This window comes from Phragmites australis, chromosome 11 (assembly GCF_958298935.1).
Source record: "Phragmites australis chromosome 11, lpPhrAust1.1, whole genome shotgun sequence".
NCBI lineage: Eukaryota > Viridiplantae > Streptophyta > Magnoliopsida > Poales > Poaceae > Phragmites > Phragmites australis.
Window position 1 is genome coordinate 4594761 of NC_084931.1, and position 72089 is coordinate 4666849.

The 72089-nt window shown below is 42.8% G+C and overlaps 4 protein-coding genes and 1 pseudogene across 4 annotated transcripts; 2 read left to right on the forward strand and 3 right to left on the reverse strand.

The window, feature by feature from the left end:
* Nucleotides 1-7223: 7223 nt before the first annotated feature.
* Nucleotides 7224-9385, reverse strand: LOC133885566 (acyl transferase 7-like). Its single transcript, XM_062325290.1, has 2 exons — nucleotides 8778-9385; nucleotides 7224-8685 (listed from the first exon to the last, which is right to left on the reverse strand). Exons 1-2 carry the CDS (start codon nucleotides 9213-9215, stop codon nucleotides 7834-7836), a joined length of 1290 nt encoding a protein of 429 aa, XP_062181274.1. The 5' UTR covers nucleotides 9216-9385; the 3' UTR covers nucleotides 7224-7833.
* A 20609-nt stretch (nucleotides 9386-29994) lies between these two features.
* Nucleotides 29995-32392, forward strand: LOC133885095 (syntaxin-32-like; annotated as a pseudogene).
* Nucleotides 32393-40322: 7930 nt separating this feature from the next.
* On the forward strand, nucleotides 40323-43394 carry LOC133885246 (uncharacterized). The gene is made up of 3 exons (XM_062324928.1): nucleotides 40323-40986; nucleotides 42374-42620; nucleotides 42790-43394. Exons 1-3 carry the CDS (start codon nucleotides 40654-40656, stop codon nucleotides 43152-43154), a joined length of 945 nt encoding a protein of 314 aa, XP_062180912.1. The 5' UTR covers nucleotides 40323-40653; the 3' UTR covers nucleotides 43155-43394.
* A 10131-nt stretch (nucleotides 43395-53525) lies between these two features.
* On the reverse strand, nucleotides 53526-55452 carry LOC133884438 (strigolactone esterase D14-like). The gene is made up of 2 exons (XM_062323856.1): nucleotides 55106-55452; nucleotides 53526-53955 (listed from the first exon to the last, which is right to left on the reverse strand). Exons 1-2 carry the CDS (start codon nucleotides 55450-55452, stop codon nucleotides 53526-53528), a joined length of 777 nt encoding a protein of 258 aa, XP_062179840.1.
* A 9488-nt stretch (nucleotides 55453-64940) lies between these two features.
* Nucleotides 64941-67015, reverse strand: LOC133884945 (leucine-rich repeat extensin-like protein 3). The gene has a single exon (XM_062324560.1). The coding sequence runs from the start codon at nucleotides 66781-66783 to the stop codon at nucleotides 65575-65577; it is 1209 nt and encodes a 402-aa protein (XP_062180544.1). The 5' UTR covers nucleotides 66784-67015; the 3' UTR covers nucleotides 64941-65574.
* Nucleotides 67016-72089: the final 5074 nt, after the last annotated feature.

Here is a 72089-nt window from a genome sequence, read left to right on the forward strand (position 1 = left end):
GTGCATCATAAGCTTTTTTATTTTCAACGATTTTTTCCTATGAAATTTTTTAGTTTTGTCACAATATTTTTAGCTTTACTGATTCTACTTCCAACTGATTAAGTCTCGATAATTCTTACAAGAATCTGAATTTATACTCTATAAAATAAACGAGTTATGATATATTCGAATAATTTTCACCGTACATCTTACACAATTAAACAATCCACAATCAAAGTTGGTTTCTTATCTCCTCCTCTCTCAATTATTTGAAAACTTCTAATTAATTTAAACCTACAATTAATAAGCGCTATCAGCATTAGAAAGTATTAATACATCATTATTTCATTTCATCTATAAGGGTGCATTATAAGCTTTTTTATTTTCAATGATTTTTTTCCTATGAAAATTTTTAGCTTTGTCACAATATTACTAATTTCATGCGTGTGTAACACTTGCGTGGTTGTTAAGTAAGCTTGTGTTTTGTTGTCTTTTCATGAGAAATATTTTTCGCTGTCCTGGGATTGTAACCTTACAATAGCGGTGTTAAGAGGAGGAGGAGGACTGCACTGGGAATTTATAGATTTAGTTTAACGCGAACCAAACCCAATAGATTTGGATCCCAATATACACCACTATCCAAAGGAATAAAAAATCTATGAAAACAAAAAGGAAAGATAAAACACACTGATTTGACGACCTCTCGCCGACACGTTTTGAATTCTTTTCGTTCTTCCCGTATTATACGCGTGCAATCAAACAACCAAAGATGAACGACTCCAGGAGGATAGGTCCAAAGCGAGATTAGCAACACGACACGAAATAATACAATCAACCGTGGCTCCCATCGAAATCGCGTGACTCCATCGGCAATTTTGGTGGAGTACTTCGGCAGTTGGCCTTGCGCCATCTCCCCAACATCCATCCATATTCGCCTCCAGTCCCTCGCCAGTACAGCGTTTGTCTTGTCGCTCACGAGAAGGAAGGCAACGTACCTTCTGCCCCATATCCACCGCCTCGTCGTTCGGCCCCTATCCGCCACCCCCATCAGACTGTCCTACCTCTCACAACCATTTTTTAAACTCATTAAAACCATTTCTAACCATATTTTTTTCATTTCGTTCTCTTTTCAATTCCCTTTTCCGTTTTTATTCTTTTTATTTTCTCTTATTTTTAACAGCTTTCTTTCAAAGGTAATCGCGAAGGAAAAGTAGAGATAATTCCGTCCTGAAGATAATGATCTTGAGAATCCCGTTGTGAAGAAAAACCGTTGGAACGTTAAAGGAAACAAGAATCCTTTCACGACGGGAATCTCCCCTGTGAAGAAAAACCCTTAGAAATAACCTAATGAAGAATCCTATTGAAAATGAAAATTGAACCTGCTCCCTCTAACCCTATCATAATACGCCGTTCTTGTTTCGTCATCTGAGACATTGATCATGTTTCCATATAACTGAAATTTAGGACAAAGAGAAGGCATGTCTCTTGTCCGTGGAACGTAAGCCCCGTTTGGAAAACACGGGAGTTTTGTGGAACTCGAGCTGTGTCGTGCGAAATTCTTGCGAAACTTTCTATGTTTAGTTCAAATCCCGTGGGGCGGCACAAATTCTTGATTCCCTGACAGATGTAAAGACGCGACTCTCAGCATGTCAAGTGTCTTTCTGAGTTTATTCAGACTTCAGACTGCTTAGTTTCTCTTTGTTCAGTCCTTCAAAATCTCTGTTTTTTTCTTTCGGGACAGCTGTGTTAGTACCTGGACTCTGAACAGTAGTCAGGCTATGGGTTGCGCGAGATTTATCGGTCGTGGCAGGGAAAAATGCGTAGACGACGATCACCTCTACTCTCCACTCCGGTCCACACGTACCAGATAGCTAGCAACGACCTCATCAATGAAACGATCAATTGGTCCAAGGGTCCGTTTGGTTGGAAGACAAAGTGGGATAGGATAGGGTCGTCCCTGTTTTTAGGGATGGGATGATCCTCTTTTTTGTTTGGTTGGTTGGATAGGATGAGTCTCTTTTTTGTTTTGGTTGGAAGGACGAGGACGGATGGGGATGAGAATCATCAACTAATTATATTTTTTAATTTTAAATAATAATTATTAATAATACACTAATCAACATGCACCAACATATATTAATATTACTCTTGCCATAGTCATTACTAATTAACAATAAAATATACTAATTAACCATAATCATACTCTAATTAGCTCATTAATTAGCAATAATTAGTACATTAACCCTTACAAATTCTAATCTCATAGTAATATGTACTAATAAGTAATAAAAGCATACTAATATCATTAATTATTTTACTAATGTGCATGATTAGCAAAGATGGATAGCTTCATCCCACCAATTTTGAGGGATATCTTCATCCAGCATATTGAGATAATATTCCTTACGAAGGATCATCCCATCCCTGCTGCCCCTGAATCAAACACCACAAAAACAGGGATCGCCCCATCCCATCCCACCTCATCCCTTGAACCAAACGGACCCGTGGACACCAGCGTCGCCTCAGGACTAGCAACCGAGTGTGGCAGCTGCTCCGGATGCGGAAACAGATTCTCTGACTTAGACCATCTTTATGATACTTTTTAAAACTTATTTTTTATATTTTTATATAGAGAAACTTTCTAATAATATTCTCTTTTTAAATCTTATTCATCTTAAATAGACTCGTAATACCGTTATTTCCTATATATCATCTACTGTATCACCAACGATGAACCTCACATGCCATCTCTTTCCTCCTCCATGTGCATCCCCGCTGGGCTCCAGCAGCCTCCAGCACGCGCTGCACACCCGTGTCTTCGCCTGCCTTGGGCTTCAGCTTCCATCGGACCATGCCCTTACCTGGCATCGATCCCCGACGAGCAGCCTCCTATCATATGACTCTGGTGCCTTTCTGAAAAGGATATGATCCTAACCCAAATCTTCAAATAAAAAAACTCCATCATGCCAATTTGTTCTTCTAGAACGTGGGGCCATCTGCGCCCGCTGGGCGACGCTACGCGGGGTTATCGACGAGTGGGCGACCTCACGCAAGGCTACAAGCGACGACACGCACCGAAGCTACCGCTGTTGTCGCTCCCGCTACCGGGCTCACCTTGACGAGCACATCGCGGAGGACGTCATCGGGTGGGTGCGAGCAGGAGGCGCGGAAGAAGCCGAAGGCACTGGCGGTGGGAGCGTGGGCCAGTAGGATTAGGAGTCTGAGAGGAATTCTCAACTTCTAGCTAGGACGAGGATGTGTCTGAGGGATTAGTAAAAATAGGAATCTGTTTAAGAAGCTGTTGGATGATTTTTTTTTTCAAAATCTCTAAATTTACCAATAAGAAACATAATTGATGTCATCTCCTATCACCTGTGAACAGTAGCTGTGATATACTCCTGCCACAGTATTTCTGATGAACAGGAATGCAGCAGTCCCCTCGCTACAGTAAAGTCGGTACAATAATTTATAAACAGTACCTACAGTACAATGTTTTTACTACAAATTACTATTTTCTCTCTCACAAATCACTGTTTATTCTACTGTTTATGAGTGGCTTTCCTGTTCTTAGTCAGAGGATCTGATTCCCTGGATGCACGAATGGTGCACCATTTTTTCCTTTTTTTCATTAACATGGATGCTTCAATTCGTTTAGTTCTCTTGTATCTACTATTTGTGAACATCTGATCTTATAAATATGTGAAAAATATAGAGGATACTCTCTGTAACTAAATTATATATAAAAATACAGAGATTTATATAGGTTTAGGTTCTTCAAAGATAATAGGCATACATCGTGTTGTGTTTTATTGGTCCTCGAGATAGATTACAAAATAGATCTTGGCTTATTTAGATGGATTTAAATCTAATCATGAGCTCTTGCATGTAATCTTGGTGAGATGTAAAAGTAGATCGCGAGTACATAAGGTTCAGGGGCTTGATGCTTATGTATGCTTGTGTCTTTTTCGATGGACTTATTCTCCGCAGAGTTCCTTGGCTCCATATATATATATATATGGGGTAATTGTATGGCATCTGGACTCCTTTTTTATAGAATTTTGTTGTATTTAGAGATAAATTTTCCTGTTTATAAGACACCTTCGTACCTACAGATAGTTTTCATAGTCTAAGGATTCCTTTTCTAGACACCGACGTATGCCCCGAGAATTAAAAAATCCTAAAAATATAGATACATATAAGATACGGATATACCATAGTTTATACTACCTATGGTCACTTGTCATGAAGAAGCTATTAGATATGGGCAAGGCTAAGCCCATTCATAATTCCTGAAAATCTTAAAGGTCAAACCATATAAAAGGATGTGCACATCTTTAGTCTCACCTTACTAGTTTGACCTTGCACATATGGATGAGAGGGAGTGAGGCGGGTTGAAGGGCGCAAGTACGTGGCACCTATGTGGATGATTCATCAAAATTTGGTCCAATGCCTTGCACAGGTGTGGTTTTTTTTTTAGTTTTATTTTTCAATATGAGACGATACACACGGTTACGAGATATAGAGATTGTGCCAATTGAGAATTCGATCATGGCATGTCTCAATCACATGAGTTTTTCTCTATATATACGTATATGTGGCATCGCCATAACGTATACGCGAGTTAGGGTTGTTGCCTCTTTTTCTCTGCTGCATTGCACATGTATACTACTCCATCCTGCGTGTCGACGTGCACCAGCAGTCATCGTCATTGAGTCTGCACCGGGAGAAAACGAATAAAGTTTTTGAGAAGAGCTCGATGCGACTATTTGCGATCTGCTTTCTCTATGTCATCTTCAGTATCGACATCACGGTGTCTTTGTCATCTTCTCCAAAAGGTGGTCAATCTCCTCTTGCTATTTCTGGTCAGTATGATAACTGCAATCACATTTATTATTTTCGCATATCTCTCATGATCTGTTTTCTACTATTCCTATTATTAAGTACATTAGAGAAATATTTATGTAGCGTTATTATATACATATCTAAAGTATGTTCTTATATATCATCATACTAGTTTATCTATTCTACTTTATTATTTATTTATGGATTAAGTTAAATCTAAAAGTGCTGATTTTTGTATCAGAAGCTTCACACGGATTTTATAGGATTTCCAAAGAGCCACGTGAGTAGACACAATTTCTCATTAAATTTGTGCTTACGTACGTTTAAAATGGATGAGCTTCACATCAACTTCCTGAGAAAATGTAGTATAACTCCTACTCCTTTATTAATAATATCAATTAAGTGTTCATGTATTGCAACAAAAATATGGATATATGGGTGAGTCATGCTAGCGCCGTCAAACGAATATATCAGAAGCGATATCGTAATTTGATTTTAGAAGAGATGACTATCTGTTAATTTTTTTTTAATTTATTTATTTTATTAATAAAATAAGTCATATATTCGTAACCGGTAACAAAACGGAAAAACGAAAGGATAAGAGCCGGTAACAAAGCAGAAAGGCGAAAAGATAAGAATGGATGATAAAAATAGATAAATCATTTGAATTTTAGAGATTTTTATTAAGAGAGGAACCCGAGGAATATATAACACGAGTAGTGTTCGCAACGAATCTCTCGTAACGCACAATTCTCTTCAACTCTGTGGTAGCAATAATTTGTTTGGAGGCAAGGATTCCTTAAAAACTAATATTAGAAAATGATTGAGGGGAAAAAAACGAGAGGAATCAGCATCGACGTCACTACAATGAAACGTCCCTCAAATGGCATCATCAGACACTACGTTTTAAAGCTAGAGACACCGAGATGGGTATAGACATGGATTTTTTTTTTCTTCTGGGAACCGGACACGCTGCTTGTTCATCCGGCCATCTTTTCATCTTTCACAGAACCTACTAATAATTCATTTCTTACACTGCACACAATTGATTACATTAGCACTTTTTTTTTTTTGGAAAATTTGGCTAGGATTCTCTAGCATACTCAGTTCTGTTTAGTTGAACTTTTTTTTTTTGACTTTTGCTTCTTATAAATCAGAAGTTTAAAATTATCTCCAACAGAGACTCTAAAAATTCATACTTTATAACACTATTACAGAATCCTCTAACACTATTACAGAATCTTCTATTTTTTTTAATCTTCAACAGAGACCATATTTCCTACCTTACATTACTCTCCTTCTCCCCTCGAACCCACACGCATACTCAGTGCACAGTATTACGGATCGATACAGTAGCTGGCAAATTTACCTCTCCTGTTTCCTGTGCTCGACAGACCGTATCACTGTAGGGAGCAATACGGCTTCCGTTAGACCATCTCCAGCAGCTACCTTAATTTTTTATCTTCAAAAACACTATTACAGCATCCTCTATCACTATTACAGCATCCTTTATTTTTTCATCTCCAGCAGTTACCCTATTTCCTATCTTCTACTCCTCTTTTTCTCTCTCTGGGCCCGCTGTCAGCCTCTGTGAACAGTTTTGCCTACAGTAGTCCGCAAAACAGGTGTACTGTAACACTGGATACAGTGCTGCTTTAGAGAGGAAAACAGCTGCTACAGTGCACCACAAATTACTGTAGCACTCGATTTACGCAGTTTGAAGTTTCTTTTAGAGTTGGTCTAATTAAATAGTCTACTGAGAAGTTATTTTTTAAAAAACTGATTTATAAGAATGATTTAAAAGCTAAGAAACAAATTAAAATGAGTTTTTTTTGACGTGCTGAAAAACTAAAAATTTATTAAAAAATCAATAAAAAAAATCATCGACCAGAAAATAGGAACTAGCTTTTCAGAAAAAAAAAAAAAAACATAGCGCAACCAAACACAACCTCAATGACATGGAGATGAGCAGGGGCGAAGCTAGAGCAAAACGGAGGGGGGTGCAAGATTTTAGCACAACTACATCGTGAGGGGCTTGGAGTTAGGGCCTGGGGTCTCGCCGAGCAGCTGGGCCGAAGGGGGTGCATCAATTTGGGCCAAGGGGGTACGTATATGGTAAAAAATTGATGGTAATAACTAATTTTTGGATTTGGTCTGGGTGCATCCGCACCCTGTACAGCCTACTGGGCTTCGCCCCTGGAGATGAGTACCCGGCTTTGAGCCCATAAGGGCGGAACGCTCGAAGGCGTCAACTGCCAAACCGAGCTAGCGCTCAATTTCTATGTGAACACCTGCGTCGAACCTCGAACCCGGGTGGCCGGCTGCACAACCTTAGCACTAGAATTAGAGATTTTTATGCAATTACAAAGACAAACAGCAGCTCGAAGAGTCACAAGTTGGGATACTACAATTTGAAGGCCTGTCTGTACCCATTGCCAGCTTATATTTGACAAAAAGAAACAAAAAAATTGAATACAATACATTAACACTAATTAACATCATCTTATAATGAGGTGTTGGGGAAGAGGACTAGTTGATGGCTTCCGACCAAGTCCAGCTTTTATCCATCAAGCAAAACCCCATGAACAGTCCCACAAAAACAAGAGGAGAAAAGACCGGCCATGTATGTATATATACACACTTGCACCCAACACCACCGCCACCGAGAACAACAAGAACAACCAGTGTTACTGGACATCTGTTTCCAAACTTTTTTTTATCAAATTCGACATCCAAATTCGAGTTAGTCGAATTGGATTCCGAATTATATTTTATATGTATATATTTTTTTAAAATCTGAATCGGATTCCGATATGCGTGGAACAACATATATAAAGGAATTTAGGAATCCAACCACTACCATCTAGCTGTCTCTATGTACTTTAGCATCATTATTTTCTTTCTTGCTAGTTTAATTATCGTTGCTGTTGATCACCAGAAGCTGTATGTAATTACCGCAGTAAAAAAACCCATGAGCAAATGGGAGGAGGAGGAGGAGGTGGAGGCGGGGGGCTAGTTCATGTCCACCATGGCGTCGTGGAAGGCGGTGACGCGGTCGGGCGTGACGCACTGCGTGATGAGCCGTGCCCCTGGCTTGTGGACCCAGGGCTTGACGAGGATGCACGTGGCGATGTAGTCCAGGTTCGTCAGCGGCACCACGTGGGCGGGCGGGCCCCACCCGTAGTCCACCTCAGCGAACCCCAGCCGCGTCCAGTCCGACACCAGCAGCGTCCGGTAGTCGGAGGTGATCTGGTACGGGTCCACCTCCGCCTCGCCGGCGGCCCACCGCGCGAACTCCGACGGCAGCCGCTTCTTCCCCTCCCGGATGATCTTCACCACGTCGGTGATGGAGGCTGACGCCACCTTCCCCGCCGTGGAGGACACGCGCATGATGTAGTAGCAGTTGCCGTAGAACCCGGACCCGCCGCGCGGGAGGCGCGCGTGGAGGAGCGGCCGCGCGTTCATGGCGAAGCAGAGGTGGACGGGGATGTCCGCCGGGTCGAAGGCCGCGGCGCGGGTGCGGCTCTGCCACGCCTTGGCGATGAGCACCTCGAACGCCGAGCACCGGCCCCCGCCCGTCGCCGCCGCGAACTGGGACTTGAAGTGGTCGATGTAGTCGGCGGAGATGTCGATGGCCAGGTACTCGAGCCGCTTCGCGCCGGCGGGCTCCGGGAGGCTGCCAACCAGTGCGCCGGCCGGGTCAGGGATCGCGTCGCGGCCCCAGGACGGCGCGACGGAGATGGTCTCCGCCCCTCGCGCTAGCTCCCCCACCGCGCCCATGAACTGCGCCGCCCCGGGCCCGTCCGCAACCGCGTGGCTGAACCGGAACCCCACCACGAAGCCGCCGCACCCGAACGTCGTCACCTGCGCGCGTCAAATCCAGCAGCAGCGCGTCAAATCCACGGCCAACCCAACCAATCCAGCACAATGCGGCTCGAATCGAGGAATCCACATACCTGTACAAGCAGGATGAGCTTGTTCTCCTCCTCGCGGCTGGGCCGGGGGAGCGGGTGCGGGAGCAGCTCGTCCTTGGGAATCTGGAGCGGGTACTCGAGGTAGTCGACGTCCTCGAGCCGGCACCGGACGGCGGCCTCGATGAACCAGACGCCCGCGGCGCAGCAGTCGACGTGCAGCCCCCCGGCGTCGGACACGGCGAGGCGGCCGGCGAGCGGGTAGTACTCCACCAGCGCCCGCGCGAGGGCGTCCTCGATCTGGCGGGCCGGACCGAGTCCCTCCCGTGCCAGGTCGGGCTTGAAGACGTGGAGCGACTCAATGAGCGCCATCTGCGTCGGGTAGCGGTCGAGCCACGACAGCCGGAGCGGGCCGCTCGGCGTCGGCTCAGCTGGTGCCACGAGACGCTGCGCCAGCCGCTCCACCGACTTCGCCGCCGCCATGGTTCCCCTCGGGTGCACGGAACGAAAGGAGAGGGGACACACACTCTCTCTCTCTCTTCCTCCCTCTTGGATTTGGCTCGGCGAGCTGGTTGCTGGCTGGTGGTGGGTGGGTGTGCGCTGTCGAGGTGAAGTGAATTGAAATGGTGGTTGCTTGGAGTTATGCGTGGGGAGCTGAATCGGGGTTTATATAGATGGGTGCGTTGGGTAGGGATCAAATCCTCTGACAGGGAAACAGTGATTTCGTATGAACGCGACAGTGATTTTACGGGTGGACGGTGCACAATATCACTGTTTATAAGAACACTGTAATTATTACATTATTTGTAACATAAAACTATAATTATTATGTTTAGTATCATTAAATTACAAATTTTGTACATATTTATAACCTAAAACTCAATAACCCATATGACAATAAGATAATCATATAGTATATGTGCTCTCTAGATGTGGATCACCTAGATTTGATTGTCTCACCGTCACGTGGACTACCTGAATTTTATGTTATAAATATATACAAAACTTATATTTTTATGATATTAGATATAATAGTTATAATTGTGAGCTAAAAATAATATAATAATTATAGTTTTATATAAGCCACTCAAATATTATCCATTCATTTATGAAGTCACCGTCACTTCCCTCGGCCCGGAAGTCAGAGATCCTAGTCTGTTGGGAGTGGATGAGCAGAGCAGGCGGCGGGGAGGCAGGGACGGACGGGCTGGGCTACTTGGGCACCTGCTCTCGGGTGTGTGCCAGCGTCGCCGCAGGCTCACGAGAAAGAAAAAAAAAAGGTTAAAGAAGCGAGGCTGCACGTATGTTGTGCGCTGCGCACACACGCCGGCTTGCTTGCATTGGGAATGTTTTTGTCACGACTGGGGTGACGTATGCTACGGTACATCGTGTTGTCTCTTTGGAGAGCTCATCGATCACATCTTCTTTTGGAGGCACTGCTACTGAAGGAGTCATCGGTACAGATTTATCAGTAGTTTAAAATTGATATTAATAGTGTAGAAGTAATCGGTACAGATTTATTAGTAGTTTAAAATTGATACTAATAGTGTATTAGTATCGATTCCTAATACAATTAGATAAAAATTCATCCATTCAAATAAAAACCAACATTGATAAATATTATATTTATTTAATATTTCTTTTGCGAATTATTGTTGAAAGTAGGAGTCCAATCTGAAATTTTTATTATATTTATTTAATATTTTACAGCTTGCATCTGCTCTTACAGCTCTCTCATACACTCACGTAGCTCTCTCTCACTTATCTCTCGATCTCTTTCCCTGTGCATCTCAACCTCCTCACCTCCTCCGTCCTCGCCCTCCTCATCAGCCTCACCGCCCTCGCCCTCCTACCCATCCCGGCCCTCATCACCCTCATCCTCCTCGCTGGCCTCACCGCCCTCGCCCTCCCCCCGTCCTGACCTCCTCCGTCCTCACCATCCTTACCATCTCCTCGCCTTCACCGCCCTCCCCATCTCCTCCGACTCGATCTCATTCTTTCTCTCTCCCTCATCTCTTCACTGGCCTCTCTCTCCCCTCACTAGCCTCCCTCTCTCTCCTCCTCAACGACCTCCTACTATCCTCTCCACCAGCAACTCCGCCCCTTGTGAGATCCACGTCGGGATCCAGCGGATCAGGCCATAGCTCTCGCTAGGGTCGGAGATCCATGCTGCGGGTGGGTATTTGTCGCCGTTGAAGCGATGCCAAGTATGCTTCGGCGTGTGCATGTGTTATACGCCGTCGTTGAAGTGATTCGGGGCTCCGACGCTTGTGCGATGCCAGGTATGCTCCAACACGTGCGCGTGTTATGTGCTAATATGATGTTTTCTGCCGTGTTTGTTGACGTGTGGGCTGTCGTTGTGCTGGTGTGCGTACTCGGATGGTAGAACACAACCGTTCCGATAGTAGGCCAATGTGTCTAGATGGCTAGCACGGTGGTGCCATTGTTGTTATGTGTGCGCTGATATTGTTCTATCAACAGTCGAGATGCTTGCTCGCTGGTGATTTGGCTTCTTAGTTGATGCCATCATCAATATGTGCTCTGGTTGATTGTATGTGTATTAACCGCCATTTAGATGATACTAGCGGGCTCCGATGTGAGGCAGCAACGGGCTTCGGCTTAATACATCCAGCCGATTTGTTTATTGACTTTTTTTATTTTAAAAAATCTTAACAGTACCTGCTATTAAGCCGATACTGACTATACAGTGCTAGTTATAAAATCATTATTGACAACTATTTTCAATCGCACTGTTTACTGTCTTGTCTTTGTTATAGTTAGAGCTCATTGATCACATCTTCTTTCTCGTGACGAAGACAAGCAGGGACTTATCAAGTGTACGTCACATGTGCAAGCTGCCCCTCACGCAGGGGCGAAGCTAGAGCAAAACGGAGGGGGGTGCAAGATTTTAGCACAACTACATCGTGAGGGGCTTGGAGTTAGGGCCTGGGGTCTCGCCGAGCAGCTGGGCCGAAGGGGGTGCATCAATTTGGGCCAAGGGGGGTGCGTATATGGTAAAAAATTGATGGTAATAACTAATTTTTGGATTTGGTCTGGGTGCATCCGCACCCTGTACAGCCTACTGGGCTTCGCCCCTGCGCCCGCGGCGCAGCAGTCGACGTGCAGCCCCCCGGCGTCGGACACGGCGAGGCGGCCGGCGAGCGGGTAGTACTCCACCAGCGCCCGCGCGAGGGCGTCCTCGATCTGGCGGGCCGGACCGAGTCCCTCCCGTGCCAGGTCGGGCTTGAAGACGTGGAGCGACTCAATGAGCGCCATCTGCGTCGGGTAGCGGTCGAGCCACGACAGCCGGAGCGGGCCGCTCGGCGTCGGCTCAGCTGGTGCCACGAGACGCTGCGCCAGCCGCTCCACCGACTTCGCCGCCGCCATGGTTCCCCTCGGGTGCACGGAACGAAAGGAGAGGGGACACACACTCTCTCTCTCTCTTCCTCCCTCTTGGATTTGGCTCGGCGAGCTGGTTGCTGGCTGGTGGTGGGTGGGTGTGCGCTGTCGAGGTGAAGTGAATTGAAATGGTGGTTGCTTGGAGTTATGCGTGGGGAGCTGAATCGGGGTTTATATAGATGGGTGCGTTGGGTAGGGATCAAATCCTCTGACAGGGAAACAGTGATTTCGTATGAACGCGACAGTGATTTTACGGGTGGACGGTGCACAATATCACTGTTTATAAGAACACTGTAATTATTACATTATTTGTAACATAAAACTATAATTATTATGTTTAGTATCATTAAATTACAAATTTTGTACATATTTATAACCTAAAACTCAATAACCCATATGACAATAAGATAATCATATAGTATATGTGCTCTCTAGATGTGGATCACCTAGATTTGATTGTCTCACCGTCACGTGGACTACCTGAATTTTATGTTATAAATATATACAAAACTTATATTTTTATGATATTAGATATAATAGTTATAATTGTGAGCTAAAAATAATATAATAATTATAGTTTTATATAAGCCACTCAAATATTATCCATTCATTTATGAAGTCACCGTCACTTCCCTCGGCCCGGAAGTCAGAGATCCTAGTCTGTTGGGAGTGGATGAGCAGAGCAGGCGGCGGGGAGGCAGGGACGGACGGGCTGGGCTACTTGGGCACCTGCTCTCGGGTGTGTGCCAGCGTCGCCGCAGGCTCACGAGAAAGAAAAAAAAAAGGTTAAAGAAGCGAGGCTGCACGTATGTTGTGCGCTGCGCACACACGCCGGCTTGCTTGCATTGGGAATGTTTTTGTCACGACTGGGGTGACGTATGCTACGGTACATCGTGTTGTCTCTTTGGAGAGCTCATCGATCACATCTTCTTTTGGAGGCACTGCTACTGAAGGAGTCATCGGTACAGATTTATCAGTAGTTTAAAATTGATATTAATAGTGTAGAAGTAATCGGTACAGATTTATTAGTAGTTTAAAATTGATACTAATAGTGTATTAGTATCGATTCCTAATACAATTAGATAAAAATTCATCCATTCAAATAAAAACCAACATTGATAAATATTATATTTATTTAATATTTCTTTTGCGAATTATTGTTGAAAGTAGGAGTCCAATCTGAAATTTTTATTATATTTATTTAATATTTTACAGCTTGCATCTGCTCTTACAGCTCTCTCATACACTCACGTAGCTCTCTCTCACTTATCTCTCGATCTCTTTCCCTGTGCATCTCAACCTCCTCACCTCCTCCGTCCTCGCCCTCCTCATCAGCCTCACCGCCCTCGCCCTCCTACCCATCCCGGCCCTCATCACCCTCATCCTCCTCGCTGGCCTCACCGCCCTCGCCCTCCCCCCGTCCTGACCTCCTCCGTCCTCACCATCCTTACCATCTCCTCGCCTTCACCGCCCTCCCCATCTCCTCCGACTCGATCTCATTCTTTCTCTCTCCCTCATCTCTTCACTGGCCTCTCTCTCCCCTCACTAGCCTCCCTCTCTCTCCTCCTCAACGACCTCCTCCTATCCTCTCCACCAGCAACTCCGCCCCTTGTGAGATCCACGTCGGGATCCAGCGGATCAGGCCATAGCTCTCGCTAGGGTCGGAGATCCATGCTGCGGGTGGGTATTTGTCGCCGTTGAAGCGATGCCAAGTATGCTTCGGCGTGTGCATGTGTTATACGCCGTCGTTGAAGTGATTCGGGGCTCCGACGCTTGTGCGATGCCAGGTATGCTCCAACACGTGCGCGTGTTATGTGCTAATATGATGTTTTCTGCCGTGTTTGTTGACGTGTGGGCTGTCGTTGTGCTGGTGTGCGTACTCGGATGGTAGAACACAACCGTTCCGATAGTAGGCCAATGTGTCTAGATGGCTAGCACGGTGGTGCCATTGTTGTTATGTGTGCGCTGATATTGTTCTATCAACAGTCGAGATGCTTGCTCGCTGGTGATTTGGCTTCTTAGTTGATGCCATCATCAATATGTGCTCTGGTTGATTGTATGTGTATTAACCGCCATTTAGATGATACTAGCGGGCTCCGATGTGAGGCAGCAACGGGCTTCGGCTTAATACATCCAGCCGATTTGTTTATTGACTTTTTTTATTTTAAAAAATCTTAACAGTACCTGCTATTAAGCCGATACTGACTATACAGTGCTAGTTATAAAATCATTATTGACAACTATTTTCAATCGCACTGTTTACTGTCTTGTCTTTGTTATAGTTAGAGCTCATTGATCACATCTTCTTTCTCGTGACGAAGACAAGCAGGGACTTATCAAGTGTACGTCACATGTGCAAGCTGCCCCTCACGCAGGGGCGAAGCTAGAGCAAAACGGAGGGGGGTGCAAGATTTTAGCACAACTACATCGTGAGGGGCTTGGAGTTAGGGCCTGGGGTCTCGCCGAGCAGCTGGGCCGAAGGGGGTGCATCAATTTGGGCCAAGGGGGGTGCGTATATGGTAAAAAATTGATGGTAATAACTAATTTTTGGATTTGGTCTGGGTGCATCCGCACCCTGTACAGCCTACTGGGCTTCGCCCCTGCCCTCACGTACTAGTATCATTCAACGGTACGTGCCACAGGCATGCACGCACGCACGGCGCCGAAACTGTTCGAGCCCTGTGCCGCTTTCGTTCAGATGCGCCTTTGCCTGCCACGTACTACCTCACTGCAACTAACCGCATTGACTTTCTCGAACCACCTGGAGGACTACCACCAGTAGCAGCATACCGGCGTCACAGTGTGATCGATGGATCGCATCAGCGGCGGATCCAGCGGCGCCGCTAGTGCTCTATGGAGAGGAAGGAGATAGAGAAAGAAGAAGAGGGAGTTTAAGAGGAAGAAGGAGACGAGCTTTTTAGTATTCCATCCTGCGTCGTCCTGGATCGTTTAATGATGGATGAACGACGATGATCTCACTGTGCTGCATCCTACCCGTAGCTCGGTTGGCAATGATGGAGGAAACACGGAGCTCTCCTTCCGAGCCACTTGCGTTCGAGTGCCACGCGAGCGTGGCAGGTTCGTACGAAGCGATCCGCTTAATTCCGTCTTCAATAAAAACTGTGAAAATAAGTCCCACCGTTAAAAAAAATTGATCTCACTGTATGTGTTGCGTAGGAGACCAGAGTATTTGGCAGTCAACTCAATGCTGTCTCTTCTATCTTGCGAGCTGGTAGCACACCTAGGGTCATGCTACATGCTAGCAGTAGCCGTGCCAACTCGTGAAGCGTGCACAGAACGGGTGGTGGTGGTGGTGTTGTTGCATGAAGTCGATGTGCCAACTTCACTCTCGCCGTGTGTGTACATGTGCTACGTACGTACTTCCAGAAGGGATTATTCGGTTGCTTGCCGCTACAAGGTTCGGTTAAGGAATGACAGGTGGGGACCAAGGGTTAATGACACAGCGAATCGACCATTCCGGTGCACAAACTTTAGTGCTGTGCTGATCTGAAGGCGATAGATATTTCTACAAGAAGCATTGCTTCAAGTCACCTCTTGTCGAAAAAACCAGTATTTACTTTTAACCAAAGTAGTTAATATGAGGAGTATAGCTCAATTCCTTAGGGTCTTTATGGTAGAACTTGTTAATCTGAGTTTGAATTTTAGATCGATATGAGTGCTCATATTTTCTTAGAATTACATTTTAAGAAAAATAGTATACGTACATATGAGTGTGTGGTGTGCATGAGGTGGGGAAAACGTGTAAACATGTTGTCTTAGAGCGACTAGTAAAAAAGAACATAGAGAACATGGTCTTTTAGGTTTGCTACACTTATCTTTAAGATTCATAAACTTTTCTTCAAGAGGTATATTCAAGGAAATCCTTTCAAGATTTTTTGGTGCACAAAGCTGAAAAAGGTATTATTACAAAAGAAATACTGATAAATAATTCAAAATGAGAAATGTCCAAGCCATAAAGAAGAGAGTCTATTCTGAGCAGATTAACAACCCCGTAAGACCACTGTCCTTTTCTCGTGGAAAACATGCACGACGTCGACGACGACTATTCGAAGTCGTTGGATAACGTACAAACCAATGATTAGTGCCCTTCACATTTTAATAATGATCATTGCATAAAACATTTCTTCATTCCAAGGTGCACGTAGTTTAGGTAAGCTAACAATACAAAATTGAGGGGGCTTGCACACAACACAGATCAGCACAAGCACGCATCAACACTCAACAGTAGTGGAGTGGGCATGGACTAGCTGAATTGTTTATCCAAGCTACCTTGCATTTGGACAATTGGACTCCTGGCCTTTTCAGATTGTCATATATATGACTATCCTATCTGTTGGCCTGGAATCATATATATGACTATTTTCTTGTTTCTACAGCATGCACTTGTTAATGTAGCAACACATGCAGCATACAAATTGCTAAGCCGCCAGTCATATTGTCGCATGCATCTTCAGTGATCAATCAATCATGAAAAGTTATGAAACAAAATTAGACTAAAAAAATTTCTGATGCCCTGGCATTGAAAAGATTCCAACAATTATCAGGATGCGCCTGGACATTTCTCAGCGAGAAGATTTTCTGGTTTATTATTGGGGAGTTCGTTGTTTCATCTGCCTGCATTCACGGTTCCAGCTCACATGGGATCATATGCTATTGTTCTTCGACCCTGATAAGTTTCAGTTGTTATTTTAGAGGCGTTCAATCAAACCCCGAAACTTCAGTCCCTGCTTGGTTGGCTGGTGTCTGGTGCTGCTTTAGTTTAAGTTTGTCTAATGAACTTGCTAACTTGTTGGCAACTGATTCACTAGTACTTCTCAGTACAGCAAAGCTGAATAATTAATATAATGCATGCTTTGCGCAGATTTTTCATCTTTGTTGTACATCCGTTTACAAATAATTGACACTTTTGACTATACTGTTCAAACTTTGACGGATTAATTTATCTCAATGTATACAAAACTGCTACAAGTATGTAATAGTTTTAAAGTAGTTTTGATGGCAAAGTTAACAATACCTTTTCCACTTGTTAGTAAAAGTTCGAACAATATTATTGTTGGATTAACTAAGAAAGGGTCCAACAGCCGGCCAGCACTGTGACTAGCATAATTACCTCACAGTGTCAACTCGTTTCCTTGTTTGTTTCTGCCTTTGGTTCTTCGGTTCTGTGATTTGTACCTAACTTATGTAGGACGACTGCTCCTTTGCATCCTTTGACAGCTGCATGCAGAATGTGTGCAGTGCAAAACTTTGCGTGGACAATCTATACACACCAACCCTCTTGGCTCTTTGTATTACATCTCTGAAAAAAAACCTCTTTGTTTGCAATATATATGGCTGAGAAATATTTGCCAACTTTTCAATTAAAGTTCATCCAAAAACAACCGAACCAAACTACATGACGTCGTAATCTCACATTATGTCGTCACTACTGCTCATAATTTTCCACACTTGATTATTTGGTTTTGGTATACCTGAATCAGATATGTATATATGCATATCATAAATTAGATAGCTAACTATGCATATGCATATACATATATATATATATATATATATATATATATATATATATATATATATATATATATAATACTAAAAAAATATCATCTGTGTTGATAACATATCACTGATCGTTCGGAAGCTTTAGTCGCAAATACGTCGAGCCAGTTAGAATAAAAAGCACGTTTTTGATAAGCTAATATCATAGTTGTTTATATTATGAATTAGCAATGATACACCATGGTATTTAAATCGGCAATGATGGTATTTTATATATATTGATAAGAAACATAAATATACGACATTATGAAATGCCAGTTTGCATTGATGTTGCATGTCAACTGCCAGGCGTGAGGACAAGCCAAAAGCGCCCCACCAAACTGGTTCCAATCACTTCTTCGGTGACTTGCGGGATCACGCAAGTCTTGCTCCCCAAAATCAACCGGAGAAAGCAACCACCAACGACGCCCACCCGAAGGAATAACAGATGCTGCCGCCTACCAAATGTCCAAATCCGAGTTGCATTTGGGACCCCAAACTCGATGATCCATTGGAGTCAGCAAGGCGAAGGCCTTGCGTGGATTATTTGGAAGTCTCTGTCCTTCACACGCGTGCATGAGCATGACGCATCCTAGCGAGGTAGCGAGAGAGCAACCTGTCCTTCAAAGTTTGGTAGAGTTCAGACTCAACTAGGCACACAACCGACAGGTTTGCAACAGGCGCTTCCGTGCTCTCGGCTGAAAATGGATTGGGCATATCTTTCGACCACTCGAACCAGGATATGCTTACAATGGAGTAGTTGATGCTACTACTACTCCAGGTCCAGGATATATATGCTTTTTTGTTCTTTCAAAAAAAGGAAAAGAAATCTCTAGCTTTGGTTTAGGTTTATTTTCTCTTTTCGAAATTGGCGATTGTTTCGCTACCCGGCTAATCCGAATTGGGTTGACATTTTCTTTTCGTCTCTTTTTTCTGTTCTTCTCCTGGTCTCTTGAGAACACGATTGGACTCGGACTCGTTTCCAATGGCGTGAGCTCATGAACATTTTCTACTAACAAATAAAAAATAGCACAACGGACGGGCATGAAGCTCAATGATAAGACTTGATGGGATGAGTCGAACCGGCAGAGGCTCGAACCCCGTCCTGCACCTCTAACCTCTAAAGAAGGTCGCACAGTGGAGAGGTGCTGTTAAAAAAATAAAAAAATAAAAATAGCACAGTGTTTCCTGTTGAATTTGTTACTTGTTAGCAGACATAGGTTGGTTTGTGCAATAGCTTGTTCCTGATTTCCGGTCTTGGAGATTTTGCTGACCAAATTTAGGTGAATCATTTTGCACACAGTGGAAATAATTGTGGTAGTGACCAAATTAAAGGGAGTGAGAAAGCGATACGTATTACTCCCTCTAAGTCATAAATAAATATTATTTTGAACATTAACACGGTTCCTAAAATATATTTTTACTATTATTTTTTGGTATATTATGTTTATATAATATAAAAACATTATACTATTATGAAACTTTTTTAGATAAATCTGTCCATGTTAGTTTCAAATTTCAAACTTGATACATAAAGAGTAATTTATAGTAAAGATTTAAAAATATTGACAGTAGGTAATTTAAAATGATATTTATTTATGCTTAGAGAGGGGAGTAGTTGGTCTCTTGTGTTGCTAATTCCACACGGCAAGAATTTGCTATGACTCGTCGTTCGCTTTCGAAGATAGAGGTCGCTTTGCATTCGGATGGGCTGACTAAGACATCGGGCTGCCGTGCTTGCTTAGCGCTGCAATTGCAGCTACCGTGAGATTGGCAATCATAAAAGAGAGGACGAATTGCCGCTACTTTCAGCTATTTTAGCGGCTTGGCCAGATATCTGGAATTCGCCATTATTGTATCTCCTGATGATAGAAAAGTATAGTGGTTACTAGCTATTTCCCGTTAAAAGCATGTTGATACTAATACTAATATAGTGGTTGAAAGAGAATCCCCTTTGCCTTGACATTAAGCAATTTAGCTTTGTCCATGTCAATGTTATCATACTGTTTGTCTATAGCAAATCAAAGCAAACTATTCACGTATGAGTCACGAAATGCTATGGATTATTCCGTGACAGAAGTAGTTAGTTGAGAATAGATCGTCCACCTTTTCTTATTTATCCATAAAATACTAAAATGAATTCTAAAGTCCAAACATCTATCCAATCTTCGGGTGTGCGTTGCTAAAATTCTTCGGGTCTTCTCTGTGCTGCATACACATGAAAGTTTCTCATTACTACAAAACTATTTTCTAGACACTGACGTTTCATTTTTTACAGGTGTTTTATAGGATAATCTAAGTACTCGGCTATAGCTCCATACAGATGTGAATCAACTGTAAAAACTAATTTCTACAGATGGTTCGCTATGTGAATTATCTGTGAAAATAGTTCCATTTTCACACGTAATTTACATAAGAAACCGTATCGAAAAATATCTATTTCCATAGATGATTCACATGAGAAACCGTATATAAAAATGAAGCTATTTTTACAAACGATTCACATAATAAACCGCCTATAGAAACTAATTTTTATAGGCAATTTACATTTAGTAATCGCCTGTGGAAATATCTCTATAAATAGTGCCTGTATGTGGATTCAGTCGAGCTTATTGTTGTTCGAATAGTACTGCTCAAGAGGCGGCTATGAAATTTGAAAACAAAAGGGGAATATTTTATTTTTGAATTCCTTAGAGGAGATATCTAAGGTAAGAGTATCTCATCTCTAGGTAGTATCTTTTTAAAGTATAGATTTAGATTTATGGATTATTTAGGGTTTGAATATGTTCTAGAGTGCTTATAATTCTAGCCATTTAGATTCTTAAATTGGCTAAAATTTGTAGTAATGTTGATTCTATTATATAGATTCACACGATTCTAGCATTATATTTAAAAAAATGTAGCTTCAATTTGATGTTTTTTAAGCCTCTAGGAGGTTTTATCGTGAATAGGGATTTTTTAATCTAGATCTAGATGTAGAGGAGAAAGAGTAATGAATCCACATTGTTTTAAGTCATAATTGTGTGCTAATGTAGATTCAATTGCGTAAACATATTATAATCATAACATGCCAAATTTTTTCTATATTTAAAAAAATTCTTTTTAATTACGATTTTATTATTAATTAATTAATTTATGTATCTAATTTTGTGGTTGAAGTTAAAGATGAATAGAGAATGGATGTATGATATGCCAAGACATGGAGAAATATACATCAAATGACTTTCTACTTTTATTGAAGCCGTCGAGAAGGACGTTTCGACTAAGAAGACAAAAGAAATGTATTGTTCATGTTCTGACTATAAGAGCTAGAAATTTTGAGTCAAATCAAGCATAATCAAATTACACTTGATCTTGAGAGGTTTTGTCGAGGATTACACATGTTGGTACAATCACGATGAACAACATACAAGCGAACCAAATGACGACATCGCTGTTGATCAAGTGGATGGTGATGATGAGAGAGTCGAAGGCGACACTGATGTTATGGTGGATGATGATATTGATTTCGATTTGGAGGAAATGTTGCGCCATGTAGAACCGTATGTTTTAAGGGACATGCGAGGTTTAGATAATTTCATGGGCTATGCTAGAAATGTCAACATACATTGGAAGGGCTATGCTAAAAATGGGAGACTCGTTGTCGCTTGAATCTTCGAATAGAGACTTGATTTTTGGTGAAGTGGTAAGAGCAATCATAGCGACATCTTCTTCTTCATCGGAGTGGGTGTCGGAGGCGTTTGAGTCTCACTATTGATCAAGATGAACTTAACTCTTGTAGTTTTTCTTGTAGTGTTTGCTCTTGTCTTTCTTGTGGCGCTTGTCCTTGTTGTACCTTTTTTCTCACCTTCATCTTTATTCTTCTTGTCGGGGCAATCGGTGATGAAATGACCTGGGTCGCCACACTCATTGCATGTCCTTGTTGAGTGTCTTCCCCTTGACTTCTCGAAGGTCTTCTTTCTTCCAATATTTTTGTTGAAGCCACTCCTCTTAAAAAACTTGTTGAATTTATTCAGAAATAGCATCATTTATCCTCTTTCTTGGTGGTCTTCACTTTCTTCTTCACTAGTGCTTTCTTCAACTTCTCTTCTAGCCTTCAATACAAGATTTTGTTTCTTGGAGCTTGAACTAATTATTGATATCATAGACTTCCTTGGAATCTTGTTGCATCAAGTCATGAGCTAGAATTCTTCCAAGTACGTCATGAGGTGTTAGCTTCTTAAAGTCATCTCGCTCACGAATGAGGGTCACCAAGGTGATATTTCTTGGAATGATTGCTGGGAGCATCCTCTTGACAATGAAATTGTCGGTCATTTTCTTACTTCCAAGCCCCTTGATTTCATTGACTAGGAGATTTAGGTGTTTCTACATCTCACTTGGGGTTTCATCATCACTCATGATGAATCGATCCAATTTGCTCTTGAGAAGCTCTAGCTTGGACTCAAGGACACTTGAGGTGTCTTCATGTATGTCGCGGAGTGTATCCCAAATTTGTTTTGCACTCTCAAGTGTGGCAAACCGGTTGAACTCATCTCCACTCAAAGCACTAAAGATAGCATTTACAGCTTGGGTATTCTTGTGTTCATTGATGTTGTCTTCGGTTGTGTGATTGTCTGAGTTCTGCAAAGCATAGCTATTTTTCACTATACGCCAAATAGAAGGATTAATAAATTTTAAATGCATTTTCATCTTATACTTCCATGATGTATAATGAGTACCATCAAAATATGGTGCTCTACCGGAGGAACCATACACATATGAAGGTGTGGAATGACTAGTGGAGTAATTATATGGAATTCTTGCTCCTCTTTCACTAGAACCTACTTCTTTACCTGTCATCCTAGATTTCTCTAGATGATTAAGTCTAATTTAAAAAGATTAGGCTCTGATACCAATTGAAGGATCGAGATGGTGACCTAGAAGGGGGTGAATAGATCTTGTTCTAAAAAAACTGTAAAAAGCTAAAATTCTGACTTAATGAAATTAAATATGAAATTTAAATCTACTCTGGGGCAAGTAACAAGATACAATCCTATATGAGATATAAATACTAGGATTAAAACAAAGCAATTTATGAACCTGCAATTAAAGTAAAGCAAATATGTGAAATAACCGAAGAACGGAGAGACGAAGATGTTGTTCCCAAAGTTCGGATCCTTAAGGGGATACTATGGCTCTGTTGAAGGGCTCGGTCACACTTAAGCTAGGTCTTTCTCAAACCCTTGCTGCCGAGGTTGCACAATGCACTCATCGACTTCCTTGTGGCATTTTTTCCCTTACAGAGACAAAATTCAACCTTCACAAACTTTCTCACGGCTCACCAGAAACGTGTTGGTGGCCCGTGAGCAACTCCTAGATCTCTAGGAATCCTCAAACTCTAAGAGAAAAGAATACAAACACCAAATCTTGGAGAAGACACTTAGTGCTCAAAGATCCACTTTTGAATATTAGCACTCAAACTCTCTTTTTCAAATCTCTCTCTCAAAGGTGGAACACTTTCTTGGGAAAGAGAGGGACTTTTTGCTTTGGAGAGCTCTCATATTCAAAATGGGTAGAGACTTGAAGAGAGGGGAGAAGGGGTATATATAGAGACCCCTTCAAAAACTTGCCGTTGGACATGTTTTCAACCCACATTGAATGTTCTGAACTCCATATTGGAACATCCGATTAGTTCAAAATGCCAGATTTGAACTTCAAAAACCAACTCAGATCTGGTGAAAACCGCACATTGGACCATCCGATGCGGAAAATTAAATCAAGACAAAAAGATCAGTGTTGGCTAAAACTGGATGTTCCGACTAGATCGGAACATCCGATCCAACTATTGGAACATCCGGTATTGAATTTTAACTCTAAATCGAGACCTCTGAACTTGATAAAGTTGGATGTTTCAACTCATATCAGAACATCCGATATTAAAAGAAAGCCCAAACAGAGAACCCTGCCTTCTAAAATTTCAGCACATTCGATGACATCGGAACATCCGATGCCATACAAAGAAAATTGACTCCGTAAACAAGTTGTGAGCTTGTGCTACTTTCTAGACTTAGGTAGATCTTTTGGAGCACTAAGATTAAAATCAAACCGTATCATTGCACCCCTTTTAATAGTACGGCAGTCATATACTCAATTTTAAAAAACAAAATAGTATTTAAAAGAGTAAACCGTTTGCCGTCTTCTTTTTTCAATTTTTAGAGGTCATCAACGTCGTGTTGCTTCATTCAATGAGACTTTTACCTATTAAAATACTCATTAAATATATTAATTTCTTAATCATTTATCGTCAATCATCAAAATTCACATTAAGAGCCTAGATATACTTTCACTATCCAACAACATGTTCTCTAACGTGTATCTATATTTATTAATTTGATATCTCTATATCTATGATATATGAAATATGATCATCAATCAATACATATGCTAGTCTATAAATCATTATTGTCCTATATAATGATATAATATTAGAAATCATTTAGAATAACATCACAATAAAATAAAAGTTTCACTACAATTTTTTAAAAATCCAAATAACATATTTTAAAAATATATATAAATATAGATATCATATAATTATTTTTATAATTACCTCTATCGTATATCACCAACATTAGCGACGTCGAGCTCGGTGCACCGGTGAGCTCATACGCACGGTGGTGGCGTTGGTGCTAGTAGTTGATCTTGAGCCAATTCCTGACGTCATCGCCCTGCTGGTCCTCGATCTTCTAGCACGAAGGTGTCCGCCTCATCATCGTACCGCCCGATCTTGCAGTAATCCTTCGGGATTTTTTTGTTATTTTAGTTTTTTTAAATTAATATTTTAAAAACTACATGTCGGATATTAAATTTTTAGAAACTAGCTGCTAAAGTACACGGTGTGACTTATAACTTAGTCACATCACATAAATTATCGTGACCATACGATAAGTCATGCTATGTATTTTGGTATGACAAAAGAAACTAATTTTTAAAAATTTAGTGTTCCATGTGTTATTTTTAAAATATTAATTTAAAAAGACTAAAATAAAAAATCTTAATCCTCATCAACCTTCTCGCTTAGCTAGAGATCCTCGTCAACCTTCTCGCTTAGCTGCTCGTGCCTAAGTGCGTATAAGGATGAAAATAGATGAAGAACGGTCGAGAAATGTTTTTAATCATTTTTATTTTCATATTTTCTTAACTAGACGGAAACAAAAATGGAACAGGTGAAAACGAACACAAATACGGGATTGCTGGTTATACGACAACGAATTAGTCTAAATGAAAATATGTTGGTACCGAACAGAAACTGATGATTAAAATAAAAAAAACCGAATCTCAGAAACATGAGTCCATGACTTGAAATATTGAAATATATTCACAACAATTGTAGCTTCCTGGTAGTTTGTACCGCTGCAGCTGCACTGACAATATACTCTTCACAACAATAGTAGCTTCTTGCTTGAATGTTTCATGGAACATATGCTGGTTATCTTCAATGAGGCATCAGAAATACCAAATTACACAGATGGGCAGGTCATCATCAGAGTCAGACTGGCAAAACGAAAGCAGCCTGTTGTTCTGACTTTTGAGTTTTTGATTAGTGACATCTTTGATACAGCAACTAAAAGTCTTTTCTCAGCCAAACAACTCAGCGGGGTTTTCACAGCACGAGTTCTGTGGAAAGCGCCCAATGCCAGCAAGTATCTCACATAAAGATTCATGGCATACTCAAATGTTAGCGAATGCGAATCCAGATTCATGGCATAACTGATAGGAGAAAGCAAATGCTTGCGTTCGAGCGGAGCCAGAGCCGATCACGAGGAGATGCGATACGATGCGGTGGCACGAAGCGGCGGACGAAGGGGCGGAGCACATCTTAGCGCTGGTACCAGTCGTAAGGCGCGCTGCCCTCCTCCATGTACCGCGTGTCCCAGTGCTCCACCTCCCCATAGCTGAATGCCTTGCCGCTGCTATCGCCGTCGCCTTGCCTCCGCTCCATTGCCGAACGGCGGTGACGACATCGCCGCAAATGCGCTCGTCGGCGTTGGGGAGCCGACCAAAGGTAGGAGGGGAGGGGAGGTGAATTGCGATGGATTGGATGGAAAAGGAGGGAGGGATGGTAGCAGTTGGGGGTGGGAGGAGCATCGGCATATGTGCGGTGCCTGTGCCCGTCCTGAGCTTGGGACCAGCGGCAACCACACGACACTTGTCCAGTTGCTTAATTGGAAAAACGAGAATCCCGATTACAAATAGGATATCGATAATACGGTTCGAAAAATAGTAAAACCGTTTTTACCCTATTTTTAATTAATTTTTCCTTTTTATCTTTTTTTCATGTAAGTGACGAAAATTTAAAAATGATCAAAGAAAAATGTAAAAAACGGATTGAAACAGGACAGGATTTATCTGTCCGTTTTCATGCCTACGTAAGTGCGTTCCGTCTAGCCTCCACCCTTCCCTGCGTACTCATAGCCAACCTCCTCCAGCTCTGGTGCGCGAGCACAAAAGCGTTCGGCTGCCGCGCCCACCCTTTTCTTTTCTTTCCTCTTCAGTTCATGAACCCACCCGGTTAGCTTTTCAATTATTTGACGTTTCGTATCTCGAAAAAATTGCAAGATGTATTTACGTATATGTCAACGTTCCAGTGTGCATGTAGGGCGCATTTTCCATATATTTCCATCTCTTCTATTAAATCTGAACAAAATTCATCTCTGTCATGTAATCCGTTTCAAATCCATCTATCTCACGTAATCCCTCTCATGTTACACATAGGAGTTCTTCTCTCACGTACATAAGGTTACTATCTGACACATTAGTTAAGATCTAACCCTCATAACCTACGCCTACTAAAATAATGGTGGAGATCTTTTCTTTTTCAGCGATTAACACGGTAATTTCTAGCCCTTAGAAGTGGAGACTCTTCTTTCCTCTCATCGATAACTAAGATAATAGAAGATATGATAGAGATGGGTAATAGAGAAGCATATATATATAGAAGTATTTTGAGTTTATTTTTTTTAATGACAGTTGTGGATAATATATAAACATATATAAAGATATTTAATTTGCTTTATTTTTTTAATTAACGTAGTAATTCCTAAATCTTGAGAGCAAAAGATGAAGCTTCTTTTGTTGGCCAATTATAAGATACAAGATAGATTTGGAAGCGCGACCAGCTGCCAGCAGAAAAGCATTTTTGATATATTTGTCACTAAATGTACTTTACTAAGATAATATTTGAACTATTGATAATGTCTCGCATGTTTGGTTGCTTGAAGATGAGATCAGAACTGCGGTGATCAAGCACTCAGGTGGCTCCTTTTCGGGTGATACATATCTAGGGCCACTATCTTGACAACAACCGCCCATGTGTATCACCTTTTCATCGTGATGACACAGTAGTCCGGGCAGCCACAGTTAACAAAACAGCAGCAAGATCAGGCGCATGCAAGTAGTCCAGTCTATCCATGGTCACGGGTGCCTGGCGCAGAGGTTAGATTTAACCTGGTTTGAGAAGTTTTAAATTGGGTACAACTTCTAGGTGTTTAACCCGGTTTCAGAAGTTTTAATTGGGCACAATTTCAAGGAGTTTTTAGAACAGGCTAAATTCCAAAAACCAAATAAATAGCAAGTATCACTGCAGAAGTCCATGAAAAATCATGTGAAGTCAACCACGAAGAAAAATATTGTAGCGAGTATAGCACGCTATTTTGCGTGGGTCGCCTTGCTAGTTGTATTAATATTATTGTATTTAGTTTTTTTTTTTTGCCAACAATGACAATTGGGAGTGAGATGGAGTGCATGGGCGCCGTAAAGGCATGTGACTGAAACTACCCCTGGTCCTGAAACATTCATGCATGCATCTGCTCGTGGCTGCCTATTCGGCTGACTTTACCGCAAGATAAGATTCTTATCTATGTTGGTGCAAACAAGGGAAGAAATAGGTGACGATGTAGTCAGAGCACTTGAGCAACATAATTGTACTGCCTGCTGAGTGCTCCCGGATGCCGACTCTTGCCTAACCAACCAATCCGCCAGCCGTCGGCCTTCAGCTGGTTCAGTTTTTCTTCAAATGGATGCTTTTTTTTCTCCTACAATTAGCATCTGATCATTCAGCCCCACTCGAGGATTGATCCGCGCTACAAAATTTATTAGGAAAATCTTCTGATCTCACGCTTCCGAGTCGGCTGCGAAGATAAATTTGAAACGGCGTTCGGTGTGTCACATGACATCACAAATATACACACATAGAATTAGTTAATCTTTAGTGTCTGCCCACTAAGGGTAAGTATGTTGGTGTCACTTATAGGCCGTTTTATATATTGATATATAATTTTGAGATGATTTAACAAACAATCTCTATAATAAATTATCTTTTTAACTGTTTCAGAGTAATCTCACAACTCGTATAATGATGTGGTAGTAGTTTTATAGTTCTAAATAAACTTTAGCTTATGAGTATGTTGTTGCACAAAACAACTGCCTCTTTCTCTCACTTCCCTCTCTCTTCCCTTCATATCACTAAAATCTAACATGATATTGTATGAGGCGATCTATGAGATAGCTGACGTGCACTAAGATACTTGCCCTAAGGTTCCACTTGACTTCAGTCCATCTTCAAGGGAAAATACTCCATCTGTACCCACTTAGTAAGAACATTTATCTCTAACCTCTATTCATAATAGATGATCGAAACCACAACTATTCTTATTTAAACAAGCGCTGAGTGCCACCTTGCTACCTGATTTGGATCTATTACTTTGTTCGGATATTACATTTGAACTGCTGTATCTTTCTCCAAAAAAAACATAGAATGAATTATATTCGACATATATAGATCTTATTTTATTCAATTATATTAAACTACACAGTGGTACAAACTATTTTCAAATTAAGCACTTAGTTAAAATAGTAATAATACATCTAAAACCCTGAAAAATCCCATTGAACTCTCCTAGCCCATGCACCACGACATATCCATCGACCACACATGTCCTGAGCAAGGAACATATAGATATGTATTTTTCTTTTGCAACGAAGACATATCCATCGACCGCACGTGTCCAGAGCAAGAAACACGTCTCAAATAATAATTCAGGAATAGAAGCATGTGAAAATTATCAATCTATATGTTAGTATCGTAACTTATGCATAACTCTCCTATTACTTTTGCTATTTTTACTATTACTAGTATTTTTTAATTGTTTTTTTAGTTGAATCTTGTGAGCTTCATGTATAGCCTATTTTAACTTGCTTGGACAAAGGTGTTGTTGCTGTCGTAATAATTCAGCTTTTTTTATTTTTATATTTTTTCAATTAATAAATTAAATAAATAAATTTCTGATAAAAAAATTACAAAACTAGACGCCTACCGCTCTCTCAGGGACGATAAGGACCTTACCACCTCTTGAGAGAGGGCGGTAAGCAGTCCAACAAGTGCAGTACGTGAACAGTAATCGGCGATGAACAGTACTCTAAAGTTCAATTTCCCCTCCTATCTTATCTATTCAAAATAATTATGTTATGTTACTCCAAAAATTCTAAAACTTTTTGTATGTGTTTAATAATTCATGTGCAACCCATTTTAATTGAATTCACCAAAAAATCCTGTGTAGAAATTAAAATAAAATTCTCCAAAAAAGGCTACTTTTATAACTTCTAGCAATTGTTAGTGCCTCAAATAAATTTCTAAAAAACTGGTAAAATTCACTAATATTCTTCTTATGTGATGATATAATTTCTAAAATTATTTTTAGCAGTAGGTTTATATATGTTTTAATTCAAATTAAGTTAAAAGAAGAATATCACATGAAATTATAAAAATACATATAAATGGTGCATTACAAAGGAATCCACTTTTTTACCATATAATATAGGGCTTAAAATAATTTTATAAATTATCACATCATATAAGAAGAATATTAGTGAATTTTACCAGATTTTTTAAAAATTATTTGAGCCTTAACAATTGCTAGAAGTTATAAAAGTAGCTTTTTTTGGAGAATTTTAGTTTACATTCTACAGAGGAATTTTTGGTGAATTCAATTAAAATGAATTGCACATGAATTATGGAACACGTACAAAACATTTTAGAATTTTTGGAGAAACACAACATCATTGTTTTGAATAGAGAAAATAGAAGGGGAAATTGAACTTCAGAGTACTGTTCATCGCGGATTACTGTTCACCTGGTTTTTCAATTTTTTCATCAGAAATCTATTTATTTAATTCTTTAATCGAAAAAAATATAAAAATAAAAAACTCTATTTTTGAGAGAGGGGAGACTACTCACTAGGCCTAAATCTGTTGCCGCAGTCAGGCTTGTTTCAAATGGGCCTCGAAGGCTCACGTGCTGCCGGTGAGAGCACGCGGCGTCGGTGTGCTCAGCCCGGCCCGTACAGTTCTGTTCCTGCGAGGAATCATCCCAGAAACCGGCGCGGCGCCATGGCCGGCTCCCTGGATGGAGCGTCGGAGCTCAGGAGGCGAGTCGCCGGCGTCGGGGCCGGCATCAGCGAGGCCTCGAGGAAGATTGCCGGCCTCGCACAGCGTAACGCACACAGTCCTTCGCTTCGCTTCGCCTCGTCTTCTCTTTACTCTCTGCTGGATTGCCCTTTTGCTTGCTGCATCAATCACTGCGTCGTTGGGATAGGTGAGCGATGACGATTCGTCCTCTAATTTTGAACTAGTGTGGGTTCCCGTCAGTGGCATTATTGTGCGATTGTATGCCGGGACGGGAAAAATAAGCTTTTGCGGGTGCATGCACTATCAAGACTATACATTTATGTTGAGATTCATATCAAAGTGTAGTGAAAAAAATTATAAAATATATAAAAAAATCATGAATATATAAATATCAGATATAAGAGATCTATGACGAACGAGATAACTTATATGCCCACCTCCCCATACAGAGTTAGCTGGAGCTTACGACGGATCACAAGAGTGGTCTAGTTGTTTTGTATTTTTTTTTAACAGCCAGCAGAAGTGTAATGCAAATAAGTATTATATGGGTCTATTTGTTTTGGTTTCAGATTGTGTCTTTTAGCTTTTACGATTCGAAACTGAAACTAACAGACATCTTCTTATCATGGGTTTTTACAATTTGCTTGTTGAATTGTGAGAATCCAAAAGCTGGTTTTTCTCAGCTTTTCACAGATTGTAAAAGTTTATTTTACTGAACTGTCCAACAAAGTTTTTTAAAATTCACAATCTAAAAGCTTTTTACAAACTAGATTTTTACAATTAATTTTTTTATAATATACAATATATAAGCTATTTTTCAGAATCTCCAACTAAAACAAGCATGCCCTGTATGGGTTCGATGTAGATGCCGAGTGGTCTCACTCTCACTAAAGCCTGAAGCAAATGATCGATTGTACATTATTTCACCCAAAATCTCTAGAGGATAAACACACACAGTTAGAAGATTGTTTTTACACACTAGAAAAATATACAGTAGCTCAGTTGATATTATTCTTGTCATAAGGATTTGATCTGCTTTTACATCAAATGATACAGTTCAGATTGTCCGCTGATAACTGAGAAGGGCCTAGTAAAACAAAATTATAATTAATAATTTGTGTGAAAGCAATGTTGTAAAAAGCAATTATAGCTGCTACAGACCTTTATCTCTAATAAAATTGTCTGCTCTTGCCATGGGCAAATATGGATTTAAAGCAATGTGTATCTTTTCTAGCTTTATGTCTTAAAACTAAGCCAATAATGTTAGTATTTGTGCATGAATAATTTGTAACCTTGTACGTTAAGAAGTTATTTTGTTGCCCTGTAATTGGTTTTTATTTTCACAAATGCTGATTCTCATGGTTGTAATTTCTGTTTTCAGTTGCAAAGAGCACATCTGTTTTCAATGACCCTACCACGGATATACAAAATTTGACTGCTCTCATCAACAAGGAAATCACTGCCTTGAATGCTGCTGTTTTAGACCTTCAGATTCTCTTCAATTCACAAAATGAGGGTGGAAATATATCTCGAGACACCGCAAGTCATTCAACTGCCATAGTGGACAGCCTGAAAAAATGGCCTAATGCAACACAGCAAAGGAATTAAAGGAAGTCCTAACCACGAGGACAGCGATCAGATGGATGTCACCTACTTCTTTTTTCATTCCAGTACTTCATTCATTATGGAGTTGAGACATAGGCGCTTAAATATCTTAATCCGCAGATCTTGAGGATCCATCAAAACAGAAGAAAAATGTTCTCTTCGTCAGCTTCAGGGTATGGGCTGAATCCTTTCCGTAAGGCAGGTCCTATTGTTGCCAGGGAACCATCTGAATCCTCCACACCTCCAGCACCATGGGCCATTGATTCTTCTTCTTCTCTTCTAACACTCTGTTTCAAAGGTACTGTTTCAAAATATGTTATAGAGCTGTAGCTGTCCTTTTTTAGTAGCCACAAGCAATGTGCAGTGAAGTACCAAGGTTTTTTTTTTCCCCTATTACGTGGTACAATGATTTGCTTAGAATGTACGACACTGATAGAGATAGACTAGCAAGTGCGACAACATAAATTCTAGTTCACCAAAAAAACATAATAGTTTGTCCAAGAGTCTGTTCAAACGACCATTTTGTAGTACGTTAGTCAGTCCCCACATTACAGACTTGGGAATGTGACGATTTGATGCACTAGTTTGACTGCAATTCGGTTGCCCTTGTTGCCAGGCAGAGAAGTAATGGTGATGTTGCATTGTCATTATAGCTGCCAGGTTAACCCTATTCCTCATAACATATCTTCTTATTTGTTTGCAACAATTAACCATGCATGTATCTTCTTATTTATGATCCACCAAGAATTCCGCTCGCACCTCACGAATATTAGCAAAGAGTAGCAGATGCTGAGGCATCAGACTGATGGTGGTGACAATGGCGACATCGTTGTTCCGCTGCGTAGGCTTCCCAGTGATCATCCTCGTCATGAACAGTCTATCTTGGATTACTTGATGGCGACATCCGCGCGGCATGAACAGCGAAGGGTCGATGTGATTGTAAGCCATGGCGCACGGCGAGGGGCCAATGCAGTGTTGGGGTTTCCCAACCTGAGACAGGGATCGATGTTCGTCGGGGAAGTTGAGGCGTCAATGCTGTTGCTAAGCACGCCTAAGGCACTATTTGTTTTTTATTCAGATTCTGAATTCTAGCCTTAAAAACAAAAGAAAAAACAAACGATCATAACATAAAAATTGATTACCACAATTCACAAGTTAAATTATACTATAAAATTATATAATTTATAATTTAGTAAGAAAAAACTTTCATAGATTTTACGAAATAGACTAGATTCTCATAATTTAAAACTAAAACAAAAAGCACAATATTATAGGCCCATTAACAGCTGGCCAGTCCAATGTGTCTGACGCCGAAGATTTCATGGCTTCTTTTGAATTTTGAATATTGGGATCAGGATCCGAAAATTTGATCTGATCAAAAACCGATGTTCTAGGGAATTGGATCCGATCAAACAACGATTTTCTGAACTCGGCATGATCATCATGTCCCCTTTGGACAGAAACAGAAGTATTTGAGATAGGAACAATATTAGCACCTGCTAACCATGGAGGCTGATCAATCTGCCATCGAACAACTTGAGTATACGAGGGCTTTTTCTTCTTGTTGTTGATCACTTCTTGTTACAAACCTCCATATCTAAACCACTCAACATGCAAAACACAGGTACAAATGATTCACAGGTAGGAGAAAATTGCTACAGAAATTCGAGGGTTCTAGGCGAAGCAAGAGAAGCCGGGGAGAAATCCGAGAAAAAACCGGGGAAGGAAGGAGCCAAGGAGGAAGAAGGCGCAGTATGTTTCTCAGAGAGAGAGAGAGAGAGACTACGTAAAAAACCAGCAAAAGAGACACCACATTAGTGACGGCTGCTCAACACATGTCACTAATATCCTATTAGTGACGGGTCCAATAAGGACGCGTCACTAATGTCCTTTTTGATCGGAACCAGATATAGATCCGTCACTAATGAATGATCATTAGTGACGGGTCATCCTAGGCCAGTCATTAGTGATGGGTCAATTTGTGACCCATCACAAATGATAAGGTCATCAGTGACGGATCGTCCTAGACCAGTAATTAGTGACGGGTCGTCCTATGCCAGTAATTAGTGACGGGTCAACTTGTAACTCGTCACTAATGACAGTATTCGCAAATATTTTTTATTTTATTTTACTCTTATTTTTTCTCACCTCAACATTATTTCTGCTCAAGTTTGATGTAAGGTGTGGCGGCTATGGACACAAGCACGCATTTCGAAAATGGTGTAGAAACTTCCGGGGGCGAGAACTCAATCTTTCAAACCATTTTTGGCCTCGAAAAATTCTCCAAACCCGACGAAGTGGGGGAAAAATGGATGTAATTTTTTTTAGATGTTCGTAGAGTCAAAAAACATCGAAATCGGAGTCCGTATGCAAAAGTTATACCCGTTTTACCGAATGCACTTTAGGTCACCTATCAAATTATAACACTCGACGAAATTTGGCAAAATTAGTCATTAGTGACGGGTCATGGTTATGACGCGTCACTAATAACCTTCGGCAAAGAAGGTTAAAAGGATAAAATATCCGGTATCTATCACAACTACGTGATAGCAGAGGTGGTAAGGTGGCTACACGCGCAAGTAGGAGGTCATGGGTTCGATTCTCATGGAATGCAAGCTTAAAAATAATGTGAAAAAAGCGTGGCTTGTGAGGCATATGGGATGAGCCTGCATTGGGATAGCTCGGTGAAAAAATATTTTTTTTGACTTTTTTGTGTCCAAAAAATACGAAAAATATTCATCGGTCATTAATGACGAGTCAAGATTACAATCCGTCACTAATATTCAGTCAATAGTGACAGATCATGGTTATAGCCCATCACTAATGACCTCATTAGTTACGGGTGATCACCCGTCACTAATGACTATCATTAGTGACGCGATAAGAGTGATGGGTACAGGACCGTCACTAATATCGGTTATCACCCGTCACTAATGACTTTTTTTCACGTAGTGAGAGAGAGAGAGAGAGGGAGAGAGAGACAGAGCAGGGAGGGAGCACGACGGCAGGCGGTGTAAGCGACGGTCGGCGGCAGTGGGCAGCGGCGCGTGGCATAATGGCTTGGGCGACGGCACACGACACGACATCGGCGAGCACGACGCGTCACGGCAATGGCGGTGATCGGCGACGTCGTGTCGGCAGTAGGTGGTGGCACACGGCGGGGGTGCAGCAGGTGCGGCGGCGGGCAGAGGGCAACAACTTGACTTGGGAGGTTCTGGATGGATCGGGGTGGTGACCGATCCATCCGAAGCTTTATCCTTTTTTAATCAATCAACGGTCTATATTTATTGGGCTTGTTACGGGTCATAGAGTGCTCGAAACAGACATTTGGATAGCAAAATAGATTCGTCTTGACGAGATCTACACGGTTGCGGTCTCCGATCGTTCATTTGAGCAACGAATTTAAAAGTCAACGTTTGGTAAATATTCTCTTTTTCCTTTTTTGAATATTCGGTATTACATGCTAGCACAACATCTCTGTCGTGACTTAGACTTGAGACACGAAGTGACCACACGACAAAGCTTTAAGCATAAAATGACAATACCTCTCTCGTGAATCAGGTTTTAGACACTAAGTGATCACATGACACAGTTTTAACCATGACATGACAACACCTCTGTCCTGACTCAGGCTTTAGACACAAAGTGACCACATGACATAATTGAAAACACACACTAAAGGAATTTGTACTCTATGACTTCAAGTGTTACCGTTACATGCTTTGATGTTGATCGTTCCTTGCATCTTCTTCCTAAAACGTTGTGCAAATTTATGTGGTATGGTCTATAATGATAAGAGAAAAAAACATTGAATTTAAAAGCAAAAACTCTTATGACGTCAGGAAACAATAATATTACAACTAGGATGCACATGAATTTTTTGCTAGGTCAAGATATTGCTACACAAGTATTAAAATGTTTTAGACGTTTGGCAAATTTGTTCAGAATTTATTGTGTTCATAAGAAATGAACGATCCATATTACAGCGGAACAACGAAACTTAGATACTGAATCTCGGCCTCTCACGTATCAAATTGGGTGCAACTGAGAATTTTACTTGAGATGTAATCTTATATTAGTTAGAATCAGTAGTTGCAGTTTATGAGGGTGTTGTCAATTCATGTTATGCAATTGAATGAATTGTGCAAGTCATGGATGATGGTTACCACTGTTTCATTCAATTTAACCTAAATTCAATGTAGTCTAAGGATCCTACAGGTAAACCATTTAAGATTACAACTAATGGCACATCATATAATAATCCCAACAGTATCTCAAGATGGGTCTATCCAGCACCATGTTATCTAACATGTGTCCATATTATTGATTTGATATCTCTATATTTATGATATGTGAAACATGATCATCAATTAATACATATGCTAGTTTGCGAATCATTATTGTCCCATATAATGATATAAGACTAAAAATCATTTAGAATAACATCATAATAAAACAAAAAGTTTCACAAACAAGTCACATACTTGCTAATCAATATAAATAACCATTATCCAAAGAATGGAATAACACATTATTCAAAAGTAAATAAATATAGATGTGATATAATCATCTCTACGATTGCCTCTATGGCATATCACCAACAATACCTAGCACTCCTAAACTACATGTTGAAGCCATTCTCTGAATTTCATGTGGGCCAGCTCAGTTCCAAGTTGGATGGAATATAGAATGATATAAACATACAAGTTATATAAATGATCAGTTCTACCCATAGTAAGTACATGTTGAAGATGGGAAAGCAAGTGTTGGTTTGTATGTTTGTAGTGAGATATTATGAAAATCATAAAATATGCAAACTGAGTCGGATGAAGAAAATATGTTTATAAAAAGTATAGCCCTTGATGAGATCTTCAACTTTATAGTTAACATTTTATTCATTTGAATTCATATAGGTGCCCAAATAATCGTCAAAAGTTTTGGACAACAATAATCAAAAAGAAAAAATATCACATAGCCTTTGGCAATCATTTTGAGGTGGGGGCGGTAAGAAGCTCTGCGTGAGGTGAGAGGTTACGTGTTTCAACCCCATGAACCGCACATAATTGTATTTCACGCGAAAAATTGTGTGATTTATGACTATATAGATAGTATGAAAGGGTGCTCCAAGTGCCGTGAGAGATAGCGATTATCTTACATGGCTATTATTTTTGGGAGATAATCAGTGATAATCTTTGATGACATAACTATGACGGCTTGGAAACTGTGTGAAATTAGGTTTTTCGAGCCATATAAGATAAGTCTCTATGTGGTAGTGCAGGCATCTCAACAACAAATCATCAAACAGGTGGCTGATAACGATGACCTTCATTGTGATCATGGTTTTCCTCTTGATATTCATACACCGTCGCGTTATTATTGCTGTGCAATATCGTCCTAATGCATCTTGTAGCTACGACGACGCATACATAGTGTTTGTTTTCTAGGTATGTTTTAGCTACACTATGTACATAATTTTGTTCGAAAATGCAATATGCACTACTTTAAAATATTGAGATTATTCTCTGTGCCACTGAATATTAACGAAATTCTCGATCTGCCATTGAAAAAGTCATAGTCCCTTCCATGCCATCGCTTTATCTTTTCCTTTCCTTATGTGTCATTGATGTTGTAACAGAGTTGACGGCAGTGGCACACAAGGGATGCAAATTTCATCTTTTTCGTCCCTTGTGTGCCAGTGTCGTCACCACCGTTATGACGGTAGTGGCATTTAGGGAATGAAAAAAAAGTGAACTGGCGGTATGAAAGGCGGTATGAAAGGGATTATAACTTGTTCAGTAACAAATCAAGGATTTTGTTAACATTTAATGACATACAGGTATTGTCTCTAAAACATTCCCATTATTCCTAGTTTTTCTCTGGGTTCCGTGTTACTCCATCTGTTTCGTAATACTTGTCACTTTTGATTAAAAGAGTTTTCTCAAAATACTTGACATTTCACGTATCCCAATGCATTTTTAAACTCTTTCATATTTTACCCTTATCAATCATACTTTATCTTGTTAGTTGTGTAACTCAATACTAATTATAAAAGGGTATTTTAGTCCTAAAATATTTTACCAATGATTGTCTGAATTTTCGTGATTGGTTAAACGTGCTAAATATTATGAAATGGAGGGAGTAGATTGTAAGGGTTTTTTGCTGTTAAGCGGCGATGCTCTCTATCAGTAGACTGTAGGGCTTGTGCCTTGTAGTGGTAGCAAGATTACAAGTCATGGTCGTTGCGTGGTCGGTGAAGGTTTCTTCCACGTATCGACATCCGTTCGTCTGTAAGCCACGCGTCTGGATAATTCTGTATATCGATGTTGGTGTTCCTTGGAAGGAAACGCAAGTTCAACTCGTGATGGATGCCGGATTGGAATCTAATCGATCTTATCTACCTGCCACAAATTTCTTGTTTGGTGCCGGGCCCTTAGCAGCAGCGCTGTCAAAAATGGAGGCGTGTGGTGTTGACGTGTTGTGGATGCTACTGTACGCCAAAGATGCATCCTTACTCTAACCTATTGGAGAAATCCTTGCTTGGAATTTTGTTAGCCCAGTCCGGTTTTTGCTTAGGCTTATCTCTATTCTATAGAATTTCGTGAAAGTTAGCTTAGTATTGCACTTATTCATAGGCAAATTTAACTATTGTGCTATTAATCATACTAGACTATAATCAAATAGTAACCACAATTAGATATGTGTTCTCTCCGGTACGACGGGCTTCGATCAACTACTAAAAGAAATGAGTAGCATTCTCGTTTCATTCTCTATACATTTATCCCAAATTTCGTCCCTAAACTACCGCGCTACAGAACTTTTGGGCTTGTGTTTGGCATGGGAACACTTTGATATCAGGCTAGTTCCCATGGTGGGAGCAAGGTTCACAATTGCGTTTGGTGCTCGAAAACCGGCCACCGGCGGTTACCGGGAAATCATGGTTTATCGTGAAAATCGGGCAAAATTTGGTGAGAATTCGGACAAATTTATTTGATCAAATTTGTAAATTCGGTAAGAGTTCAGACCGAATGGACAAATCGGTAACCGGTTGGTTTACACCGGTTACCAATCGTATTTTACGATTTATCCCGATTTTAACGCTTACTGAACTGACATAAATTCGAACGAATTGGTCAAATATCGACTGCATTACAGCGGTAACCAACCGCATTGTTCGAATTTTGACGTGATGCCTGCATCCAAATTATTCTGTATTCTCAGGTTATAATTTACATATACCAATTTATGGAGCTTCTTGTAGCTTAATCGATTGCAAACTTTCGTGTGGATAAATGCAAATGTACTCAAGTTCCTCTCACACCCACTAGATGAAGCACTGAGACACTAGATGCCTGACAAGCATCGTTAGTTTAGATGTAGACGAACTGAATATAGACCACTATTGCGCTGTAAGTAGGTAAAACGATATAATGTTTAGAGAAGTAACAATCAGATATGTCAACGCAATTCGTACCAAGTGGAGTTTTGCTGTCACAAGCTATCCGTGAAGTGAGCAGACCAATGAATGACCAAGACTTTGTCCGATATATTTCAACCTTATTAAGTGCTTCCGCAGTAGTACTAACATCGGTCATTCTCTCGAATGCCTCCTGGAGATCTTCGTACAAGTTTGGACTCATGACATACACGTAGTGTGTGCGAGGATTCAATGCGATCGCTGCAAGTTGATGAATAAAGCTTTAGTACCATAAACATTAATATAATAAGAATACAAGTGGTAAGAATGTATCACTGGTATTCACGTAGGTCCTATTCGTTAGAACATACATTCTACGATCGACAATTGTCATCTACTTTTCAAAATTATCTCTATCATTGTGATACAACGCATCATACTTCTGTTTGACAACGGTATATCTCAGAGCACATCACTTAATATTAGCATCTTATTTTGATGAGCAAATCGGAGAAAGACGTATAACGACCAACGGATTCAGCAGGGGCTAGGGGAACTCCAACCTCTCGGCTAGCACACTTGGGAGCCTCTCTTAGCCTCCTACGTCCGCCAGTGTGTCAGCATATGAAGTAGCGCTGCACATCAAAGATGATATTGATCAAAGACGGCAAGCGTTCATGATGGAGGATATTGATCAAAGACGACGAGACAGGAAAGAAAAAAGAAAGAAAGAGGACGAAGAGGAAGAAAAATGTGCATGAGCCTACTCCTCTGCATCCGTCATTGTGGCTAGGGTTCACGATGTACTACTCCAACTAGTACAGCGTTATACAGCGACCGGCACTTGAAACGCTGGTGCGTTCTCATCCGTGCCCTATGTTAAGAACACGTGGCAATGTAAACACATCCTGTCCGAGTCCAAAACGGACAGCCAGGCGCCTGCCTGACCAGTGGCGGAGCTTCAACAAAAATTAAGAGGGGGCCAGTTCAAAGATTCATCAACAAACTTATGTAAAAAACTAATTTATTACTTGATAAATACATGTTTACTGTGCATTACTAAATATTTTTTTAAAGATAAGGAGGGGCCAAGGCCCCCCTTGGTCTCCATTAAGCTCCGCCAGTGTGCCTGACGCTCACAGGACGGCTGCGCACCGCACGGCACGGCACGGCACGGCACTGCACTGCACCGGGACCGAACCCATCGGCAATCGCTCGCGGTACGACGCCAGGTCGCCTCTCCCTCCCTTCTTCGCGCAACTTCGTTCAGCCAAAACAAGAGAGCCCAGCCAGGAACCGGAACGAACACAGCAAATCCAATCCGCCCCGCCCCGCCCCGACCGATCCCGCAAAACCCTAGCCCCGTCCTCTCCCTCGCCGCCTCTACAGTCTCACCCGCGAGCGCCACCGCCGCCTCGGCGCAGATCGGGGGAACTCGCGAGCGAGCGAGCGAGCGAGCGCGACAGTTTCGGGGCAAAGATCGGATTTTGTAGCGGAGGGATGGCGGGGGGAGGGAGCAGGCGGGCCGGCGCGGCGGAGCAGCCGAAGATTGGCAGCGGCAACGTCTTCGCGGCGCTCGAGACGCTCAAGAAGAAGAAGAAGAAGCCGACCTCCACCGCGGACAAGGGAGGCAAGGCGGCGAGGGAGCAGGAGGCGCCGAAGCCGGAGGTGTTCTGGGCGCCCGCGCCGCTCACCGCCAAGTCCTGGGCCGACGTCGAGGACGACGACGACGACGACTACTTCGCCACCACCGCGCCGCCGCCGAGGCCCGTCTGGGGGGACCACCGCGACGCCGGCTCTGCCAAGGACCGCGCCGCCCCCGCCCTGGAAGAGGTCCGTCTCGCTTCTCACGCTGCTCACTTGCACCCCTTTGTACTGTATGAATAGCTGAATCGCAACTTGTCATCACAAGGCTTCGCCTTTTGGTCTATGACTGTGTTTTTGCATGCTTCTTGATTATTCAGCATGAAAGTGACGGTGCGTCAAGTGGCATCAGAAACATTATAACTGAGGAATTTCGCTGCAGGCGCCAATTTTAGGATGCTCGGGTGGTGTCGTGGACAAAGTTTGGGTAGTTCTTTGTAGGTATTTATGCTGAATTGAGTGTTGCGTGATAAAATTATTAGTTAACTTTATCAGTTACTGAAACGTTTCGCCAGCGCGCTAGCGTCATACCCTGTAACGTTTTATTTGATGGTAAGCAAATAGGGGAATGTTGTTCTAGCTGCGTAGCTGGTGTTTAATGTGCGACAATTTACTACAGCTTACAACTTATTGATTGGAGGCGTGAATGATATCTACAATTACTTGCTCTGGAGAAATTCATTCTGTTATAATCGTAGCATGGTGACGGAAGTCGATAAGTACACACATGTGGGAAGTAAAAAGTAAAACATATAATAAGTCCTGAAAATCTTAGACAGGTTTAGAGAATCGGATAGGGAACCAGCAACAGCTAGTGGCCCCCGTGGAAGAAAAGCAACAAAGTTACAGATTGATTGTGATGCGGGCATTAGTGGCACCTGCCTATTTTTTGATATATGCCTGAAATGTACTTATAAGGATATGTAGTTTTGAGCGTAGCGTCTGGCCTTATTGATTCTTTGATTCTAGCTTTTATCTTTTCTAGATTTAGCATACTTTTTGTGGTTTTAGTTACTTCAGAAATCTAGCTAGAATCCTGCCTGCCATTAACCAAAATAAACAGGACTGAGGAAAGAACTTCTCTCGCAACTACTGTTATAAGATAATTGTCTCTTGCCTGCAATGTTGGACCTATATGTGTGCATTGTTGGCATCTATTGTGGATGGTGTTGTGCATCTGCATCTGAGTTTGAATTTTGTTGAGTTCTGCATGAGTGGATTGAAATTTCTTGGGTAAGATGTTATGTAGATGTTAGTATATTACTAAGTTGGAGGCTTAGAGCATCATAAGAAGACACCGTGTTAGGCCATACCCTTTTGAAAACCTGAAGTATATTGTGGATTTGTGAACCATACCTATTTCCTCCCCAAGTCTTACTTTGTCTGAGCTTGTTCTTGTTACTGTTCTCTATTTCTTTCGTGTTAGCTTTATATTTAAAAGATACCAGGAAAAATTGAGTCAAAAAAATTACTCTAAAATAATTGACAGTTCATTCTTAGTATAGCATGAGTTATGCAATATTCATGCCTGCATATTCTGTAGTGTTAACACTCCATATGCCCCCACACAATGCAGGAGATTGAGAGTGAAGATGATGAGGTTGATGATGATGCTGAGGATGAACATGAGCATGAAACAGAAGATGCTATCCCTGCTGAACCAACAGTGAAGCATGCTGCAGCTCCACCTGCACCGCCCAAAGATACTGAAAAACAACTTTCCAAGAAGGAGCTAAAGAAAAAGGAACTGGCAGAGCTTGATGCTGTTTTGGCTGAGTTGGGACTTGGCACATCTAGCAATTCCACTCAAGATGAATCAAATGGTAGGTTTTAATGTGTTCCATTCTTTCTCCACTAAATTACCCTTCAGGCAGGATTCCACGTAAATTGATCAAAGTCAATCTGGTTGCGTTGATGGTTACCACGTTTGTTGAAATTTTACCACTTCCTTCTCTGGGGGTGAAGTTGGTGATGGCAAATCTTCTATTGCAGGTAAGAAAGGTGCAGATCAAGCTGCTGATGGAGAGAAAAAGGAAGATGCACCCGCGCTTCCAGAGGGTAAGACCTCAAAGAAGAAGAAATCTAAGAAAGACAAGTCCTCAAAAGAAGCGAAAGAAACACAGGATCAGGCTGACGGGTCAGAAGAGGCTGCCAGTGCAGAACCTGATGAAGATACAGCTTCAATGGATGTCAAGGAGCGTATAAAGAAGGTAGCTACAATGAAGAAAAAGAAGTCGAGCAAAGAGATGGACACATCAGCAAAGATCGCCGCATCTGAGGCTGCAGCAAGGAGTGCCAGGCTTGCCGCAGCAAAGAAGAAAGAGAAGAGCCACTACAACCAGCACCCTGTGCGGTGAATTGCCCAAGTTTTGGATGTTTAAAGACTTTGAACTCTGATATCCCCTTGTTCGTTTTGGACCGCAATAACATTTTGAGATGCTGTATTTATGACTTGGAGGATGCGACTTTTGATGCTCATTTGGGAGTTGTAGACTCGGGCCTTCTTGTTGCTGGATTCTGGAAGGCGATGTAATGAGCTCTGAATTGTTCGTCATAGGAACCTTTCTGACTATATGGAAAATGCAGGATATTTGGTACCTTGCTTGCTTAGAGAGGTTTGCAAATTGTTCTCATCTATTGTGCCACACTGGTTTTCCTTGCACAGGGTTTAGAAGATTAGCATTGAATTTACCCTGTGCTGTGAATTTAGGGCTGTTTGGTGCCTAAACTTTTGCAGGAAACAGGTGGCCTGTTTTAGACCATCTCTAACCATATTTATTTTGTTTTCTTTTTGATTTCTTTTTATGTTTTTATTCTTTTTATTTTCTCTCATCTACAGCAGTTTTCTTTCGAGTGGATTCGTAAAGGAAAATGAGAAATTTTTTTGTCTTGAAGTGAATGACCTTTGAAATTACTTCGTGACGAGAACTAGGAAGGAAACTGAAACCGTTGCACTAAAAGGAACGAAAAACTTATCGTGAAAAGATTGCTCCGAAGGAAACCGGTAGAGATGATCTTATGGTGTAGTAAGGTTGGGCTGCTGAGTACTGTCAGACCATTATGATCAGGGCACTCTGTCCGACTAATTGCTCAACAGTCAGCCACAAGTATTATGTCGCACGATTGAATATGTTAGTTTTGCAGTTGGATATATCTAGAACTCAGCAGTCAGCACTTCAGGTCAGGTTATTGGAAGTACAAGCTATATATATACGATTCAGACTGGGCTTTGCAGCGGAAGTTGGGCTGGCAAAGCTTGGGCTACCGGATAAACCGGAGAATTTTTTTAATTAAAAATTTAAATAAATAGATTTTTTAAGGTAATATTTATAAAAATAGGTGTCTGTCACTCTCTGAAAGGGCTACGGCCATTTTAAAGAGTGGTAAGGAGGCCAACCTCGCACCCTCTCCCCTCCTCCCTCCTCTATATGAGCCGATAAATTGAGGAAAAATTCTCATTTTATTCCGAAAAAAGAGAAAAGGAGAGGAGAGGAGAGGGAGACAGCGCAGCGAAGCTCTACTGTTTTCGATCGGTAGATTTTGAAGAGCATTTTCTGGTAATTTCTTTGATACTTATGTTTTTGTTAGTAAGTAAAGTACCACTAGATCTAGGGTTTAGGGTTTAGAAAATACTGTATTTTGTAGTATATTGTCAATATTAATTATGCTATGGTAGGATAGCCATTAAATGTATAGTAGTATTTTTAGTATGTTAGTTTCAAATATCTAGATTGTACAGAATAATGATGTTAGTAATAATTGTAGGTTAGTTTGCTTAGGGGCAGTATTGAAGAACCTATTGTTAGGCGATAATCAATGTCGGTAATTTTTTTTAGTTTCGATACTCAGAAATATAGTTTGCCGGTCTTAACATTGGATATATTTGCGGATGTTTCCAGGGATGACAGATAAATTATATTTTCAGATATATTATGGTGAAGATCAAATTAGTTGTGGTCCTAACGGTGTAGATCTCTCTGGGTTTCGTCATGTCATCAAGGGTCTTAGTAAAGCCAATGAGAGGACCTTGTGGGTGTGTGCAAGTGGCTGATGTGGCATTTTCAATTGGATCCGCAGCAACATGATCTTAAGTTGAGAGCTGTCCTAAGCCGTGCTAATCAGGGCTACTTTGGCGAGCTCATCCCGATCGATGCGACATCTACTTGGAGGTAGTATGTAGATATATCATGTGGCCGTGGGCTCCCTCTGGTTTTGTTAGCTGGGGCGTACCAGAAGGATCCAATAGAGATAAACTCTGTGGAAGCAGTAGCGGGAACAAGTCAGACAGTGGTAGATGAATCTGACCCGGTAAATGTCGGGGCCAGGCAAGATGTTGGGGATATGCCTGAGATGCAACCGAGGGGTATAACCGATGAGGGGGAGCACATCCCTAGCATAATTGAAGAGATGGAGTTGGAGGATCAAGAGCTGGAAGAAGCCGTTGCCGATGAGAATTCATCCGACGAGGAGGGAAATGCTCATGTTCCTGCAGAGTGGAGGAATCAGGAATTTTCGAAACTGGTGGTTAGTGAGGCTAATCGGACATCGTGGAAGTATCGTGAGAATGATGTGTCTCAGGGTGCTATGTACCCTACAAAGGAGTCTGTTATTGATGCAGTTAAATTCTGATCGCTGTCTCTTCAGAGGTAGTTCAAGGTTGTTAAGTCGAGTAAAAGGGAGTACGATGTGATGTGTTTGGTGCCTGAATGTCTTTGGCAGGTGCACGCATTTAGGGGGAAGTGGGTAGACTACTGGTAGTGCTCAATAGTCATGGAGTATAATTACCACATTAAGGAAATAGAGTTCGCCCACCGGAACCTGTCATCTCTTTTATTGCCAATGTTATGTATGGGGAGATTGTGAATAACCTGAAGTATGAGCCACGATCAATAATCCGTGCTATTGAGCAAATGTTCTAGTATACAATAAATTACGTGAAGGCATGGAGGGCGAAACAGAAGGCTATTGAGATGAGCTTTGGGACATATGAAGATTCATATCACAATCTACCTCGTCAATTAGCCACAATATATGGAATAAACCCTGGAAGTTACTATGACATCAAGCATTACCCCTCGACTGATGTGGAGTATAGCGGAAAACGAGTATTGCAGCGTGCTTTCTTTGCATTCGCGGCAACCATCAAAGCATTACGACACTATCAACCCATTATTTGCTTAGACGGGACGTTCCTCACTGGGAAGTATAAAGGACAAATATTGTCTGCAATTGGGATCGACGGGAACAACCAAGTCCTACCACTGGGATTTGCCTTCGTGGAGAGTGAGAACGAAGATAGCTGGTATTGGTTCCTTGAGCGGGTGAAGCATGCTATCGTTCTGGACCGGCTAGATGTTTGTTTGATTCATGATAGACATGCGGGGTTGTTGCAGGCTTTGCTGGATATGCAATATGGGAGTGTTCAACGGTGTGTTACAGCAAAGTGGTCCGACTTGAAGAGCAGGTGGTGCATGCGCCATATGGGTGCGAACTTTTACAAACAGTTCAAAAACAAATACTTGATGAAGCTTTTCAAGAAATTATGCAGTCAAAACCAGCAAAGAAAGTTCAATGCACTATGGACAAGACTGGACGAACTAACTATGAAACAAACAGCTGAGGTAGCAGCCACATGTGATGAACCGATAGCTCTTGGACCTCTCTCAACACATACTCCTCAGATAGTAAGGAGGTCAGGGTCAGCTATTAGGAACTTTTCGCAGTGGATACGTAATGAGCCAAATAAAAAATAGGCTTTGCTGTATGACAGTGGTGGGGCAAGGTATGGGATAATGATAACAAATCTTGTTGAGGTCTATAACTGGATCATGCGGGGTATGAGGTCCCTCCCACTTGTTGGAATTGTAGAAGGTATTATGCATGGGACTTGCAGATACTTTATTGATCGGTACGCAACTGCTTCGAAGGTAATGGAAGATAACCGTATGCTTTATGGACGGATGCTATGTGAGTACATAGAAAAGGCCACAAAGAAGGCACACATGCATCGCGCTAATCAAGAGGGGACTGCAAAGCACAGGTTCAGTGTCCTGTGCCGGGATAAGGGTCGTAGGGGTGGAAGACGTGAGCGGCATGTGCAAGAGTGTGTGCTTAGGAGTGAGTCATGCATTTGTACATGCTAGAAGCCACAATTGCTTCGCAGGTTGTGTACACACGTCATAGCTGCATGTGCGGAGCACAATATGCTTCCTAGGCAATATGTTTCAAAGTACTTCTTGAAGGATCAAATACTGAACACCTAGAATCATGAGCTGTATGGCTACAACATTGTTGATACATTTACAAGTAATCCAGGCCCTTCACGAATCTATGTGCCTGATTTGGAAAGGATGAAGAACGCACCGGGACGTCGATAAACTCGCCAGATTCGCAACGATATGATGAATCCAAGGCGGGTCCAAGGGTGAAGCGATGCAGCCAGTGCAATGAAACAGGTCACACGTACAAGTATTATCCAAAAATGCACCTGTTGTGTAAGTGAGTACATGACCGCGGTTTAGTGTGAATGTATTTAGCGTACCTTGCTATTATATTTGTACGGTAATAGCCTTAGTTCTCTTTGTTGCATTTGGACCTTATATTTGTACCTACTTGTCGCAATATATTCATGTAACTTTTCGTACGTGTATGTAATATGTTATTTTGTTCACGTAACTATGTACATATTTTCATGTAACAGACTATATATATTATTCATGTATATGTAGTTGTAATGTATATTTCAATTCAATATATATTCTTCTTATCTACATGTTGCAATATATTAATGTACATGTGGTTTTAATGCAGATATGACGCACCCTCTGACCCCCGAGCTTCTTGACCCTGCAGTGGACAAGAGACACCACAACTTCTTGTCCGTCGTGCACCAGACGGAGTTAGGTGTATTCTGACCACGTGACGATGATCGAAGATCGTTGGAAGCACCGGTATGTCACTATTTAGATACCCATGTGCCGATTTATTTATGTATTGCATCCCCCAGTTTATTTCTATTCCCAATGGTGCAGGTTGGCAGCATCTGGACTCTTACCGCTTTGTCGTTTGGTGGAGGCCCGAGCGACGAAGAACCCTGAGGCAACGGCGAGACGATTCTATTTTGACCGCTTGCTGATAGCAGCCCTAGTTGACCGATGGAGGCCTGAGATCCATACTTTCCACCTCCCCTGCTGCGAGATGACTCCGACACTGTAGGACATAGCCTACCTGTTAGGCTTACCTTGCGCGGGAGCTGCCGTTGGAGTCATCGATATGGATGCTGACTGGATGAACTTCACGCATCAGCGCTTCATCCCGGTTTAGCGGACAGACGACACACCCCCTACGTGCCTGAGTTCTTGTCCGATCCACGAGGGCCCATGAAGAAGTGGATCCTACAGTTCCAGGTACCTTCCAATTGAACTTCTCATTTACTTTTCGAGTTTCCAGATATTTTTCTTATTATCACCTGCAATACTTGTAGCCTGCGTACATGCACCAGGAGGCCGGCGCGTACTCAGTGTCGAGGCATTTGGAGGCCTACCTGCTTTGGCTCTTTGGCTGGGTTATGTTCACCAGCGCCCAAGGCTACCTGGTGTCGAGGACCCTTGTTCTGTACGCGAGGTTGATAGCGGATGCAGAAGGCGATGAGGTACCACAGTTGAGTTTGGCATCTGCTGTTCTTGCTGCAACATATCGGGCATTGTGCGACACGTGCACGAAGAAGGAGCCACTAGCCACTTTTGCTGGGTGCCCACTACTGCTGCAGCTATGGTCTTACGAGCGGTTCGCGATAGGCCGGCCAGTTGTGGAATGGTACGGCGGGCCCAAGGAGGGCAGGCCCACCATGGCCTCGTTGTGGTGTCGACGTCGAGTACGTACGTAATTTTTGAATGCTTTACTTCTCACATGTTTTTGTTCTGGATTCTGACTATGTTTCTCACACAGCCGCACTGGGCGCATGAGCAGGCCCATAGCGCGTACGAGCTTTTTCGGTCGCAGTTCGACCGGCTTTATCCAAACGACGTGGTATGGACCCCGTACAGCTACTTGTCCATCCAAGGCCGTGCGTCTTTGGGCCTGTCTCCGTTTTGTACCCGCAACGAGGAGTACTGACTTACGAAGACACCGCTCGTCTTCGACATCTTCGTCGAGGAGTACTCACCCCACCGCGTCATGCAACAGTTCAGGCGCTACCAGGCTTTCCCCCTCGTCAACATTCACACGGTTCCATGCCACGTCCACAGGTAACTATAATCAAGTAAATAATTCGTAACATTCATCTCATTATCAGTCTATTTAACGTGGTTCACTTGCAGGTATACACGAAAGGGACAGTTGGGTGGCACCTCTGGGTAGATCGCTTGGCGCCGTACGTCTCAGCATGGGCCCAAGCCCTTGAGGATGTCGTGGAGGAGGCGCGTCCATTCGACGAGCGGAGCTTCGAGGAGTACCTGTGGTGGTACATGCCCTGTACACGTACATGGGTCACCTTCACCCCAGATGATGTCCGGCCCCACGTCGCGTCGACTACGGAGGCCTACCCGGGCTATCAGGACAAGGACGCTGCATTAGCGGTATGTGTAATTTACATCTTATTTCAGTATCTTATACTCACGTAAGAACGACTATAAACTGAAATTCTCATTTCTTGTTTGTTTCTACAGGCCGATATCATTTATGATATCTATAGGGACGCAGCTGGAACCATGGACCGCCTCAGGCAAGGGGTGCAGCTCAGTGCAGCGGATGTAGCGGGGTTCATCAAGCGGGTTTTCGAAAAGACCGCGCGGGCCCTGAAGCTTACCTCTTGCTGATCCACCGCAGACGTCGCCGGGGCGCCTCCCAGGTCGAGTGGGTCCACATAGAGTCGTCCAGGAGGTCTGATGTGCAATGCCGTCCACCGGGGTCGAGATCCACACGGCCCTCTGTACCACAACCTACAGGCCCGGACCCAATAGGTACGGATATTTTATACGCACGACATTTAAAGATATTCGTTTGTTACTGATGCATTAATTTGAAACAAATATTATGTGCACTTCCACACGTCTCGACGCTGCCACCTAGACCGAGCCCAGTGCCTACACCCTCACCACTCACATGCCACTTAGGTACTGGGCAACACTACATTGCTGTATTCAATATATTCAATAGTATATATAATATTGTCCACAGGTTACTTCGGAGATGAGGCCGGGCCATCTTCAGCTGCACCTCGACCAATCCCACCACCAGCATTCGACCCCTACTACGGCACGCACGTCTGGCCATCTACTACTGCACCTGCATACCACACAGGCACAATAGTGCATTTTATACAAATACTTTTATTTGCACATTTTCAGTATCTAATAAATTCATCTGTTCGTAAGCCTCTCCAGCCAGTACACATGGACGTCGGCGGAACCTTCGCAGTCTTCATACCCGAGCTAGGAGGATGAGCCTGGGCTAGACCCCCCGTTCGACCTTGTGAGGGAATTCTTCGGGGGCACACCAGACTACGACATCTTCTAGCAGTCCCAGCTACCCGATGCTCTACTTCGGACACAGCACACCCTGGAGGAGGCCTCGACACCTTTGATCCCTACTAGGCCTACCAGGCAGATTGGTGCACCCGACACCCTGACCTACTCTAGGGGCCACGTGAGGACCAACCAGCGGCAGCAACATCGGGACCATGATGGTGGGAACGACCGACATCAGGGGGAGACAGCACTAGGATTGTACATTTGCTTTTGTAACTTACATATGCATCTTCGATTCGCGAGCTATTCTTACATATTTGGACGCGTCTAATCTCTATGGTCTACTTACCATGTCGTAACTGCGTTTCTTATTCCAATGTGACCGCATGCTAGTTGCATTTGTTAATCCAACGTGACCACACGCTACTTTCTATCGTCCTCATCTATATATGAACCGTTCACGACAAATCTAGAAAAGTATTTCTTATAAAGCTACTTATACACGAAGTGACCACTCGAAAACTCTGTCGGGAATCTAACTTTAGTTACGAAGTGACCACACAACTCAACTTTAACCATTAAATAACATCACCTCTGTCCTGACGTAATCTGCAGACACGAATTGACCGCACCACTCAACTTTAACCATGAAATGACAACACATTTGTCCTTGCACATGCTGTAGACAAGAAGTGACAACACGGGAGAGCTTTTACCAAAAATTAAATGACAACACATGTATCTTGACACATGAAATCTCTGTCCAGCATCAATGCCACAACTTTTCCATTCTTCAAGAGGGAATCCAATGCTCCTGCCCCCCGCCAAGCCCTTACACCCATTCCTTTCTTTAAGAGGGAATCCAATACTCATGTCCTCCGTCACCATAAATAACCCCACCTTCATGCATAGATACACTACTCATTTCTCAGTTCTCTCAAGAGCAATGTCTTCCTTAGCTTCACCAAACCCACCCAAGAAATATTGGGGGATTTTCATCCCCCAAGGGGTCGAACTACCGATGTGCTTCTGTGGTGACTGTTGTAGGCTTCGCGAGTCCCAGGACATCTCCTACACCTATGGCCTACGCTTCTTCATGTGTGCCAACTACCAATACGACAAGCCTCAACATGGACCGTATGAGTACCCACTAGTATAGCGACAAAGATCAGCCACATCTTTCCCAATTTCACGCATTGTTTTACTAATCTCTCATCTTGTTCTATTTGTCCAATCTCCTCCACCTATCTGTGACTTTATTGAATGACTCGACATGAGCAAAATGAAGATAAAAAATGATGGATCGACATGACCATGCGGCGGAGGAGGGAAACTTACGCACACCGGGAGTACGAGCAACATCAAGAGGAACTATGCCTGAAGTGGCAGGAAGAAGAGTGCATGAGGAAGGCAATACAGGATCATACCGCGGGTCAGGCCCGCGAAGCTGAGAGGGCAAGGAAGCGGGAGAGGACCCATCGCGCTAAGGCGGCAGGTCCCGATGCCCTGCGAAAGGGCAAATATCCTAGGTGCACTCAGTAAAGAGTATCTAATATAACCCGGTATGTTTCCACTCCCTAAGGCATGATATGATTAAGAGTGGCGCACTATTAAGTACTAGATCTTTATGCAAACCGTACATGACACCTTTTTTATCGTCGTGTCTTCGTGGTTACAGTCCCATGTAATGTTTTTCAGCGTATGTATAATCTTATGTTTGTCGCAATTTGTAACCTCATTGCCACGTAATATGCTGCGAGTGCTTCACATATATAATTTATTCATAAATATTGATTTTGTATCCTCCTAACAATACGTAAACTAGTCCAAAATATCGACATATGTACAACGATCCATATTTTTCAAAATATTGCTTCCCCATTATGCCATATTGGCCGCTTTTTAACTATTTTAATTCCAAATTTTACAACATATCAATTTCAAATATTGAGCAATATACAAATGTACAATTAAAAAAACCAGAGTGGGGCCTACCCACCCTGTGAGAGGGCGGTTGGAACCTACCCGCCATCTCAGTGGGCGGTTGCCCCCTACCCGTCCTCTGAGAGGACGGTTAGACCCACCCACTCTTTCAGAGGGCGGCAGACGACTATTTTTGCAAATGTTACCTCGAAAAATCTATTTATTTAAATTTTTAATAAAAATAAAAATAAAAACTCTAAACCGGAAGGTTTGGGCTAGAGAGAGAGACGCATCGTATTTGGTCAAGCTGGACTTCCTGTACCTGCAAAGTTGCAATCGATTTAGGAAAAGGGCTTGGGTGTTGTGTACTTCTGCTTCGAGAGGAAGGAGATGATGCCGTAGGGGAGAGGATAACTGGTTTAAGGCTGTTGGGCCCACCTTCAAGTGTAACGAGTGATGATTTTTGCACTGCTATATGCTGCTAATTAATCCATGAGTGATGTCAAATCTTTCTTCTTGTTCATATGTTTTTTCTTCGCTCCATTCAAACATGTGTTTTGCAATCTTCTATTTTGCATCTGCATTTCTTTCCTACTAAAATACTATATTTTCCTATTCTTGCGTTCCAAAGAGCCCTAAACCTTTCTGCAACTTGTATATAAAAGGAACTCTCCTCATCTTACTTTCAAAATGAACTTTACCCTAGAGAGTTCAAATGAACCTCACTTGCCACTTTACTGTTGGCGATTTTACGTGGTAGCTCAACGGTGGGGTGGCAGGATATGGCCATTTTCAGAACATAATTTATAGGATTTATTTTTTCAAATATTATTGAAATGTATTAAATTATGGAAAAGATCTTATATCCATCAAGTACCCGTCTTTTGCTTGGAAGTCATATTTTTGTTTTTAGGAGATTCCATATGTATTTAGTATAAGCAGGATCCATATAGAATTCCCATGTTCTAAGTTGGGAGTTTCTAAGGCTCTAAGAGTTTAACAAGTCATCTCGCATAGCTTTATTTTAATGCTTGAGAAATATTCTAAAACGTACTGTTCATGTTTTATCATTTGATTCATCTTCTGGCTTCTCGAGAACAAAGCAACTTGGAATTCCTATAAAGTCACAAATACTTCTTTTCATCCATTTGTATTACAGTACAAGCCTAATATTACATTCCTCTCACAGCTCAAACTTCACATCTTACACAAACATAGAGCATACCAACTAACGACGATTAGTTTGATTCCAAGCAAAGCATGCAAATAGCAGAATAAATTTACGTAATTTTAACCGCATGGAAGAATCCATGCATGGCTGGTAGGTAGCTAGCTCGATCAGTGGTCGAGCAGTATCGCCTCCAGTACCCTGACGAACTCCTTGGGCGCCGTGAGCTGCGGGAAGTGGCCGGAGGACTCGATCACCACCGTGTCCGCCCCGGCCATCGCGCGCTGCATGTACCGCGCGACGGCGAGCGGCGCCACGGCGTCGTGGGCGCAGTGCACGATGGTGCAGCGCGCCGCCACGTCCGGGAGCACGCCCCGGACGTCGCAGGTGAGCACGGCGCGCAGAACGCGGAGCGCAGCCTCCGGGCGCATCGCGGCGAGCTGCTTGGCGAACCTGGCGACGGCGGCCGGGTGGTCCGGCCCGACGACGGCCTCGGCGAAGCGCGGCGCCCACGCCGCGAAGTCCGCGTCCACGGCGGTGAGCATCGCATCCACCTCTTCGATCTCGAAGCCTCCTTCGTAGCTTCCCTCGTTGATGTACCTGTAAACTTGCAAAACGCCCGAGGTCAGGGTATCAGACGACTGCACCAGTGTACAGAGTCTATCAGTATTATTTGCAGCTTGGTTGGTTTGTTGACATGCTCAAGTTTGGCAGGTGTAACACATTTATGATGCTGACAAATCACTGTTTGGATACATAATTTCGTACATATATTCGTTAATGCATTTAATAGTTCCATCTTGATGTGTAAGCTGACTGATTCTTCCTTGAGCTTGGGTCTCATTTTAGGCCGTTCGATCACTATATATATGATCAAACAGCAAACATTTTCGTGCAATCCAATTATCATAGAATTTGTAAAAGTCAAACTTCGTAAATTTTAATCAACAATTAGTTAAATTATAGGTAGATTTTAATGTACAACGGTTGTATCAACGGATCCGTATTTTATAAATCTTTTAATACGATATTAATTTTGTAGCAATCGATAATATATTGTAAAATAAATTAATATTCAAAGTATATTTTCAAATATTCTTTTAAACCCTAATATGTTCTATATTTTGAGACGGAGGGAGTATGAAATGCATTTATGAATTTTTTTTCTAGCTAGTACATAAGTCAACTCTAGGAAGTTTTTGTCATTTTTTTCTTTTGAGATCAGCCGGGACTGGGAGCACCTGTATTTACTTAAGAAGGAGATGTACACGCGGGCCAATCCTATGACTCAGAACCCAGACCAGATGAGGAGGGTTTTTTAACGGTAGGACCTATATCTACAGTCTTCATTGGAGAGGTAGGGTCGAGCGGGCCGCTCCGTACGAGTCCGTCGAAAATCAAAAAATTCCTTTCATACCGTGCGAGCGTAGTGCTCAAACGCGGCTGGCTCGGGATAGGAGCTCCGTGTCCCTCATTGCCAACCGAGCTACGGCTCGGCTATGATGAGGAGGTTTTTAGATAAAGAAAACTTTAGGTTCCGGCCTCTGGAAACATTGTTAGAACTAGGCTAGTCCCTAGCTCGAAGATGTGTCTTACAATTGTTTTTCCATGTTCGTCCTTGTCACGTACTATACTCATCTTCTAGTTCCGGTGCTACCTGTAACTCTGGCTCATGCACATATATACCAACGTTCTGTAACAATTAGGAGTAGGTCAAGTTGCCGGCGAGAGAGTAATCCAGATTCCAGACCTGGGTGACGCTCCGACAAGCACGAGGTGGCTGAACATGTCCGGCCGCGCGACCGACGCAATGCATCCGATCATGCCGGCCATGGAGTGCCCCACGAACGCCGCCCGCCTCACCCCGAGCTCGTCCATCAGCGCCACGAGCTCGTCCGCGAGCCCGTAGTACGAGCAGCAGTACCGCTCGCCATCGGCGGCGCTGGAGAAGCTCCAGTCGAAGACAACGACTCGGAACCTCGACCCCAGCGCCGGGACGACGTCGTCCCAGATGAACCGGGTGCCGCCGTACCCGTGCGCCAGCACCACCGTCTCACGGCCGTCGCCGTCCCCGGCGCCGAACACTGTCGCGTTCATCGTGCCAACAAGCTAGCTAACAACAGCTATATCGAATTATCAACTACTTCTTCTATGCTTATCGATGAGAACGCACGGCGAGCTACGTTTCGTCGCAATTTATAGTGAGGATTAAGCCAGACACGTAAGATAAGATCGAGAGGAGAGATCAAAAGCGAGAAGAGGCAATGATATGAGAATTCTATAAGGAGCCGACGTGGACAGCTGCATGAGCCATTGGGGTGGCAACAAGGGTGTCACGAGAGCTAGAGCTGCATGTCTCAACAACTGCTGATGTTGCCACCTCGTGTCAGCATCGACGATGACGCTGAGCGAAAAAGGTGTCGCTTAGCGTTTTGCGTGGCTGACTGTGACACGGCAGATTCCCATGTGCTCGAGTGCTAGGGCAACAGATGGTCCGTTTTTGTCGTAGGTCAAGCGTGTTTAATTTACAGGAGCATCGAGTTGCCAATGTGCTCTTCTTTTTGCACAAACTGTCCCTAAAATAGTGCACGAATTTTCAATCCCAACCGTTCAACCAACGAGTTAACGATGGCTTAAATTCAAAAGAAAGATGGCGTCCAAGGTCTTACAGATCAAATTTCTGATCGTTGCACGGTGAATTCACCCAGACCACAATTGTTATAACTCCAGAAAAGGAAAAAAAGAAGACCATACCTCTCATTTTTCTCAATGTAAGGCTGCTTGGTTTAGCATATCTCTATAGCTTCTTGGGCTCACATGATTTGAAATCTGTGCCTAGTGTCACTTGATGAGATAAATAAAAGGCCTAATATACTTAAGGAGATATATATCAGATGATGAAAGTGATGCCGAGTTCTTCATTTTTGCTCATAGTGGTGAAGTGGAGAAAGCAAATGACGTCGATCATTTCAGTATAATTAAGGTGCCCAATATACAAACAGCTATAGATTGGCATAATGCTATTCCACTATATAAGAAACCAACATTAGTGACACCGCATTAGTGATGGCCGACTATAACCCGTCACTAATGACTCGTTAGTGACGGATCCAATGATTATGCATCACTAATGTCACCTTGAGCTAGGACCACTACACAAAAAAGGTCTTCCGAGACGGGTCATCAGTGCCATCTAGGATAGAAACGGCAAGGATAAAATATCAATGCCGGTTCATAACTTCCTATGATTGAACAATTATCAATACCGGTTCATAACAATTATCAGTGCCGGTTTGTAACAATAACTGGTATTTATACTATCAGTGTCGGTTTATAATTTTAACTGGAACTGAATCTCGAAACGGATCAGAAATTTTAATGCGCTCTGATTTTAGCTCATACCCTCGGGTCCGCGGCTCGATCTCTCTTTCTCTCTCCCCCTTATCTCTTCAGTCTGGCCTTATCTCTTCCACCCTAGTGAGCCAATCTAATCGTCCCCTTCTCCCTCCCACCACCAACCTCCTCCCCATACTCCTCCCCACTGGCCTCTTCCCTTTGCAAGATCCACGGTAGGATTCGGCGGGGATCCGACCATGGATCTTGCTAGGGCGACAAGGCACATGGTGGGTTTTCGAGCTACCGGTGCTGGCCCTTGAGTACATCGTGCTCGACTTCCCTGCAACCTACCTCAACAAGCTCAAGTTGCAGTACATGGTGTCCACCGATGGCAATATCTGCTTCGTCTTTGACATCATCACCGCCAAGCTTTGGTAGTGCTGGACGCGGGCCTCTTCCTCCCCAGCCTCGGTGCACGCCCTATCTCTCTCTCCCCCCTCACCGACAAGTGTGCCTGCAGGCCTAGACCCGGCCACCCCTCCTCCACTCACCTCTCCGCTCGCCAACACTGGCATCTCCGCTCGACTCTTCCTCCCTAGCCTCGACCAGTGTCCTCATCGTCTTTGGTGCTCGAGCACTTGGTTCCCGCCACCTACAAGGACGCCTGGGCCGCGCTCCAGTGGGTCTCGTCGGTGCAGGATGAGTGGCTCGCGGAGCACGACGACATCGCGTGCCTCTTCCTCGCTGACATCGGATGGCAGGGGCGGCGGGTTCTGATGTGGGGCCGACGGCGGGCTCCGGCTCAATGTCGAGCCGGCTCGTTTGTTGTCCCTTTTTCTTTCTTTCTTTTTTGTTTTCTAGAAAACCTCAACAATGCCTATTGTTAAGTCGGCACTGGTCGTCTCTCGACAATCAGTGTCGGCTATATAATGTCAGATAGAAAACTAGCACTGATAGCAATTTTCAACCATCACTGTTGAGCCTTTTTGTGGTAGTGGACCCGTATCAGACCCGTCACTAATGATCTGTCATTAGTGACGGGGTAAGGAAATCACCTGTTATAATGATAATAGTAACGGGTCACTTGATAAGCTGTCACTAATGATACGATCATTAGTGATGGGTTATAAGGACACTTGTCACTAATGACTAACACGTATCAGTTGTCACCCATCACTAATATTTGTTTCTTACCTGTGATAGATCGCAAGCCATCTCTCCTTGGGCTTGGGCTGGTGCGGCCCAAAGAGGGGCGCCCGTGCGCCCTCACATGGATAAAAGGAGCACGGGTTAGGGTTTTCATGCCTGACCAAGCCACTGTAGTGTGCTCCTCTCTGTCGGCAAGCTCCTCCAAACCGACGCCTCTGCCTCCTTCCCCCGCCTCCCTCCAGCCCAGCAGCAAGCTTAAAGAAATGTTCTTTGCTTTTTTCCATCATTGTTCTTGCTTGTTTCATCCATTCTTTACTTTATTATTTGATTATTTCTAACTCTGAATATTTAATTTTTTTAGTGCCATTTGACATTGATCATGGACGCCGATGATCATGATCATGATAATACGTCCATCAATCATGATTTTTTAGCAAGCACCGGCTCTACAAGTGTTGCAGGTGAAGAAGGACCCGGCGGTGAACCTCCAGCTGGTTCACTTGCAGTAGTACCTCCATCGTTAGGCTCTACAAGTGCATACATGTTAGCAAGCACCAGCTCTAAAAGATCAAGAGCTACTACTTCCAAAGTTTGGCAAGACTTCAAAAGGATCTACAGAGAGGAAGACGAGGTAAGTGTCAGGTATGCTAGGTGTTATACTTGCAAACATGAACTATCTGCAAAGTTATCAGGTGGAACAGGACACTTGATGAGGCACACCAGAACTTACAAGCGAAAGAGTAGAGTAGCCATGAAACAGACGGTATTGCAGTACAACCCCAACGACTCTATTCACCATTGGGAATATAACTCTGCTAATGTTCGAAAAGAGTTATGCCGCTTCATTGCAAAAATGAATCTATCACTCAACATTGGTGAGTCTACTATATTTGAAGATTACATTAAGTAAGCTCAAAATTCTAGGTTCAAGTATGTTTTTAGACAGACAACTACTAGAGATATGGTAAAATACTACAATGCGTGTCGTAGCAAGCTTAAAGAAATGTTAGAAACATGTACATTTTCAGTTGCTTTGACCTCAGACATATGGGCAGATAGGGCCAAAGAGGATTACCTTAGTGTGGCTGCTCATTTTGTTAATAATGATTGAGAACTAGAAAAGAAAACAATACATTGACACATTGTTCATTAACAAAATATAGGCATTTATATATCACAAAGGTTAATAACACATAAACCTATCTAGCTAAACATAATCCCTAGCTATACATCATTGGTTGATCGACGCCATCTTCCAAAAAGATGAAATGATTAACATTATGGCGATGCTGTCTTCTAGAAAGATGAAAAGTGATTGACAAAATTGGGTCGATCGACTCCATCTTTCAAAAAGACGAGATGATAGACATTATCTTAGCCTTCTATATTTTAGCACAACGTCAACCCAAACATCATCTTTAATGAGCAGTTCGCAGTCATCTAGATCTGGCTACACCTTGACTAGCTCATGCATGAGCTAGAACCAAACCGTCAACCATGGTTTAGCATGAAATGCACGTTCAAGCATGTCTTGCAGTTGACGAAAATATCTCCATTGTAGCGAATAGAAATGGAGAAATTTCCATCCGGAAGAACAAAATGGAGAATGCGGTTGACAACATATGCATGGCCGATGGAGGGGGCCTTCACAACAGCAAAGAAGATGAAGTCCACCCAGCCGAAGTCAATGCCAAGCGTCTGCACTGTTGAAGCCGCCATAGGGACAACCCTATCCTGCCACCTCCTGATTATCATGAATTGTGTCATTGCATATCTATGATGGAAACAAGGTTCTGCCATCAGTTACACAGATCGAAGTAATAAAAATCGTACACAGAACCATATGATACTCACCTAGGTACAGTCAAAAGGATTCTTCCCTAGTCGAGACCTCGCTTCTCCAATGCTGATGGCGAGTGAGGATGACGCTTTCTTAGTGTAGTGGAACACAGGATATGGCGAGTGAGGAAGAACACTCCTTGTCACTTTATATTGAGGGGAGACGAGCAGGTTGCGTGTGTGGGAAGTCAAAAGAGTCTGGAGAGGCGAGCGGGTTATGGGTGGGGGAAACCAAAAGAGTCAGGAAAACGAGCAGTTAAATTTGAAAACGTTCGTAGCCCATTAAATGTAGAGATGTTTATAAAATATGTCTGTGTCTATCGTATAGACATAGATAGATCTTACAAGAAACCGTCTGTGATAATATCACAGACATATTTTTCTAAAAGCTATCTGTGTTTGTATGATAGAAACAAACGTATTTATAAAAGCCATCTGTGAGTTCATTCACACCTAGATGGTTGTATTGTTACATGCACATCTGTCTTAACAACCGTCTGAGGATATTTTGTCAGTAACGGGTCCTAAAAACCCGTCTGTGATATATGGTTTGCTTTCAATGATTCTTTGGTAGTGTTTTTTCCTACACCTACAACTTCCTTTTCCTCCCAAATCTCCACTGCATGACGCCCCATCTCACCCTCTTGCTCCCTCTTTTGCCGGCTGTCGAATCGGTCGCCTCGCTAACCTATCTTCGCCAGACTATCACCATGATGCTCCTGTCTAGGCACCGCTCAAACCGGCTGCATCCCCGCATCCACCACCATCGTTGCACCGACCTGCTTCCCCAAGCATCCTCTAATCCCGAAAATTAGAGGGAGATCATCGGAACAAAAACTCCAAACCCCAAACCCTAATCCCGAACCCTCATCCATAACCCTAACTACATCGGAGACTTGCCGGAGTCCTCGCTGAAGTCTGAGAAGACTCACTGGAGTGCGAATCGCGATGCAGATCGGGTGGCCAAAAATCGAGTGACAGAGAAGGCTAAAACTTTCGATTGAGAAAATAGGATTACCCGACTGACATACAAGCAAGTGAAAATCAATCGCCATGGCCATGCATACCAGAGGCCACGAGGAGCAGCAGAAGGATGGCCGGGAAAAGCTTCGAGGAAGTCGCCATTGCAACCCCATTGGAGGATGAAGAGAGCTTCCACTATTTTGTGTAGGAGATGGGCATGCGGATGAAACAACAGAATGGCACCTCGGCCTCTTCTTATGTAGTCGTAGCAGGATGCAGAATTTGGAAGCTGACCACCAGGATCTGCAGTGCCAGGATTCATTTGCCAGTCAATGCAGAGTAATCACCTGCTTGAAGCTTCTGTGTTGTCGCGGTTGCCAGGCTAATGATGCGTATCGATCATCATTTGCTTGCTCCAGAGTAGAAAAGTTTTGTTTGGAGGAGGAAAATGGGACAAGATGCCATGCATTTTCTTTTTCCATTATTACTACTTCCTTGTGGTGCCATACTTTCCTAGTAATCAGCGGCGATATTTTCTCATCAGGAAAAGGACATACCGATGATGCTAATCTATTATCTTAGTAAAGCAAAGCTAAAAAGAGTTTTTAAAACATTCGTTCCCTTCAAAAGAAAAAAAAAACAAATGGACTAGCATTATGTTTGGACTGAGCATGGGCTATCATGTGTGGCCCATGTATCAAATAAGGCCCATCAGTTTCCCAGGTTTCATACGCCCACTTCAGCATTGCACTCGTCGAGCTGAGATGACTGGTTGGTCCCTGTCTGTCAGTGAGAGATGCCGCCTGCAGCGTGGCGCAGCACAGCACAGCACGGCAAGCTGACCTCTTGCATTGGGCCCGTCAGAAAAGCTCTTCCCATGTGTCGGCGAGGGCTGTCGAGAGGCCTGTGCAACCGTGCAGCTTTTATCGCCTTGCATAACGCCGCCTTTGGCCGCAAATGAGGCGTCACACGGTGCCATATTTGTGCTAGTTTATTGCCTTTCTTCTATTTCACTTGCTTAATTTATGAGCTCTTCTCTTTTCTGAAGGCGTTCAGTTGGTTATTTTTAAGGTGAAACTGATTCATCAAGAGGCAATCGTAGCACATCACTCCGACTTCTCTCTTACATAAAACTATAAAAAGGATAAATGGTTAAGAAGATTACGACCAACTCCTCTGGGAAACACTGGGCCGGGTTTACACTTTACACCACCAACAGTCAATGGAGATCGATGAGCTGCTTAGAGTGCCGGAGCTGTGGACGACGGGATCGGCCGGCAATGACCTTACCATGTTGTTACCGAAGGTGTAGATGGTGGCCGGCTCTGACTGATGTGTGTGTGTGTGTGTAGATAGATAGATAGATAGAGAGAGAGAGAGAGAGAGAGAGAGAGAGAGAGAGAGAGAGAGAGAGAGAGAGAGAGAGAGAGAGAGAGAGAGAGAGAGAGAGAGAGAGAGAGAGAGAGAGGACGTAATGCCCAATTGCCCACCCCTAGGTTCGAGTCATATGATCGAGTCCAGTGTGGAGGCGAAAGTCTCGCCGGGAACATGCATGCCTGCCTGTCGATCGAACCGACGAACGGACGGGGCCATGCATGCAGGAGGACGCGTACGTATAGTAGGTGCGGGTGCTTCTTCGCGAAGATTGAAGCAGCGGCCTCGGCAGTGGAAGGGCCACTAACCAAAGGCGCCATTCGATTTGATTCTTACTGAATGGCATCGTCCCTTTCCTCTGCAACAAAGAGTCGACACTGACAAAGTGTTGTGAAAGCGAAACCATGCGTCCTGTCCAAAATCCACGAAGGCACAGGGAGGAATATATCCATCCATTGTGCGTAGGAGTAGGCAAGCTAGACATGGCAGGGACACTATCACACTATGATATTCGAACCGTTAATTTGTGCGATGATATATAATACAGTACTTGATTGTTCTAGTTGCCACATGCATGCGTGCGTCGTCCGTTGCTTTACGAGCTCAACCATGTAGCTAAAAGCTAATTAAGAGGGAATCGATCACTTTTGAACCATCAGATTTACATCGGACAACTCAGTTTCGAGCTACAGATGACGTGTAGCTGTTGTTTTTATATGGTTACTGAGGCATAAGAATTTTTCAAACAGTTTAGAATTGAAAAGCTGAGAATCAAAGGAACCGTAGCTTGAGAAAGAACAGCAATGGCACCGTGTCAATTAATTTAGCTTCAATTTCAAATGAAACGAGTCACGGCGGGACGACTGGAAACATTGGCTCTCTCTCATCTCGTTGGTACATGTCGCACCGACTGGACACGTCAGCATTTACTCCTGAAATTACAGTGTCGGTCGCAATGGCGATACTACCATTTTTTTATGAAATAGGAGGATTGTCCCTTACTGTTGATGTATTAATTTTACATATCAAAAGAACAAACAGATCATGTCACACACACGCATAGAAAATATGTATAATTTCTCAGTTACCATCTTCAGAAAGTGGTAATTACTGCTGAGGATGATATACGGATCGTTCTGAGTCTATACATATGAGACATGGTGACAAATGAGATACTACTCGAGAGTTATCGGTGACAAAAAAACAAATGCCCACAGAAAATAGGTTCTCATGCAACACATCTGGCGAAAGCGGCCGAGAACTCGCAGCGGATTTGAGCTTTTGCCGTGAAGGCTTGTTTGGCTCGAGACATGGACAATGCTGCCTGGTTCACATAGCAAATCTAGGTCTAGGCGTTCGCGCTGGATTTGCTACCTGGTCCAAACAAAGTCTCTAGGGCTGCAACCAGCTGGATTTGCTTGAGAGAGATCCTCTGCAGTACTGTATGATATAACAATAATCACTGATATATAGACTTAGTTTCATATATCAGTGACGATAAGTACTGTAGAGAATCCATACCCAGATTTGCTGCCTGGTCCAGTGCATGTGGCAGACGACGAGTACAGAAGGAGTGAATGGGGTCACAACAAAGTTGGGCCTTCCGATCGGAAGCTTGTTTCTGTTTCGGTCCTTGTAAAGTTGGCTGTAACACGCTTGTAAGCTTCGATGCAGTTGGCATGATCAGCAACTCAGCAATGCACTGCATCGCAGGTAACAGTGCCGGCCACCTACGGCCGGGGCCCGGTCGGCACTGGAGGCGCCGAAAGGGAAGTGCAGTGCAGTCTTGACATGCCGGGAACCGAGAGCGACAGGGAGTGGTCTTCATGGAAACAAAGCTTCTTTCTCATCCTCCAAGCTTTCTCAGTGTCATTTCACGTCTACGCACATGCTCCCCATCTTCTACTCTCAGCTTGATGCAATGCCAAATGCGCTTGCAGGGGTTAATTGGTAAACTCGTACTGCAAACCGCCACAAGGACGACAGCAGAATCTGCAGCCGGGCATTGCAAATGCGATACAAAATGACTTGGTGAGGTGCACATGCTTCTCATGAGATGAATCCTGGGGCAGTGCAATCGTGATGCAAAATGACTAGAGCACCCACCAAATTCTTACCAGTAGGACGACATACCAACAGCTATAGATGATTACGGTTCTCATCAGGCGAAACTAGAGGACAGATTAGTGAACTCGTGCAGCAGACATTCTTGTGCCTAATGGTTAAAAACGAAAAAAAACAATCTTTGTGCCAAAACTCATTAAATAAATGAGAGAACAGAAACGTGAGAGGCCAGATTTTAAGCTTAACCGCCGTGAAAGCTGCTACACGACGGTCATGATATTATCTTATCTTAGGATCAAAGCAAACGAGATTAAACAAAGCAGTTCATGATTTCTTCACCTTTTCCTCCGCTCGAATGAAGCAAAGGCTGGCCAGGGCAGCGGCGCTGATAACAGCTCGCAATCATGGTGGCTAAATTCAACGTTAGGATTTAGGACCTTAGCTTGGCTTAGTAATTAGAAAGAAACAATAGCTCACTAATCTTTAAGAGATAGGTTCAAAATGCAAGCATGCCCATTGCAATGTAACATTGCTTTTAAGGTGGAAGCGAGAATATAATGGTCTTGTGATCACTGCAAACTTATCGGATAGTGCTACCCAGATAAATCATCAGAAGCAACAGCAATAGCAAAGCTAGGAGAAGGAACACCTGGCCATCTCTCCAAAAGCCAAATTAGCTTGAAAATACTAGGTGTCAAGGGTGCTAGTCATGCTCCTCAACACAGCATGTGAAACATCTAATTTTATGATGCCATGACTAGTTGCAATCCAGAAGGATGAAGGATCTCAAGTTCAGATGAGACTATAATGATTTCTGTAGCAGAGGCCAAAAAAGATGGAAATGCGAAGAAAGACCAGGCTGAAAAAAGTATAAATACCAAGATCATCTCATAAAAAACATATGAAGAACAGAGTAACAATCAGGACACTCAAAGTTTCCAGGATTCCGATATAAATATCATAACAATCGAATAACAGTAAACAGCTGTGACACAAAAAGAATAGTTAAGTAGGATACATTTCTTGATCTGAAAACTTCTCTGGACTCTGAACTGAAGCTTAACTGAAGAGCTCAAAGCCTCCCTCTATACATCCCACACCCGGGTGCACACCAACCATTCCTCCTCATCATCTTAACCTGTCTTTCTCAAGCAGTTTATTATTCACAACCCAATTAGCAATCAATTCAAGCTCCAATTGTTCCCTCCATCCAAACTCCCTCATCACCTACCTCCAATCCTTTTCACCGTCACCATGACGCAAACAGATCGCAACGCGAAAAACAAACACCGACCAATGCGAAAGCAAGAGGGATATATGCACCTTATAATCTTCTATATGCCGGTAGCTATCAATCAAGAACACTACTAATCTAGGCACAACAATGACAGACCACGTATAATTGTAACGGCGAACTCGTCTGTCTCCATCCAGCACGGCAACAAGGGGGCGGTGAAGGAAGGTGAAAGTGACAATGCTTCTCCGGTCGAAGAATCATCGGTAAAGCGGAGGTGGCGGCGGCGACGCGTATGGCATAGGGTACACTGGTGGTAAGGGGCCGGGGTATGCTGGTGGTGGTGGCGGCGGCAATGGCGGAGCCGGGACAAACGGTTTGCACTGGAACGCGGCGCAGTCGACTGGCGGGTGTGAGTAGAACGCGGCGCACTGCTGCGGCGTGCGCTGCGCGGGGCGGTTGGGCAGGCAGTTCCTCCTGTCGCCGTCGCGCGGCACGACGAGCGCGCAGGACGGCGGCTCGCCGGTGAAGAAGTTGTAGGAGATGGTGAGGTTCTTGAGCCGCGGGAGGGTGCAGACGGCCTCGGGGACGGTCCCAGAGAGGAGGTTGTGCGCGACGTCGAGCTGCTCCACCTTCTGCAACCCGGCCACCTCCGGCGGCAGCGGCCCGGCGAGAGAGTTGAAGCTGACATCGAAGACGGTGACCTCCCGGAGCATCCCGACCTCCGACGGCACACAGGAGTCGAGGCCGTTGTTGATGAAGAGGATCTCGTTGAGCGTGTCGGACATGTTCCCAAGGCTCGCCGGGAGGCAGCCGCCAAAGCGGTTGTCCGCGAGCACGATGACGGAGACCGGCGAGTTGCCGAAGTTGTCGGGGAGCGGGGAGTGCAGGCGGTTGTGGTTGAGGAAGATGGCGTCCAGCGGCCGGTCGAAGAGCTCCCGCGGGATAGCGCCCTCGAAGTCGTTGAAGCGGAGGTCGAGGAACCGGAGGGCCGGCAGGTCGAGCACGACCGCGGGGAAGGCGCCGACGAGGCGGTTGTTGCTGAGGTCGAGCTCGTGGAGGAGGCGGAGGCGGCGGAGGGTGGAGGGCACAAGGCCGCAGAAGCGGTTGGAGTTGAGGTGGAGCAGCGCGAGGTCGCAGAGGAGGCCCAGCTCCGTAGGGAGGTACCCCGCGATGTCGCCGTGGTTGAGGTCGACGCCCGCGACGGCGAGCTCCCCGGCGGCAGGCTCCCCCGGCGGCAGCGGCGCGCAGAAGATGCCGGTGTAGTTGCAGACCTCCGGGCCCACCCAGTCGGCGGTGAGGTTCTTGGGGTCGGAGAAGATGGCGTTTTGCTTCCACGTCTGCAGCGCGACGTACGCGTCCTGCAGCCGCCGGCTCGGGAACCGCCACCCCGGGTCCACCACCACCGCCGCCTCGCCGACGACGGCGAGGCAGCAGAGGAGAAACAACAGCACCGCCTTCCTCATCATCTCACCATACCACCACCAAACCAGAGCAGAGGAATTTCTCTTGTTGATGCCGGAAGAAAGCAAGCGAGTTTCGCCCAGCAGACGAGCTACTCGGTGCAATGCGGAGGGGATTATGGCGGCGAATTCCTGTGGAGGGACGGGGTGGAGGTCGTTCTTGGAGTGGGGAGAGGAGGACAGCTGTGTCACAGCTCAGAGTGGGGACGCGTAGCGGAGGGGTTCTGCGGCGGAGGAGGATTTATGGCGGGGGGAGTACTAAATGCCCGGGGCCGCGTCTGCCTCCGGATTACGGTATACGGTAATTATGGCGGTGATGGCGTGGGGGTACTTTTGTTTTTCAAATCGTGTGGGTCACCTACTTCACTCTTTTCTTTTTCATTTCACGTAAAACACGCACAAATATCACTACATATATATTATCTCTATTCTCTCTTACTTATCATTTAAAATATCGACACAGTCTTTAATAAATATATTTAATTATTATTTTTATAACTAACTTTTGATAAAAATTAATAAAAATTAAATAATATTAAAGTATTTTTCATAACAAATTCATTACCATCATTTTAATGTGTCAAATTCTAATGATTTTGTGTATATTAGTAGTAAATTTTTTTAAAATTTGATCACACGTATTCTAGGACGACATACACGTGAGCGAGCACATCTCACTTTTTTTTTTAAAAAGAACATACTCATTCCATTATAATCCGTCTTATTACTGCTAGCACAACTATATGCAGATTGGTTGTAACACTAAGAAAATACTCTCCTCTCCGTTCATCCATATAAGACGTATTTTAAAATAACTATACATATAATTTGACTACATGTTAATCAAACTTTATAAAGTTTGGTCTTTTCAAATAAAAAAAATATGTCTTATATTGATGGAAGGAGGGAGTATATTGTATAAAATCTAAACATATGTTAAAGCGCGGTAATATGTGATAGTACCAAATTGAACATTCCCTGAAAACCGTGGGGCGACGATAGAGCGGAGTGAAGCGTGAGAGGAAAGAACATGGTTGGCCCCCTTCATTCGCGCAAGTGTGCAAGCTTTTAGAGCGGCACGAGGTAGTGCACGACCGTGTCATCAACCTCCGCTCAGCTTATGATGTCCACTGACGCCCATGATTGACCATAGCTTCCTAAATCCGGAATGTTCACATGCCACATTGCGTGTGCGCAGGCACTACAACCGCTAGAGAGAGAGAGAGAGAGAGAGATTATGCACTGCTCTTGGCGTTTCATCTGCTTCGCTAGAAAAAACCAAACCAAGATCAGGCAAATTCGGAGGTTTTTCCCAATCCTCATCGCAGACGATGTTGTCCTTTGAAACGACCCATTGCCAAATGATCACAAGAGTACACGCCCGCTCGGCCAGGAGTCGGTGAAGTGAAACCATTTTTTGCAGCCGCTGTGGCCCTGCATCTGCGTAATTAAGCTGAACCTAAAGCATTTTATTCTGCCTGTAGCCCCTTATTTATCGCCATTTAACACCATGCGTACGCAAGGAGACACACCTAATTACCTCCAACCCGATCGAATCCGAGTACGAGAATGCATCACTCCCGGGCTCGGAGCATTCGCCAACCTGTGCCTAGCGAATTTCCCAGCCCTTTTCATCTCTTTTTCTTAAAAGAAAAAAATGTTCTCTCATATTTTAAAAAACTTAAAATAACTCATACATATAAACACATATTTATATTATCACATCTAGATACTCACTTAAAGTCTGTTGAAAACCCATGATGCAAAATTTAAAGATGGACCCACACCAAAATTTATGTTGCTTTGATGTGGCCCTGTTTGTCCTGACACCAAAATTTATGATGCTTTGTTGTGCGGAAACTTACAGTGGGGCGGTAGTCACAGGCTGATCAGAGAAATTGAAGGATCGGGTCGGCACAAGTAATTACTACTCCAGCCTCCAGGTCGATTAGAATATCCTAGTGGAGTGCTGCAGCAGTACTATGTGTTGGTCGTTAATAATTCACATGATTAAATAAATAGATAAACCTGTCCAAACCCCCTCCCCCACACACACACATGCTCTTCCTGTTGCCTAAACAATTCGGCACTAGCAACAAAAAATAGAAAGAATAGCCGCCACCCGTGGAGCTCACCGACTCAAGCCCAGCTGCAGTAGCAGAGCAGTAGGATGTAAGCTCTGTATTTTTTTTTCATTACAACGATACAAGACTAAAAAAAATGAACTATAGACTTACTTCCACTTAATTAAGTTAAAAAAATAAACTAAACAATGATCTAAAACTAACTATTAGATATACACTTACATTTCTACATATAGTATGTTTGGATGTCAACCACACAAAACACTAGGTAGCCACAATTTTAATAGTCAGTGTTTCGTTTATGCTGTAACTTAGTCTACCAAACTCTTTAGCTTTGGTCCACCTGTCCGAAACTTAGTTTTTTTTTTGTCTAATTTTGTCTAAGGTTACGTGGCTATTTTCTAACTGTAAAAGTATGCCAAAACTAAGGCTAACTACCTTAGTCAGAAATATGTGATAAAAGTTTTTGCCAACTAAACAAGCCCATAGTACCTTCTATGCCCAAAGAGCACAGCTTGCCATTGGTGTTGCTGGATAACCGTATCTGTATCAGTATTCAATCTGAACTGGAACAGGAGAAAATCCGTGGAAATATCTGTGTCGGTTTGGGACAAGTTGGTAAAAAAGTTGCATTTAAATTTTTGTCGGTGAAGCATGTTCTTCACTTGCGAAACACTGCTGAGCCCATGCGTGTCCCCCCTAAAGTTGAAGGATGATTGGTGGCCAAGCATCTCTACTGTTGTCTGTTGAGAACCTCTGTTGTTGGAGTGATATCAGCAGTTGAAGCCATATTTAAGAACTTATGAAGCATGCATATTCTGCAAATTTAGCTCTCGCGTAATTTCTTCTCTTTGAAATTATAAGACCACTTCTAACGGCTTCTCTTTGGGACGAAATTCTCGTCGTGAAGGGATTTTCATTTCTTTCAACAGTTTCCCTTCACGGTTCCCGTCACGAAAGATTTCCCAAGGTTATTCTCTTCGGACGGGATTCTCTCTCCTTTTCCCTTCGCGATTCCTCTCGAAAGGAAGCTGTTGAAGATGAGAGAAAATAAAAAAAAGAACGGGAGAGAGAATCGAGAAGGAAATAAAATAAAGGGAATATAATTGGAGATGGTCTAATTACCGTACCCCTAAAAAGTAGATGGAACCCGTGTCCGAGCACGCTTGGGTGTGGTTCTGGACAGCACTCTCTATCAACCGAACAAGTGTGTGCGCTTTCGTGTATACTTAACTAGTAAGTTGGTCCACCTAATTATATAGCTAGTCTTGTTGTAATATTTTATTATTATAATATTTGATTAAAAATTAGTATTTTTATCTTTTTTACGAGGTTAGTGTTATTTATTTACAAAATGCATAAAATTAGAGGAAGAGATAAAAATTATGTTAATAAGAAGAGAAAATTATTTATGTTCTAAACTTGTCTCAGGATCGTATACATGTATTGGTTCGATTCGTGTATATCTTGGTCAATTGCTAAAATCGTGTGTCAGATGTAGGTAGTTCAATTAAAATCAAAATAGATTTGTCTTGTCTGAGTGTTGTGCCTTGCATATTGTCTGTTTGATGCGATGACCTTGAACTATACTGTGTTTTTTAATATATTATCTTAGTAAGAATTTTGAAAAAAAAATCATTATTTTTATTATGAATTTTAGCTATTGATTAATTGTATGTTATATTGAATCTTTATTTAGGTATTTGATTTTTATATAATTTGATTTTGTTTCTAAGAGTATATTTGATATGGATCATTCCTTTCTATTCTAACCGTAATTTAAATTATTGTTTACTAGCTAAGTGTCTGTGCGTTGTAACGAAAACACAAATATTGAACACAGTAACATCATTGTACAAACTCAAGGTATGGAGATGTTGATGTGCCATAGGAGCACTGTCGAACGAATACGTTGAAAGCGATGTCGTAGTTTGATTTTAGATGAGATTTTTTTAGTTATTTTCATTAGTAAAATAAGTCATATGTCTGTAGCTGGTAATGAGTTGGAGAGGTTGCTGAAGAATGAGGATGCATTATAAAAGTGAGTAAATTATTCAAATTTTAAAGGGTTTTATTAGGTGGAAGGAGAGTGGGAGAAAAGGTAATGCGAGTATCAACTCGAATTTTATATAGTTGAGATTTTATTTATTTGGACTCTTTATTTAGATTTTTCTTCTCAAACTGTATAGAAATTGAACCGTTAACTTTCTATACTTTTTAATTCTAAATTTAACTATTTATTAATCATACTTAATATGAACTTTTTAATTTAATCTAGATCATTATATATGCATAATAATAAGTGGTTTATTTTTTTAATTAATATAGTAATTTCGTGATTTTGAAAGCAAATACAATAGTTTTTTTTAACACTTAAATAATAATATAATAGATCACACCACTCTACGTCAACCAAGTATAGCCCTGTATTTTCTTCGTTTCGGAACAAAACATTTGTCATCCGTATCATATAAATTTGGCCCTATAAATTTTGCAAAACCATCGAGATCTTCTGCGTCCCATCACAAGCCTACACTTTTTTTTAGCAGTTACCGTTTCAGTCAATGGACTCTCTTACCAATCAACCCCACCTGTAAATGACACAATGCATTTTTTTGTGCCACATGAGCTAGCTAGACAGATCTCTTTTCGAAAATGAACCAGCTCGACACATCAGTGTATCTATCACCAGCTAACACACATGAGGTGTGGTGGAGCCCACGTCTTTGTAAAATCTTGTCTATAGGTGTGTTTTATGATAGTTCAGAAATCTGGTCAAAATTCAAATTAGTTTGATCCATGTCCAACGACACATGTAAACCACGAATATGGCAGTGTACGCAGTGACAAGGTACATGGAGCTAGATATGGATAAATTTAGAATGGGGTTCGACCAAGAATTTTGGTGGTGGAGGCCGGGGGTGGCCAAGGCAGTTCCAGTCTCAAAAGAGAATAAGATCTACCATACCGATGATCTGTATTATTATTAGAGTACTGTAGCACTAGTATCAGAGCTCGTACCAGTGCTACAGTGATATGATGAGAGGGCTGAATACTCAAGTTTAGGTACGTAACACTGTTTATCAGTTCCGTAATATTGTTTATAAAGGATGATTGTGGGTTTAAAGAGAGAAGAAAAGTAATAAAAAATAAAAAATATAATATATGTTGGAGATGAAAAAAATAAAGAGTACTGTAATAGTGTTGTAATAGTGTTAGATGATGCTA

Coding starts and splice junctions, on each gene's coding strand:
- LOC133885566 (XM_062325290.1), bottom strand. CDS start 9,215: ATGGCGGCGGCGAAGTCGGTGGAGCGGCTGGCGCAGCGTCTCGTGGCA. Junction 8,686..8,777: donor AGCTCATCCTGCTTGTACAG/GTATGTGGATTC, acceptor TGACGCGCGCAG/GTGACGACGTTCGGGTGCGG.
- LOC133885246 (XM_062324928.1), top strand. CDS start 40,654: ATGGCGGGGGGAGGGAGCAGGCGGGCCGGCGCGGCGGAGCAGCCGAAG. Junction 40,987..42,373: donor CCGCCCCCGCCCTGGAAGAG/GTCCGTCTCGCT, acceptor CACACAATGCAG/GAGATTGAGAGTGAAGATGA. Junction 42,621..42,789: donor CACTCAAGATGAATCAAATG/GTAGGTTTTAAT, acceptor CTTCTATTGCAG/GTAAGAAAGGTGCAGATCAA.
- LOC133884438 (XM_062323856.1), bottom strand. CDS start 55,452: ATGAACGCGACAGTGTTCGGCGCCGGGGACGGCGACGGCCGTGAGACG. Junction 53,956..55,105: donor CTTGTCGGAGCGTCACCCAG/GTCTGGAATCTG, acceptor GCAAGTTTACAG/GTACATCAACGAGGGAAGCT.
- LOC133884945 (XM_062324560.1), bottom strand. CDS start 66,783: ATGATGAGGAAGGCGGTGCTGTTGTTTCTCCTCTGCTGCCTCGCCGTC.